Source organism: Ipomoea nil, unplaced genomic scaffold (genome assembly GCF_001879475.1).
Source record: "Ipomoea nil cultivar Tokyo-kokei standard unplaced genomic scaffold, Asagao_1.1 scaffold1956, whole genome shotgun sequence".
NCBI classification, from domain to species: domain Eukaryota; kingdom Viridiplantae; phylum Streptophyta; class Magnoliopsida; order Solanales; family Convolvulaceae; genus Ipomoea; species Ipomoea nil.
Genome location: NW_017618384.1, coordinates 486213 through 558301, shown reverse-complemented (window position 1 = coordinate 558301; position 72089 = coordinate 486213). Strand labels below are relative to the sequence as shown.

Here is a 72089-nt window from a genome sequence, read left to right as displayed (position 1 = left end):
TGCATACTGAGGGGCTGCTAATGAGAGTGAAGCTGCTAATGAGAGCTTCAAAGATTGTGAAAAAGGAGACTGTGAAAATTTTCTATTCTGCTTCCTTCTGAGCTCGTAATTCTGAACTACTCACGTAGTCACGTACATTAAGCACAAATCTCACGAAAATATATATATATATATATATATATATATATATATATATATATATATATATATATATATAAAGCATGCATACTAAATATATATAGGGCGTTTGGTTCAGGTCATCTTATATTACCTAGGTAATCTGAGTCTAGTAATGTTATATTACCTTGTTTGGTTCAAGTTATGAGATTACCTGGTAATGTTATATTACCTGAAAGCTGATGTGGCAGTAATGTGTTAAGGTAATGTGATTACCCCAGTTTTCTTAGGTAATCTTAGATTACCTTGAATTATTCCAACTTTGCCCTTGTTAACTAATCCTTATATAATAATAATAATAATAATAATAATAATAATAATAATAATAATAATAATAATAATAATAATAATAATAATAATAATAATAATAATAATATGTTTATATAATCAAATATACATGTGTGTATATTTATATATTTAGTTTTTTTTTTTAAATATTTAAGTATTCGTATACATTCATATAAATAAATAAATATATACCAATCCCAAGAATATATATATATATATATATATATATATATATATATATATATATATATATATATATATATATATATATATATATATATATATATATATATATATATATATATATATATATATATATATATATATATATATATATATATATATATATATATATATATATATAAAGCATGAATACTAAGGGCATCCTCAATAGTTGGGGATTTTACTGTAGATTTTTGTGCGCTCCAACATCCACTATCTCACTCAATCACAAAATATCTTCTTCCCATTTGTTTTGAGTTTTTTACAATTTTTTGTGAACCCACCATTTTATCTCCATATTTTAATTATTTTTTATTTATTTTATTTATAAATTTACAATTTTATAATAAAAATAAATGAATATCATACGTAAAAATTGCAAGCTTTCATTTCCAAACTTATAATTAAAATAAACATAGTAAATAAAATAAAAAATAGAAATTGGGAGTAGAATGTGTGAAAGATGTTCTAATTACTTTTTTGAGAATAAAATAATAATTATTAACAATAAAAAATAAAAGTAAAATAATCTACTGTGTGCCTTTGAAAATTGCAGCGGCACAAAAATGGCCGAAAATGGCAAAAAGTAATTAATTTCAGAGGCGGCCACTCTGAAACACTCTGGCGGGCGCATGTAATACAACACGCGTCCGCTAAGCTGAAGGGTGAGATGCACCTGCGCGTCTCACCCTTTATTTATTTTAGGGGAAATTGCACTTTTGGTCCCTCAATTAGTAGCTAAAATGCAAGGTCATCCCTACTTTCGAATTTCGACAGAATTGGTCCCTCAATTATTCGACCCTTAGTCGATTTAGTCCTTCTGTGAGACCATCAATTTAATCCGTTAAATTCATGGGTATAATTGAAATTTCATATAGCCTTGAATATAATAAGCCTATTTCTACCTCTTTCTCTGCCCGGTCTGCTATTTCTGCCCCCACTGGGTTTGCAGTTGCATATGCTTTGCCTCGGCACTCCCTGATTGAGCAAGAATGCCAACAGACATTGTAGCAACCCATTTCGCCTTTTGGATCTCATCAAATAACTCCAGACTGTGCATATTACTATCATCCATTCATCTGCAAACATCACTATCCCATCTAGATTTTCATCTCTTACATTTCTACTCAAAATTCAAAATTAAACACCTATTCTATTAAATCCAAATTCAAATTCTGAAATACAGGCATGAAAGTGGAGCCAATAAAGTTTCAATTTTGCATACCTCAAAGCATGAACTCGTATTCTGGACTTCAGTTTGTGGCGATGCTTCCATAGAATAGGCATTTTCTCGCGGAATCCAATATGGATAGACAGGATAGTCCAGAGCCCCGACTTGGGTTGCAACGAGGCGGTCTCGTTTGTTATTCCTCCAGCTTCCACAACAATCCAGATGACATTGAACATTGAAGGATGAGGAAGAAGACGAATCCATTTTATTTCTTTAGCGTTTGCTCTGTTTTACAATATACTCCTGGGTATGGCTTTTCTTTCTTCGTGAATCGCGAACTTCCCCCGCGGCTTCTACTTCTTCGTGAACCCCTTCGTGAACTTCCACCATATTAGCAAGTTTAGCACTATCATTAGCAGTCAAATTAGACACATCATTTGTGAATCTAACCATAGCATTAGTCGCAGTATTAGCATCAACATAGTTACTAAGTGTTGGCAAACTGCTTTGAGAAACAAGAGTAAGACCATTTTGAGCAGAATGGTTTCTACTAGCAGTCCCATTCTCACGACCAATGGAGCGCTGGAAGCCGGGACAAGTCGCTTGGGGCCTTCTAATTGAGTCCAAGTCAGACGAAACAGCAGCCACCACCACCCCGAGACCAACGCCACCAACCGTTCTGGACTCCTCAGGTCGCTGGAGACTCGCCGACAACGAACCAAATTCCAGAAATTTCGACGATCACCGATTTACAATTTGAGTAGCGGAGGTTGATCGAGACGCATCCCTGGCCTCATCCATGGCTTCTGATGGTCCATGCAAGGACTCAAACACCAGAGAAGCCTCTAACGACGGGTTCTGGATTGCGACATGAGACTTCGCAGAAGGGCGTCGATAATGAAATTGTTGATGGCGATAATGTTTCTGAGGAGAGATGAGGCCTTGGAAGGGTCGCAGGGCAGCATTGCCGGCTTGGAAGCGCTTGATCGCTGAAGAAGACAACTAAGACGCTGTAAACACAAAAATGTAAACTTTGTATATATTCACAAAATTCCATGTACAGCGTGTGTATAATTCAAGTGCAGGTACAAAATCTCTGTCTAGTCCTCTGATTCTTCACTGACGTTATCTATTGAAGTGCCTCCGGGATTCAAATAGCGTAGCCTCCGGGATTCAATTGGCGCGTGCCTCCGGGATTTAAGTGGCGTAGCTTCCGAGATTCAATTGGCGTGACTTTCAACAACGAACGTCAAGAATTTAGAAATAATCGAACTTGCAATGGATTCAAATTGCCTGCAAAATCAACAAAAAATGCCTTCAATGCCTTTAATTCTTCAAGATTTTCAAATGCCTTCAAAAGAGCTCTCAAATCTTCAAGCCTTCAAGTTGTTAAGCGTCCTGCAATGCCTTCAAGCTCTCAAGTCTTCAAATTGTTCTCAATGTATTTAAGGTGTGATTTGAAGAATGAAATTGAGGCTCTATTTATAGTGAAGTTTGTAACTGAAATCCCTCAACAAACTCCACTAATTTTTATTAAATTAAATTAATTAATTATCTACTAAAATGAACCTTGCCAAAATCAAGTCTAGGTTCATTATTCTATCATCTAATTCAAATTCAAATTAAATTATAATTATCTAATTCAAATATAATAAAATCATATTATATTTAAATTATAATTATAATTATAATTCACTTATGAAATGGGCTTGGACCAATTAATTAATTCAATAGCCCAAATCAAATTTACTTGGACTAATTAAATTAATTTAATTATCATAGTCCAATTAATTAAATTGGACTAATGATCAACCCTGAAATTGGGCTCGATAATGATTTAATCGGTCCACTTGTCGGCTTCAAATTTTCTGTGTCTACAAATTGCCCCCTCGAGACTTTCTTGGACATGTCACTTGAGAGCATACACTGCTTGAAAGTATGTAGTGCATGGAAGTCTCGAAACTATATGGTCATTTCAACTCGTGCCAAGGAGCCCTGTGGGATATGAGGCAGTTTCTACTCGTGCCGGGGAGTCTTGGAGGAATATGAGGCAGTTTCGATTCGTGCTAGGGAGCCTTGAAGTTATATGAGGCAGTTTCGATTCGTGCGGGGGAGTCTTGAAGGAATATGAGGCAGTTTCGACTCGTGCCGGGGAGTCTTGAAGGAATATGAGGCAGTTTCGACTCGTGCCGGGGAGTCTTGAAGGAATATGAGGCAGTTTCGACTCGTGCCGGGGAGTCTTGAATATGATGCGTTTTCAATTTTCACATTGAGGAAGCTTGAAGAATATTTCCTCCATCACATATTGTTGTATAATGTGTTGAGGCACATTCTTCTCTAGCATATGAGTTGATTAGAGGAATTTTCATCTTCATTCCTTGGTTAGTTGGAGTACTATGGAACCGCTTTGGCACGTAATCCGCCAATGTGACTGGAACTCGTGCTTTCATATGGTGGCCGCAAGTCCTCCCATCAATAGAGTCCTTTAACATTCTTTTCTTGATCCACCTTTTCATAACTTGTTTAGATGGTCGTTTCGCATCATCAACGTGGTGTTGTTTAGCATGCTTAATACCATGCCAAGTATCATACTCGGGTTTGGTATCATAAGGCTTGATGTTAAGAGGGAATAAACACTTGTGTCGTTTTCTATTTCCCTTCACATTGTTCCTCTCAATGAGTAGCGAAGTAGATTTACCGCATGAGATGGAAACTTGATTAGCGCTTGCTGTGGCATCTGCAAGTTCAATTCTCCCATCTCGAGCTAACTCCATTACTTTATCCTTAAAGACAAAGCAATTTTTAATTGGATGTCCGACAAGTCTATGATACTTGTAATAACTCGGATCATCCACCATTGATGCCTCGTGTGGTCGCCTCATTTCTGGCAAATCAACGAGATTGTGCCTTAATAGCTCATCAAACATATGTGGGACATCAGAATCCAAGAATGGATACTTCTTGTTTTGTCTTTCCCTGAAAGAAAGCCTTCTACTACCCCGTAATGATCTAGAAGCACCCTTAGACTCATTAGTAGCTTCAGTGAATATCCTAGTTGGTTGAATATTCACATGCATAGCGTCTATGCTTTCATATTTCTTAAAGGCCTTGCTGCCATTTTCAACGTCATCATGACTCTTGCCCCCATTGTAGAAGCTTTGAATGGGTATGTTTTGTCCACCATTAGTTGTTATGCTTAACTCCATATCATGGGCACGACTAGCTAATTCCTCAAAAGTCTTAGGCTTGAGCCCTTGGAGGATGTAGGAGAGCTCGAAGTGCATGCCTTGGATGCACATTTCAATCGCGGAGCTCTGTGATATCTTTTCCTTGCAATTCAAGCATAACTCCCTCCATCTTTCAATGTAAGCGGTCGAGCTTTCACCATTCCTTTGGCGAGTGGCGGTGAGTTCTAAGAAGCTGACGGTTCTTCTTGTGCTGTAGAAGCGGGTAAAGAACTCGCGCTCCATGTCATGCCAGCTATCAATGCAACTAGGCTCCAAGTCGGTGTACCAATTGAAGGCAGTACCCTTCAAAGAGCGAACGAACTGCTTGACAAGAAGATCTCCATATGTCCCAGCGTCGTTGCATGTTTCCACGAAGTGGGCGATGTGTTGTCTTGGATTGCCTTTCCCATCGAATTGTTGAAATGCTGGAGGTTGATATCCAATGGGCATCTTCAAATCCTCTATCCTTTGGGTGTAAGGCTTGGTGTAAGTGTATGAAGGTTTTTCCCCCTCGAGCTTTCCTTTGATAGCTCCCATGATGAACTCGTCAAGCCGATCTACTGGTACCATGCCCTCTGTGACTGGAATGCTCCTGTCCGAACTTGGTATGTGCGAAGTTGATTCCTCGTGCACTGTAGTTCGCCCAATGAAAGTTGGTGAGTGCGAGGCATCTTCTCCTTGAACCTCAGGTTGTTTTCCAAGAGCCCGGCTAGTTTCACCATTCCTTGTGCTCTCGACCTTTTCAGCTAAGTCGTTGATTCTCTTTTCTTGGTTTTGAAGGAGGGTGGTGATCCCTTCAAGCGCCTTAGTGATGCTTGCAAGCTGGTCCTTTATAGTTGAAGCGCTTGTTGTCATAGCCGGCATACCTGTATAGATGCGTGACCATTCTGGCGCGACCTTCCACATGTTAGACGACGGCGATGTCGGTGACGAGTCTCCGGTGTTAGCGTTTCCTTTTGGGGATGTTGGACTCCAATTATCATCAGCTCCTTTCAAATATGTTGGATTCCCGCTATCGGCTGCTTCATTCGGAGATGTTGGACTCTCGCTACCAGCTGCTCCTTTTGTGGTAGTTGACTCCTCGCTATTCGCCGCTTCTTTCGAAGATATCAGCATCCCGCTGCCAGCTGCTCCTTTCGAAGAAGCCAGCCTCCCGCTATCGGTTGCTCCTTTCGAAGATGGTGGACCTGCAACATAAATAGACTTCCTCGGGACGGTAGGGGTCGTTTCGATTCTTTGAATCATACGTCGAACAATTGACTCAGGCTCCGGCGGTCGCATTCCTAAGCTCCTTGCACGGCTCCTGGTTAATGGTGTTTGGGTCTCTCGGCTAGCTTCAGAACCAGTTGTTGATGAAGACTTGGAACTAGCAGCTTGGGCATAAGACTTCATGAACATCGAGCTTCTTGATGCCATTCCGGTTGCTAGTAGAGTTGCTTGCTGATGTAGATCGATAGTGAAGAGATGAGAGGCAGAGCGGTCCCACTGGGCGTGTCAAAATGTGTAAACACAAAAATGTAAACTTTGTATATATTCACAAAATTTCGTGTACAGCGTGTGTATAATTCAAGTGCAGGTACAAAATCTCTGTCTAGTCCTCTGATTCTTCACTGACGTTATCTATTGCAGTGCCTCCGGGATTCAAATAGCGTAGCCTCCGGGATTCAATTGGCGCGTGCCTCCGGGATTTAAGTGGCGTAGCTTCCGAGATTCAATTGGCGTGACTTTCAACAACGAACGTCAAGAATTTAGAAATAATCGACCTTGCAATGGATTCAAATTGCCTGCAAAATCAACAAAAAATGCCTTCAATGCCTTTAATTCTTCAAGATTTTCAAATGCCTTCAAAAGAGCTCTCAAATCTTCAAGCCTTCAAGTTGTTAAGCGTCCTGCAATGCCTTCAAGCTCTCAAGTCTTCAAATTGTTCTCAATGTATTTAAGGTGTAATTTGAAGAATGAAATTGAGGCTCTATTTATAGTGAAGTTTGTAACTGAAATCCCTCAACAAACTCCACTAATTTTTATTAAATTAAATTAATTAATTATCTACTAAAATGAACCTTGCCAAAATCAAGTCTAGGTTCATTATTCTATCATCTAATTCAAATTCAAATTAAATTATAATTATCTAATTCAAATATAATAAAATCATATTATATTTAAATTATAATTATAATTATAATTCACTTATAAAATGGGCTTGGACCAATTAATTAATTCAATAGCCCAAATCAAATTTACTTGGACTAATTAAATTAATTTAATTATCATAGTCCAATTAATTAAATTGGACTAATGATCAACCCTGAAATTGGGCTCGATAATGATTTAACCGGTCCACTTGTCGGCTTCAAATTTTCTGTGTCTACAGACGCGGAAATGGCAGACCAGGTGGAGAAAAAGGAAGAAATAGGCTTATTATATTCAAGGCTATGTGAAATTTCAATTATACCCATGGTTTAAACGGAGTTAAACTGATGGTCTCACAGAAGGACTAAATCGACTAAGGGTCAAATAATTGAGGGACCAATCCTGTCCAAATTGGAAAGTAGGGATGACATTGCATTTTGGCTACTAATTGAGGGATCAAAAGTGAGATTTCCCCTTTATTTTATTTTATTTTCTAAAATTTCCGACATGAATTTTCATTTTGCAGGAGAAAGATTTGCTAAAAATTTGGCTTTCCCATTTGTCAAAATTAGGGCTGTGCAGAAACCGAAGAATCCGACCCACCCGCCCGACCCGAAACCCGACGGACCAATCCGTGGAGCGAACCGTATCCGAAACCCTTACCCGATCCGATGCAACGCTAGAAGACGGACTGAAGGGGTTCGGGTGGGAGGCATTAAACGCCACCCGAACCCGTCCGACTACCCGATGAAAGCCTAGGGTTTTTTTACGCTACATAAGACGATGTCGTTTGGTGTATGTATATATATCACTCATTTCCAGCAAGCGCAGCCGTGCTCTCACTCTTGACTCTTCTAGACTTCTCTCATCTCTCATCTCTCCAGTCTCCACTCTCGTTCTCTCTTTCGCTCTGGTCTTTGAGAGTTTGAGACTTTGAGTCTTAGACTCTTAGACTCTTAGTGTCTTACTCTCTAAGACTCTGAGAGTCTTAGTCTCTGTTTGTTAGTCTGGTGGAAGCCCTCTTCGGAGCATCGGAGTAGCGAGTGGCGGAGTGTTGGAACGGTGGAAGCCCTAGACCCTAGTCCGGTCACCGGAGTCTGGTGGAACGGTGGAACTGTGGAACGGTGGAATAGTTGATTCGAAGCCCTTTGTTCTCGAGGGATTAAATCTGAGAAACGAAGTAATTACTAAACCCTATTTACATTTCCGTTATAGATTATTGTGTATTTGTCTTCTTGATTAGGGTTTCTAATTTTTATGATTATGTGGACTGTGATACTTGTAAATCCGTTGAGAAGTTCCGGATTGCATGTCACTAGTCCTTTGAGTTTGAATTTGTGAATTGTTTGATTAGGGTTTCTAATTTGTAACCTAATCTCAGTAATCTGTGGACTCACTGTACTTGTAAATCCGTTTAGAAGTTCCGGATTGCATGTCAGTAGTTCTTTGAGTGTGAATTTGTGAATTGTTTGATTAGGGTTTTTAATTTGTAACCTAATCTGTGGACTCACTGGACTATGATACTTGTAAATCCGTTGAGAAGTTCCGGATTGCATGTCAGTAGTTCTTTGAGTGTGAATTTGTTAATTGTTTGATTAGGGTTTCTAATTTGTAACCTAATCTGTGGTGGAAGCCATACTACCCTAGCCCCTTGCCATTGTGTGTTAAATACTGAAATCCATATAAATGTTAAGCATGATGGTATTTCTGTCAATTCTGTGGAAGCCATATAAATGTGGGAGTGTGTCTCACTGTCTTGTACTCATGTGTGAGTGTGTGACTGAAATCCATATAAATGTTAAGCATGATGGTATTTCTGTGGAAGCCATATAAATGTGGGAGTGTGTCTCACTGTCTTGTACTCATGTGTGAGTGTGTGACTGAAATCCATATAAATGTTAAGCATGATGGTATTTCTGTGGAAGCCATATAAATGTGGGAGTGTGTCTCACTGTCTTGTACTCATGTGTGAGTGTGTGACTGAAATCCATATAAATGTTAAGCATGATGGTATTTTGGTGGAAGCCATATAAATGTGGGAGTGTGTGACTGAAATCCATATAAATGATGAGCATATGAAGTAGCATACACCTACTTAGCTTGAATGCCTGATTATGGATTTCATTGTAAATTGTAAATTGTAATTTGTAAGTTGTTAGTTACTTACTTGTAAATACTTGTAACTGTTGTAAGTTGTAACTGTGAAATTGTAAGTTTATGGATATGTGACCCTTAAATCATTTATGTGCAATTCTGCATACATGATGAAATGTAAAATTCACTGAATTCTGCCTGTTTAAGTGTTTAACACTTTAATTGATACATGTGTGTATGTGCCAATTGACAAAGCCCATTCTCTGTTGATGATTTTGAATGAGTGATTTCCCATTCTGTGTCACTGATACTTTCCCCTTTTTAGATGGAAAGTGTTAGTGGTGGGACTGGTGTTACTGGTGTATCTGGAACCCAACCTGAGTTGGAAGCACCTGCTGTAGAAACTGTTACTCCTCAGTTTCAGCAGCCTTTGCCTCCACCTGTTCCAAAGAAAAGGAAAGAGGTTGAATCCAGGGCTCCATGTTGGGATCACTTTGAAAAGATCAAAGACAGTGAGGGCATTGTCATAAAAGGAAAGTGTATATATTGTGCAAAAGTGCATTGCTGTGAGACCAAGAAACATGGGACTTCATCTCTAAGACTTCATGTGGTAAACTGCCTTAAAAATCCTCACTCTAAGGAGACAAGGCAGTCCCTACTCACATTCCAACCTGCACCTTCTTCTGCTGGAACTCAAAGTAGTGAAGGAACTGAAGGGGTGTTGGGTACTTGGGTGTTTGATCAGGACTTGATAAGGAGAGCCTTAGCTGAGATGATTATTTTAGATGAACTTCCTTTTAGAATTGTTGAGGGACAGGGTTTTAGAAAGTTTGTTTTAGTTTGCTGTCCTAGGTTTAAAATCCCTTCAAGATGGACTATCAGTAGGGACATTTTCAAGATATTTTCTGATGAGAGGGTCAACTTGAAGAAGTTTTTTAGGACTAGCAGTCAGAGGGTAAGTATCACAACTGATACTTGGACCTCAGTCCAGAGAATAAACTACATGTGCATAACTGCACATTTCATTGATAGTGAGTGGAAGCTGCAAAAGAAGATTATTTCATTTGTTCCTATATATTCCCACAAGGGGGAAAGTATTGCAAAGGCTTTAGAGAGTTGCCTTTTGGACTGGGGTCTAAAATCAGTGTTTAGTGTGACAGTTGATAATGCTTCTAGCAATGATACTGCCCTAGGTTTCTTGAAGAAGAAGTTGGGTTCTTGGGGTTGTACTTCTGTTAGGTGTAAGTATTTGCACATGAGGTGCATTGCTCACATTCTTAACTTGGTGGTACAGGATGGGTTGAAAGAATGTGACAGTTCAGTTAAGAAAGTCAGGGATGCTGTTAGGTATGTGAGGAGCTCACCTGCTAGGTTGCAGAAGTTTAAATCACTAGCTGATCTAATTGGGGTGGAAGCAAAAAATTCTCTGTGTCTAGATGTCCCTACAAGGTGGAATTCCACATATATGATGCTTAATACTGCATTACTGTTTTAGAAGGTATTTGAAGCCTATGATGATCATGACAGTTCATTTAAATCTGATTTGGGTGGAAGTGTACCTGATTTCTTAGATTGGGAATCCATTCAATCTTTGGTTATGATTCTGAAATCTTTTTATGAAATGACTGTTAGGATTTCTGGATCATTGTATGTGACTTCTAATACCTTCTTCTCTGAGATTTCTGATTTGTCTTGCTTGTTGAAAAATATGGAGGAAGCTACAGAAGATAGTGTTAAACTGATGGGTAAAAATATGAGGGCAAAATTTGATAAGTATTGGGGTGAGCCTGAAAAAATGAATTTTTTGATATTCTATGCAAATATCTTAGACCCAGGGACAAAATTGAGTATATGCCCATTCAGTTTAACCAGTTATATGGTGAGGAAAAAGGTAAAACAATGTTTGATAAGGTGATTGTTGGCCTTAAGGAGTTGTTTGAAGATTATGTTGCATGCTTCCCTGTCCAGTCTGTTGAACAATCTGAAAAATTTTCTCCCTCAATAACAATATCTGATTCTGTTTCTGTTGGGAGACCTCAATCATTACTGAAATCTCAGATTAAGAAGCAAAAATTAGTGAGTGGGGATTTGTCTAGGAAAAAAACTGAGTTGGAAGTGTATCTCTCTGAGGTTATTGTGGATGAGGATGATTCATTTGACCTTCTAAGATGGTGGAAGCAACAATCTGAAAGGTTCCCTGTCTTATCTAAAATGGCAAGGGATATTCTAGCTGTTCCAATATCAACTGTTGCTTCAGAACCAGCTTTCAGTACAAGTGGAAGGGTACTTGATGCCTTTAGGAGTTCCCTAACTCCTAGAATTGTTGAGGCATTGGTGTGTGCACAGGATTGGCTAAGGTTAAGCAACCAACCAATCTCAATTGAAGAAAATATTGAAGATGTTGAAAGGATAGAGAAAGGTATATACTTCTAACTGTTTACTCAAATGATCTGTTTACTTATTTACTTATTTGATTTGTGATTACTTATTTACAATTTACTTATTGAATTTCCATTTTGTTTTTGTACTGCAGAGTTGTGCTGCACATCCAGCACTGGAACTGGAATGCCTACAATTGTTGTATGTTTACTTATTTACTTATTTGATTTGTGATTACTTATTTACTTATTTGATTTCATGATAAATTTATGCCTCTATATGACTGTATCAGTGTATCATGTATGTGTATCAATGATTCAAATCAATGTCCCAAGTGAGGCTGGGAAGTTGGAACTGGAAACTGGAAAGTGCTCATGGCTAGGTAACATTTTAAATGTTGCTGCCATTGAGCTCAGGTATCAGTATAAATAGTTAAATACTGACTAAATGTCTAAATCTTCTGAGTTCTGACTCACTATACTTATAAGTTATACACTTATACATGTATAAATGTTCTTTATTGTGCTATGATGATGCTTCCACCAGGTTCTCTGAATATATAGAATTGGGTTTGGTATGTTGCCTATGAAGTGTGGTGTATGCCATACTCATTGAGTAGTGTTCCCCCAATCCTAAATTGATATGGAAAAAAAAAGTATCTGAGCACTCATTGAGTCTTTGCTATTTAAATATAATTCATTAGTTGTCTAAGCATAAGTATTATTCTGCTATGATGATGCTTCCACCATTTCTCTGAATATATAGAATTGGGTTTGGTATGTTGCCTTTGAAGTGTGGTGTTTATGCCATACTCATTGAGTAGTGTGCCCCCAATCCTAACTTGATATGGAAAAAAAGCTATCTGAGCACTCTTAGAGTCTTAGTCTTTACAGTTTCAGTTTGTGTGATTGTGTCAATTCTAACTAACTACAAATGTTTTGAACTTATTGTGTTTTTATGTGTTCACTTATCAGGAAGAAGAATAGACATAGAGTACTCTATATTATATTAATCATATATTCATATATTGCTTTTGGAGTTTTGGATATCTGGCTTTCTTTTGCTGATGTGCTGACTGCTGATTTGAGAGTGGAGACTGATGCAGTGCTGCTGTTGCAACTTGCCTGCTTGGAGTGCTTGCTATGAACAATTATAATTCTCTTTAATTTTGTAACTTCTAACTTTCTAAGTTGTAACTAATCTGTTGAATGTAGATTATATGTAAGCTAATTTGTATTTTGCTCATTATATGTTTACACTTTTATAAGTTTACTTATGTTATTTACTTAATTTTGTTGTTAAGTAGTTAGTAATTACTAGTTAGTGGCTTTTAGTACTTAAGTAGTTCATTAGTTAGGTACTTAGGTGTTCCATCATCCATGAATAATTGAATTTTTAAATTTTTTACATTCTCATAAAACCGATTTACAACTCGGATATCCGACCGATCCGAAACAATCCGAAAATAACTATAACCGATCGGATTGGTCAACAAAAAAAACGGTTAGGGTGATCAAAAGACAAATCCGAAATCCGGCCGGGGGTCTCATTCCGCAATCCGAACCGTCCGATCCGTCCGACTGCACAGCCCTAGTCAAAATTCAACACAAGCAAATTTTACTGTTCTAAAATGTGACAAGATCCCCTTATTGAGGATGCCCTAAATCTTACTTTTGGTATTACAAAGTATAATACAAAAGTTATTCTCGAGTGTTTGGAAATAGTTAATATTAGGGACCCTCTAGGAATGCACATTTCTCAATAAAGAGAATAGTTCAATCTCAAGAATGTTATTTTCCATGAATAAAAGATTAACACAAACAATAAAATAAAGAGAATAGTTCAATCCCAAAAATGTTATTATATTTCCAATCTATTTCATGAATGAAACATGCTGTAAGGTGGTGATGAGAGTCGAACTTCACACTACTAATAGAGTGCGAACGATAAATCAAGTGATCGACAATATGAAAATCTTGCGAAACTTATTGACGTAAATTTAACATCATCACTACCACGTAAAACAAGAACACACTTACACACCACATCTTTTGGTCCCCACCAGCCACCACCTTTCTCCCCTCACTTCTAGAAGCTCCTCTATCAATCAACACCACTCCGTCTGCTTTCCTGCTCAAATATCTGTCTGAATTGTACCTCTTAATTATCCATCAATATAATCAAACGTTTTTCTAATGAGACATGTTTTCTTTTTCAAAACTTGCAAAACTCCTCGACAAATTTTGGAATTAGAAATTTTCCATTTTTGATTAATCAACTATTGGAATTAGAATTATTCCACTTTTGATTAATCAAAAGCCATTAGAATTCAACTAATTGAGGCAAACTCAAATTAACATTTTTATTTTTAACTCGTGACTCATTAAACCGCTTATCAAAATATCATCAAGATACAAACAAACTTAGCTTGATTGTATTATGCATCAATCTAACAAGGACTGTTTGCCTTTCTATACTTAAATTAGTAATAAAAACAACCTGACTATCTTTGTTTTTTGCATGGAGTAGATGCAGACTTCTACCTTGCAGTCTTGCACTATGCATAAGGAAAAATGAATGATCCATCATTAATAAATTTGGTTTTGATCATTCACTTTTGTGCTAATAAATATGATATATGTATATTCTTAAAAGTACAATAACCATTAACAAATAACGTTGGATCACTTATACCGCTGGAGTAGGGCCACGGAATTCTTGATTTTGTAGGAATTTGTGGAATGTTAAAATCTTTGGAAACTTCGCTGTTATGAGTTATAACAATCTGTTATCTAGCCAGGGACCATTATCGGCAGACCCACAATCCAACGGCTCTGTTTTCATGTCGGATCCGTGCGGTTGCGATTGCGTTTGTCTTTCGCCTTCCACGTCCTCGCTTTCCCTAAAGCGCTTTACGCCAATCGAGACGCCGAATAGCCTTGGGGTCGTCCCGTCGTCCTCCGCCTTAACAGCTTCGTCTTCTGCGGTGGTTTCGTGTTCCGCCGCCGCGCCTTGACTCGCCGGGAGGAAATCCAACGTCCGCCCGTCAGGTAATCCGGAGGTCGATTCCGGCGGATTCACGGCGTAGTTAGACATCATGTTGTAGATGTTGTGACACAAACCCCTCAACCGATTCAGTTCTCGATAGAGTTGCGCGTTCTCTTTTCGTAAACGCTCGTTTTCCTCCAGAATTTCAGGCGCCGCTGTAAGCACCGCCTGGCGGATAGCTATAGCGGTCGCCGCCGGCGACGAGTTGGATGACAGAACTTGCTCGTCGCCTGAATTCGCCGGAGATACCGTTATTACAGCCGACGGCACAGCCACGGTCACGGCATTCGCCGCAACAGCCATTGATGTCGACGCCGCCGCCGAAGCAGGAGAGATTTTGCGGCGCTGAATATCACGAAGAAGTCCCTTCTCGCCTCGCCGGAAAGACTCATTCATAAACTCCCAACGATCAGGCACCACTTTCCTGAATCCCTAAAACCAAAATCAAAATCAAAATCAAAATAAAATACCACGAAATGAGGAGAACTACTATTTCCGCAACTCAGAATATAATCTTACGTAGGTGTTGAGCTGGCGAACGAAGCTGGAGAAGTTATTATGCTTAAAATACTTGGGAAGCAAATCTCTGGCGAATTCCGCCGGCCGCCAAACAATGAACGCAGATCCATCTTCATTCCACGAAATCAAATCGTCCACGGATGAATCATCCACCAGCTGGTACGTCTTCGTTAAAAACGGCGTCGGAAGCGATCTCTGAGATTCTCCAGCTGTAGATTCGCCAGTTTGTTCCGCCGGCGACGGGCCCATAGCATTCAGTAAAGTGTTACGCAGATCCAAATCCTAAAAAATAAAAATCCCCCCCAAAACAGTCAGATTATAAATACAGAATAATATTGCTCCGTAATTACTCCTGTAAAAGATCAGAACGCCTCCGTGGAAATACCGAGCGAGAAAATTCTAGATTATGCCAAGGAAATCTTCAATTAATTCAACGCTTTTGACTCGTCCAGAAAAGGAAGAAAGAAGAATACATAGAAATACGAAACTTTTGGATAGAATTTCAATGAGGATTTAGTCAAACATCAACGCCAAACATTTAACGTCGTCATTAATGCGCGTTAAGAACATCAAACGGGGAAAGTAGAAGTATGAATTCAGTTCGCTGCTGCGTTCATTAAATCTTCATATGCTGAATTTTGAACCATGCACAGAAAAGGAGAACACGAATACGTGGAGCTACTGTAGAGCTCTGACTCGCACATACGTACCTAGGGATTGTCGCCGGTCGCCGCCGAAGCTTCGGAGAGGGGGAAGACAGGGGAGCTTAGCGGAAGATGGGAAGAAGACGATGGATGTTCTAGAAGGTTCGGAGGTGAGGTGTGAGTATTTATGGAGCGGGGGCAGTGGGGGATGATTGATAAAGAAGAATGGAGAATTTTCGGGGGAAGAGAGAGAGAAGGAAAGTTGTAAAAAATGGATAAAATTTGGAGACGGGTCGGGTCGGTGGTGGGACCGGGTATTTTGGATTAAGGAAGGCACGAGAAGATGCCTGGTGCAGTGTTTTCGCGCCTGGTCCGGGCTCCAGAAACTTCTGTTTTTCTGTTGGAGTTATCAGTTACGTACGTAGCAGTTTCTTTCTTTTTTTTTTTCAAAAACCCAGTAGTTTCTACTTTTGTTTTTTCTTTTTTTTTTTTTCTTTTTTTTTTTTTCTGGATAACTATCCTAGACTTCAAGAATCTATAAGACAACTATTTTTTCAAATAAAATTAATGTATAAACAATAAGTCATTAAACAGTTTTAATTAAAATTAGTAAATTACTCATACGATACACAAATTTTTTTATTATTGCATATTTAAATAATGAAATTATAAATAATTCTAATATTTAAAGTACACATTTATTTGAAATTATAAGATTTGTTATATATTAAGTGGTTACTAAACAGATGAATAAGCCTTTTACTGGGAATGCTATGTCATTCCAAGTCTATTTCGTGAACCAAGCAGTAAATAAGAAAATTAAAACTAATTAAAGTAAATCCAATCATGCTATATTTATCTGTAATTGTATATTAATTTCATTTTGAAATCATTGGTTCACATATTTGAATTATTTGTTTTTCTTTAATTATTATAAACATAAATGATATTGTACTAATTAATTTATGATATTTATCAAATTGTATTTTTAAAATATAGTGTTTTACCCGTGCGTTGAATGTAAATTTTATTGTTATTATAAATTTAAAATTAAAATAGAAAAAATAAAAAGATGTTAAAATGTACAATATAATATATAGTTGGACTTTTATATATTTGGTCAAATATCTATTTTCATAACATACAAAATTAAAATTAAAATTTTGTATGATTAATATAATCTCTAATCATGTACATAAATTTATATAAAAAAAAATCATATAATAATTAAGTTGATTTATTCCAAATTGTATTTCATATATATTATAATTCTAAAAATATGAATAATAATAACTAATAGAATTGTACTTAGAAATTAATAAAAATATGTAAATTCTAAATTTTGTATGAATAAATATAAACTCTAATCGGATGCATATCATTATATGATTGTATAATACATTGTATATACACATAATATTTATTAATATGTATATAGTAAAATTCTATAATATAATTTCATTAAATATAATTTATATTGAAAGATTTATACTTAAAAAAATTATATTTAAAAATTTAAAACGTGTAAGTATGTATATTTAAAAAATTATAAATATTCATGTTTTGTTAATTTATAATTTCATTTCTTTAATTATATTTCATATTTTATTAATTATAATTCTTATGAAATTGTCACAAATATTTATACGAAAGAAATCTTATATTTCTCAATTTCATTAATTATATTAAGTATAATTACCAAATATTGTGACAATTACCATAATATTTTCATTAATTATATCAATTATAACATTTTTTTCTCTTCGAATATTTAAATAAATTACCATAAAATTACCATAATAATTACACAAAAGAAGGAAAAAATTATGAGAATAATTACCTTTAATAAAAATTAGGAAATTATATTAAAAAATAATCTATATATTAAGGTTAGTATAACTTATTTTGTGTCAATGTTATTATACATTAAGTATAAAAATATATATGTATATAATTATAATAATAATAACACCGAAAAAAGTGACAATACATGATTATTAGGAAATAATATTAATAATTAATTATTAAGACAAGTATGATTGATTTTGTACTAATAATATTATATATTGAGTATATATATATATATATATATATATATATATATATATATATATATATATATATATATATACACACACACACACACACTTTTAATTCTATATTGATAAGCATAGTCTATGTATATACTTTAAGGAAACATTCATTATTAAAAAGGGGATATAATTTAAAAGGTAAATTATTAATTAGATTACCTAATATAATTGTCCTATTAATTGATTCCATGCTACTATATATAATTCATATATTTGAAATTTTTTAAAAGCTAAATACCTATTAATTGCCTTAATTAATAACTAAGATAATTTTTAGTCAATCAATATTCAATGGTACTAAAAGTATTATTTCAAATTTTTATAAATAAGATATAATATTATTAAATCGAAATAATTAAAAATAATGTGTACATATTACCAAATATTTTATATTAGTAATTTTTATTGCCTAATATAATTTGTCAATTATTAAACATTGTTTATGGTAATTATTGTATGACATTTAATACTAAAATTATTAGGTAGAATTTTTATAATTAAGGTATAATATTATTAAATCAAATTTATTAAAAATAATGTGTCCACAATATAAAATAAATTATACTTGTCTTAATAATTATTTATTAATATAAATATACAATTATAAATTTGTATAATAAAAAACATAGAAACTTCTGGTTAACAAAAAAAAAAAAAAAATCTCTCCATTTCCTTTTTCTCTTTCCTCATCATTACATTCCCACACTCTCTAGAAAAAAGACAAAGTAGGATGAGAAAAGACATTCATCTACAACGTCCTCACCCCTCAATTTGATTTAGCTTTTGTTTGATTGTTGTTTTGCCCAGTGAACCACGTAAATTAAACCCTTAACATTGCTTGCTAAAAAAACATAAAAACTTGAATGACATGTACAAATCTCGAAGTCGACATACTAACTCTAAGTTTCAGAAAATCTTACAAAATTATCAAAACTACCGTCGTTATTATTCTCGATCGCATCACTACAATCTTCCATAAAAATTAAACCATTAGGGTTCTGTTACCACGGCTTTTTGTAACACCCCAAATTTTTGAAACTTTTAAAACTTGTATAATAAAGGTAATTCCAATATAAATTCCGAAACAGAGCATGAACTAAGTGTGATAGTCGGGGTGCTATGCCAAACCTAGATTTGAGAACCTAGGTGCACAGGCTAAACTATCCAAACATAAGAAATCCTTAATTCAATATTCAATACAACTCTAAGGCACAGGCCGATAATTGAACTATTCTAACTAAGCCCAGGCTCTGACTAGTGCGCTCCGAAGCTACGGTTCATTACCTGAAAAACATTCGGTATAACAACCGTCAGCGAATGATGTTGGTAACCCACTCCAACGCGTTAAGTACAATATAGGTAGATATAAGAAACTCATTTTGAAACGGGAATACATATATACTTACGTAACTCTAATTTAAATCCGAGAACAGACTCAATCAAGCAATAGCAGAAACATTCAATACAGTTAAACATAAAGATTCTAGCATGCATCCTAAGGTCACAAGACTACACAATACCAACCCTATCAATATCCAGTTATCATCATAGTCAAACAATCAACAACAAGACACGTATTGGTGTACACACATATGGTGGTGCCGCAGGACGATTCACATGACCCGAACCTTGAGTTCCATTGCCAAGGGGTCAGTGCATATAGCCCTGACATGGCCCTGCAGCACTTTAACTTGTACCGCAGCACAAGGAAATTGATCGCAACCAATCAATGAACCGCAGCCCATTTGTATCATAAATGTTTGATCGCAACCAAACTATGAACCGCAACCCTATTATCATATATGTCTGATCGCAACCAGATTATGAACCGTAGCCCTATATATATATATATATATATATATATATATATATATATATATATATATATATATATATATATATATATATATATATATATATATATATATATATATATATATATATATATATATCACAGCCGATTGTTCTCAACCAATCCAATTGCCTGTATAGCCGACCGATCGCAACCGGTCGGGTTAATACCTGGTTGTTCTCAACCAACCAGATAGTCATTATAGCCAATTGATCGCAACCAATTGGGTTTATCATGCACAACAACATAGAAGCCAAACAACATGCAACCCACATTAACACATAACGAGGGGGAATCATTGAGGAACACTTAACCCAACATAACTCATACGTAACAAACCACATTAACCCACCCATGACACTCCTACGGGATCATACACCTTCCTCCTAGGCCAACGGGATACCAACTCAACTAGCATGCAATACACAAGACTCTTTTATCATAAGAACGATACCCGATATATCAAACTAGACTGACACACGACAAACGGGGTACAATGGGAAACATCAAACGGGGAAAAACACCACGAACCACGTTGGATTCCAGCGGGTAGGTGCACCCGCCGGCGGCGGGTACTATTCCAGCGGGTGGCCGGCGGGCAGTCCACCGCCCGCCGGCTACCCGCTGTAATAGTAGAGGCGAGCAGTGGGAGGTCAGTCCCCCACCTACCCCCCCCCCCCCCCACTGATACACAAGCAACTTTATGGTCCCGGGATCCCTCGTGGAACCCAAAACCATGTCCAAACACATTCAAACACATAATGACAACACCACGTATTCAATTAACGGAATCAAACCAAGAATCACACCAAATACACCCTAACACGATTCCTAAACATGCCAAGACTCAACACAAATCACATAACGATCCAGGGACATCTGGAATCACAAGAACATCAAGAAATCTATATGCAAAGTCCTAAACACAAGTCCTAGGCTTCACTCAACACCCGATCATGCAAAATCCCACCCAAACATACCAAGAATAACATACTACGAAATTCACGTTATAACTCTAGGGCTCTAGACATAATCAAAATACAAGATCGTTCATGTAATAAATCATAGTATCAAGAACATCAAGATTATCACATAAACACAAATACACAATATAAATCATAGGCAACGCTCTATCAAGACTCAAGCACAGAATCATATATCAAAGGAGCCAATGAATAAGATATAGCAAGGAAAATAGGTTTTGTCGAGACATGGGTTACCCCTTAGCCTTAATTAGTATCCTTGGCTACTAAGGTTCTTTCTCTAAGATCTTCTTCTCGTAGGTTCTCCTACGTTTGGTGACAGGGGAATTCCTGGGGATATATATATATATATATATATATATATATATATATATATATATATATATATATATATATATATAGGAGTCCTAACTAGGGTCTGAATGGTAAGGATCCATTTATCCTATTCCTTATAGGATTAAGGATTTGGCTTTAAGGATAAGGGTCCACGTTTCATGGTAGGCCACACTTGATTAATTAAAGGGGATCCTAACTCAACTAAATCCTTTCTACTTATTATTAATGGTAATTCATTAAGTAATTAGCCCGGGTTTGAGGCCGTAACACGGGGTGTTACACCCTCCCCCCCTTACAAGAAGCTTCGTCTCCGAAGCCTGGGCATGAATCCACTCTCTCATCCCTGGATGTCACGCATTCGGCCTCCTGATTTAGGAAATGTGGCTCAACGTGTCATTTGCTGGGGGTAAAGTGGGGTTTGGTTAGGTTGGTGACGAGAGGTGTCTTGGAGATTTTGGGTGTACCTTGGCTTCCCACTCCCGAACTTGAAGCTCCCTGAGTGACCAACATGGTCTCAATTGCAGCCACTCTCCTATCCAACGAGCTTGTTGCGAGAATTAGAGACGAGAACCCGTCATCCATGATCCGGTTCTGTCTCGTGAGTTGCGCAAGGATGCGCTCATTGACGGTCCTCTCATCTCGGTCTTCCAAGTTTTCTCTTCCTCGTGCGGGCTCAGGCTGGCTAGGCTCGCTTTCTTCTTCCTGTTCCTCCTGTTCTCCATTTTCTTGCATTGCACGTCTCATCCTCTTGTTAGAGATTTCCAACTGATCAACTAACACTCGTTGTTCTTCTAAGGATTTCAGGCAAACCTCCTCGAGGGTGATGTACTGTCCTTTTCCGACATAGTAGATGTCGTTGCGGCGGAGGTTTTGGGCATTGAAAACCATTCCGCCTATGGCCTGGTTTCAGTCCGGCTTAGGTCCACCCCTTAGCTTTCTTTCCATGATCCAACTTAGGATCATCCCGTAGGGCAAGCTGAGCCGGTTGCTAGACTTACATAATTCCATGTGTTTCAACATAAGGGCGGGCAAATTGAACTTGACCTTATACTTAAGGAAATAGGCAAAGGTGCATTCCAAGCTCCCTACGTCCTTGCTCTTGTTGTTAGTGGGCAACAAGCTGTCGGACACAATCATAACTAGCAATTTCTGCTCGGCGGTTAGCAACTTCTTGTTTGGCCTTGTGGCCGAAGTGAAACCGCCTTCTCTTCCCAACAAATATCGGAGGTAGTCCGTGTACCCCGTGTCTTGAGTACAGACCCACGCCTTTCGGTCATAGTCTGATACACCCTTGGTGGTCAGTTTTAGGAGTTTAGCCAAACGGCCCTCGGAGATCACTATCTCCTTGCCCTGGACCTTGAAGGTGATCTCCAACTTGTCCCCCCGTTTGGTGGATACCAAATGATAATAGAACTCCTTTACAAACTCAGGATACGTATCTCCTTTAATCGTGAGATAGGTATCCAGGAGGCCTTGGAATCTAAGCATATCAACCAACCCCGAAGAGAATAGGTCGGGTTCGAGTGTTTAACCTCCGATCACCGTGTAGTCGGCGTTGTTCCATTCCCGGACTCGGGTACCGATGGGTTTCTCGGCATTGCTCGGGGTGATTTATGGTTTGGGGGGTTTTTCCGTCGGCTTTTCCGGCGACCTTCCGGCGGAGCTCCGGCGAGCTGGGTGACGGGAGTGGCGCGGCAGGGTGTCGACGACGGGGTGCTGAGGTTGCGCCGGTCGGTGGTGGCGTGCAGTCCGGTTGTAGCTGGGGCGGCGTTGCGTTGGGGCGTTGTGGCGGCAGTGGTGCCTTGTCTCGGTGGCCGGCGTTGCGGCGGGGAGCGGTGGCAGCGGGTTGTGGTTTTTGGGGTGGTGTCGGCGGTGTTTCTGTCAAGGGGGAGAGAGAGAGAGAGAGAGAGAGAGAGAGAGAGAGAGAGAGAGAGAGAGAATGTGGGAGGAAGAAGAAGAAGGGTTTTTGATTTGGTGATTTTGTGGGTTTAGGGATTTGGAGGGGTTTAAGAAAGGTGTGTTCCCTTAATGTTTTAAGAAACACTCATAGCTTAGTTGTTAAAGCTTTTGTCTTGTAAGTGAATAAGGTCCAAGGTTCCATTCCCACTGGTTGCAGTAATACTTTTTGTGCATTCCTTCCTTGCCTTGGGCCTTCTACCATTCCGGTGTTGTAAGCGGCCTGATTGGTCTCCCCCTCGTCGGACTTTTGCTTTCGCCGTGTGTTGGGGTTTGGGATTCGTAGACTATAGAAGCGGGGATCATGGTCATCTTCTCACCCCGAGGGGCGGTAGTTGGTGAATTTAAGCGGATTGAATTATTTTGTGTCTTTTATTCAATGTATGAGAGCTTCTAAACAATAAGTGATTCTACTAAAAGGGGTAATTTACAGGGGTTCACAAATTATCTTAAGCAGAATTCTTCTTCCGGATTTTCCCCTGGTTGATTCGCGAGATCCTCGTCCCTTAGGGCCACATTTTCTGCGTCGATGTTGGCTTCGGTTTCAAGGTCGGCCTGGGTGCGACTAATGAAGAATACCTTTCCGGGAGCCCCGTAATTCCCTCGGTTATTCGCGTTCCCTTGTCGTCCCATGGCCGTAGGGTTTGTGCTCGGGGGTTGAGTGCACTGGAAGGACTTGTGTCCTTCTCCCCCGCAGTTGAAGCACCGTAAGGGGTTCCCCAGGCAGTCCTTACCCCTATGATCCTTGTTGCATCTTCGGCAAAGGAATGGTCTTGTGTTGGTTCGGATTGCGAGGTCCTCTTCCCCTGAGAAGGTAGGCGGGCGGTGGTTCGAGATTTGGCGAGCGACATCTGAGTTCCCGTATGGCGGTGGTGGTGGTCGGTTGTTGTTATGGAGGATAGCGTTACTTAGCGTTTGGGCGACCTGAGTCAGTTGCTGTAGATTCTGGACTAGAGATTCGTGAGCGTAGGGTTCAGGGGTCCTTGACTGACTTCTTGTTGGCGCCATTCTGGTGGTCTACATGGCCAATATTGACCGTAATGGTAAGTTAGTGGGTTGCACCCTTACCTTGATGCTATAAGTATATGGGATTTTTAAACTAAGCACACGATAGAGTGAGGGGAAGTTAGGCAGATAATGATAGATAAACTCAAAGCCTCACCGCGCGTCGTAAGCTTCCTGAGTCCTATGTACCTAAATACCTAGAGTTCAAGCTTAATGTCCTAAAGTCCTGTCTTAAAGGTCTCATCCTCTGGTCGAACTTAGGCTCTGATACCAACTGTAACACCCCAAATTTTCAAAACTTTTAAAACTTGTATGTATAATAAACGTAATTCCATTATAAATTCCCAAACAGAGCATGAACTAAGTGTGATAGTCGGGGTGCTATGCCACACCTAGATTTGAGAACCTAGGTGCACAGGCTAAACTATCCAAACATAAGAAATCCTCAAATAAATATTCAATACAACTCCAAGGCACGCAGGCCGATAATTGAACTATTCTAACTAAGTCCAGGCTCAGACTAGTGCGCTCCGAAGCTACGGTTCATTACCTGAAAAACATTCGGTATAACAACCGTCAGCGGACGATGCTGGTAACCCACTCCAACGCGTTAAGTACAATATAGGTAGATATAAGAAACTCATTTTGAAACTGGAATACATATATACTTACGTAACTCTAATTTAAATCCGAGAACAGACTCAATCAAGCAATAGCAGATACATTCAATACAGTTAAACATAAAGATTCTAGCATGCATCGTATGGTCACAAGACTACACAATACCAACCCTATCAATATCCAGTTATCATCATAGTCAAACAATCAACAACAAGACACGTATTGGTGTACACACATATGGTGGTGCTGCAGGACCATTCACATGACCCGAACCTTGAGTTCCATTGCCAAGGGGTCAGTGCATATAGCCCTGACATGGCCCTGCAGCACTTTAAATTGTACCGCAGCACAAGGAGATTGATCATAACCAATCAATGAACCGCAGCTCATTTGTATCATAAATGTTTGATCGCAACCAAACTATGGACCGCAACCCTATTATCATATATGTCTGATCGCAATCAGATTATGGACCGCAGCCCTATATATATATATATATATATATATATATATATATATATATATATATATATATATATATATATATATATATATATATATATAACAGCCGATTGTTCTCAACCAATCCAATTGCCTGTATAGCCGACCGATCGCAACCGGTCGGGTTAATACCTGGTTGTTCTCAACCAACCAGATAGTCATTATTGACAATTGATCGCAACCAATTGGGTTTATCATGCACAACAACATAGAAGCCAGACAACATGCAACCCACATTAACACATAACGAGGGGGAATCATCGAGGAACACTTGACCCAACATAACTCATACGTAACAAACCACATTAACCCACCCATGACACTCCTACGGGATCATACACCTTCCTCCTAGGCCAACGGGATACCAACTCAACTAGCATGAAATACACAAGACTCTTTTATCATAAGAACGGTACCCGATATATCAAACTAGACTCACACACGACAAACGGGGTACAACGGGACACAACGGGAAACATCAAACGGGAAAAAACACCACGAACCACGCCGGTATTCCAGCGGGTAGGTGGCGGGTGGAGGACCACCCGCCAACCACCCGCCGGTGGCGGGTACTATTCCAGCGGGTGGCCGGCGGGCAGTCCACCGCCCGCGGGCTACCCACTGTAACAGTAGAGGCGGGCAGCGGGTAGGTGGCGGGAGGTCAGTCCCCCACCTATCCCCCCACTGATACACAGGCAACTTTATGGTCCCGGGATCCCTCGTGGAACCCGAAACCATGTCCAAACACATTCAAACACATAATGACAACACCACGTATTCAATTAACGGAATCAAACCAAGAATCACACCAAATACACCCTAACACGATTCCTAAACATGCCAAGACTCAACACAAATCACATAACGATCCAGGGACATCTGGAATCACAAGAACATCAAGAAATCTATATGCAAAGTCCTAAACACAAGTCCTAGGCTTCACTCAACACCCGATCATGCAAAATCCCACCCAAACATACCAAGAATAACATACTACGAAATTCACGTTATAACTCTAGGGCTCTAGACATAATCAAAATACAAGATCGTTCGTGTAATAAATCATAGTATCAAGAACATCAAGATTATTATTATTATTATTATGCCCCTAAGTTTTTGGGGGAAAACTTGGCTAGGAGCAGTGGCGGACCCAGGATTTTTCTTCAATGGGGGCAAAGAAGCAAAGGGAAAATAAATTAAAAAATGTTCAAATACAAAGTTTAAATATACATAAGATAGTTAAAATACAAAATACATTATAAATTACAATACAAGGTTTATGATGAACTACGGGATAATATTCCTCTACGCTCTTTCATATTTTGAAATCGTTGTAGAACTGCTTCATTTGAAACTTGATCAAAAATATCTTTTTCAACATACGACACTAAGCAATCATTTAATAAATCATCGCTCATCCTGTTGCGTAAAGATGTCTTGATTAACTTCATAGCAGAAAATGCTCTTTCCACACTAGCAGTTGCAACCGATAGGATCAAAGATAACTTTAGAAGCAAATACACCAACGTATAGTCCAAATGTCTTTCCGTTTCCACCATTTTTTGAGCTAATTCATCAATACCATCCAATGTAGAGAAAGCAGGATCAGAAGTTACATCAATAAAATAAGTTTGCAGTTGGGTATCTAGTACTTGAAGTTCAATACTAGAAAAATCATTTGGATAGAACTGTGTCAATCGAACCAATTTATCTTTATCAAACCTAGCAAATGAATTCTTTGGATCAAAACATGCCACACATAAAAGCAACTCTGTATTCTTCTCATTGAAACGGTTGTTTAGCTCCTGAAGTTGTAGATCTAAAACCACATAAAAGCTTTCAACACGGTACCTATGAAGATGAGTCCTTTCTTCAGTTTTACGGCGAGGTCTTCCTGGAACTACATAAACTTCATCCATATTAGGTATGAGAATTGAATGCTTGTTGCAAAAGAGTGAAACTTCGTGTAAAAGAGCTTCCCACCCATTATCTCTCATCATTTGCAATCTCTTTTTTGAGAGATCAACTAGTCTCATGGCATTCACAATGTTCTGATCTTTCTTTTGTAGTGCATGTGACAAATCATTGGTAATTCCTAAGACATCCCTCATTAAGTGCAACCAAAACACAAAATCAAAACATAACATATTCTTCAATACTCTAAATGCATCTTGTTTTGGATCCTACCTTATTTGTTCAAGAACATCAATCACCGGAGAAAATAATGTGACAATGCTCAAAAGTGCACCATAATGAGATCCCCAACGTGTATCACCATGACGTTTTAAAACTCTTTCTTGATTCAAACCAGTTCCCATTTGAATTGTATCATCAGAAATTGAATCAATTAACACCTTTAATTGTTTGTCTCGTAAGCTATCCATGCGCTTACATGAAGCACAAACAATATTGCACAATTGCGAGACAGTGAAAAAAAAAATCTCAAACTTCTTCATTTTCCTTTTCAACACCCACAAGTGCTAGTTGTGATTGATGAGCGAAACAATGAACATAAAAAGCACTTGGATTCTCATTCATAATCAAAGTTTTAAGACCATTGAACACACCTCGATATTACTTGCTCCATCATAGCCCTGACCTCTTATTCTTGAAATGCTTAATCCATGCCTTGTTAGAAGATCTTCAATGGCTACTTTAATGGCCCGTTTGGTTCATGGAATAGGCCGGGAATGGCATAGTATTCCCAGTAATAGGCCTATTCTTTTGTTTGGTAACCATTTCTATTACCAGGAATAATATTCCTGGTAATAGCCTATTACCTCAAATAAGGTAATAGCTATTACTAGGTCCCCCCTGGTATTAGCCTATTACTGAACGCTCAGAAATAGATTTTAGAATCTATTTCTTTTTTTACCCCTTTCTTTAACCTAATTTTTTTTATCATATATATAAATTTATCCTATTTCACCACCGTCGTCGCCACCACCACCATCACCGTCGTCGCCGCCACCACCACCACCACCATCGCCTCCGCCGCCTCCGCCGCCACCACCACTACCATCGCCGCCCCCACCACCGCCGCCCCTACCACTGCCACCGCCACCACCACCACTACCACCCCAGCACCACCACCGCCACTACCACCATCACCACCACCGCCACCACCATCGCCGTCGCCGCCGCCACCGCCACCACCGCCACCAGAACCACCACCCAACAACACCACCGCCAGCGCCGCCACCACAACCGTCGCCACCCCCACCACCACTGCCAAACCGTCACCACCACCACCGTCGGCCCCACCACTGCCACCGCCACCACCACCACCGTCGCCCCCACCACTGCCACCACCACCACTACCACCCCAGCACCACCACCATCACCACCACCGCCACCACCATCGCCACCACCACCACAACCGCCGCCGCCACCACCGCCACCAGAACCACCACCCAACAGCACCACCGCCACTGCCACCAACACAACCGTCGTCGCCCCCACCACCACTGGCACAACCGTCATCACCACCACCGTCGCTCCCACCACTGCCACCGCCACCACCACCACTACTACCCCAGCACCACCACTACCACCGCCACCACCACCATCACCACCACCGCCACTACCACCACAACCACCGCCACCACCACCACCACCACTACCAGTATCGCCACGATCACATATTTTTATAAGGGTATTTATGTCTTTTAAAACATATTTCATTTCTATTCCTTAAATCAACCAAACACTGTAATATAATTCCTAAAGTCTATTCCTTCCGCGAACCAAACAATAGAATACAATTCCTATTCTATTCCTTGCCTATTCCATTCCTTTATGGAATAATATTTCTATTACCTCAAAATTCATTCCGTGAACCAAACGTGCTGTAAGAGACATAGAAGTAGTGTCACAAACATGAACAATGCCAAGAAGACGCTCAACAATATGCCCACTTGAATCCACATACCGAATAAACACAATTATCTGCTCTTTAACTGATATATCTCTCGACTCATCAACCATTATTCCAAATAATTCTTCACCAAGATCTTTGATTATTACTTGGGTTACCTCACTTGCAATTGCATTAGCTATATCTGTTTGAATTTTAGGGGCAATCAGTTAGTGATTTTCAGGTGCATTTTGCAACACTACTTTGGCAATATTTTCATCATTTTTAGCAAGTAACTTTAAGGCCTCAAGGAAGTTCCCTCGATTAAGTGAGTCGTCGCTTTCATCATGTCCACGAAAAGGAAGTCCTTTCCTTAAAAGAAACCGCATACATTCAACTGATGAATTCAATCGAATACGATAGTCTTGTTTCGATTGCTCCGAGTGTTTTGATACACAAACTTGTATGTGTTGCTCTTGAGTCATTAAGTCTCGACAAGCTTGTACATTCCTTGCGTGAACACTATTATGATTACCAACATGTGCACGCAACCTTTCCGGTCCTTTTTTCCAATTGTTGAAACCTTCTGTAACAAATGACTGCTTGTTGTCCGCTGCTTTCATCTTTGAATAGATAACAACTTAAACAATATGTTGCATCTTCTGATACACTATACTCCAACCAATTACTATGATCCTTAAACCATTTAGGATTAAATCTCCTATTAACACCCGTAATCACTCTAGTAGGAAAAACATGATTTTTTGGTTGACAAGGACCAATTTGTACGTAGATATCTTCGTCGCACAATATCTCTATTATTGATATGATACTCATAAATACTTTTCCTTTTGTCGGATCAACTTCAAGTTCATCTATGTTAAATTCAATACGAGGCCTTGCACTTGACACTTCGGGACTACCCTGACTAGATGAATCCTCAAAAATTGATTTTCTTTTAAAGAATTTTTCCATAACTGAACCAAATTTCCAACAAACGAATAACATATTAACATATAATTCATTATTCATTACAAATTGACAACCAAGTGAACCAACATAATTTACACAGTAGAAATATTCAGATAGGCAATCATAAGCAGTTTATATGAGCTTTAATAATGCAGCTTGAACATTGCAAATTGCAAATTGCAGTGCAGTGCCAACTGCCAACACAGTAGCAATATCTAGAATGTGTAGCTTGAACATAGGCAACACAGTAGCAATATCTAGATAATTAAACACATTCTAGTTTACATAATCACAAATTCACAATGAGCTTTAATAATGCAGCTTTAATATTGAGATAGCTAAATCAAAAATTATCAAATTATGCCAAAATTAAATCAAATTAGGATTTAGGGTAAGAGGGGAAACAAAAATCAAATTCGGATTTAGGGTAACTGGGTAAGAATTGAACATGAACATAAATTAAACCAGCAAATTAAACCAACAAAATTGAAGTAGTTTGAACATTTGAACCATACCTGGCAGAGTGGCAGTTCCGACTTGTAATTTTGCGAGAAAGGCAGAATGTGTAAACCGCACACGGAAGAGAAGAGAAGAACGGACGAACGGTGAGAGGTTGAGTCGCTGAGAGCATACCGCACACGGAAGAGAAGAGAAGAATAGGCGAACGGTGGTGGGCGGTGGGCGGTGGCGTCTCAGATTTTTCGTCTGTCGAGCTTCGACTCTTTCTTCTCGCAACCTCGCAGGCCAAGCAAACAAATGAAACTTAAAAAAATAAAATTATATATATATATAAATATATAAATAAATAAATAAATATATATATATATATATATATATATATATATATATATATATATATATATATATATATATATATATATATATATAATTTGGGTCATTCATCTCGCTTAGATCAACGTCCAGGATTATCAAAATTTAAAAAAAAAAAACGCGATGGCAATTTTGTAATTTTTGAATCTAGGTCAAAATTAATGTGAGCGGTTCTGTGATTAATGTGCGTGAGTTTTGTATATAAGATGCGTGAGTCTTGTGCATAAGGTGTGTGAGTTTTGTGCTTAATGTGCGTGGGGTTGTGTTTAATGTGAGTAGTTGGTAAAACTTAAAGTGTGGGCTTTTGTGTTTAAGGTGCGTGAGATTTGTTCTTAATGTGAGTGGATGTTGTGCTTAATTTGCGTAAGGTTTGTGCTTAATGTGTGTGAGGTTAGTGATTAATGTCAGTAATTGTTGAAACTTAAAGTCTGTGAGTTAATAATTAAAGTGCGTGGGTTTTGTGCTTAATGTGCGTGAGATTGTGCTTATGTGTGTGGGTTTTGTACTTAATGTGCGTAAGTTTGTGCTTAATGTCAGTAGTTGTTGAAACTTAATATCTGTGATTTAATACTTAAATGCGTGGGTTTTGTGCTTAATGTGCGTGAGATTTGCTTAATGTGCGTGGGTTTTGTATTTAATGTGCGTGGATTTGTGCTTAAGATCTAACACTTAAATGTGTGTGGCTTTCTTCTGAACACGCGTTTTTTTTTATTTATTTTAATTTTCATTGATTTGAGCCGTTGATCTAGATTTGATCAACGACTCAAATCTAACCGCACATGCACTTGACACTTCGGGACTACCTTGACTAGATTAATTCTATATTTAAGTAGACAACATGGAAAAACGATGCATACTTTTTTTACATTGTTCCTAAATTTTACCAATGTAACTAACTGAGTTGTTCATGCAGCCTGCATATTTTTTTTACCGTCATCAATTCAAGTTTGCATAGTTCTCTTTGAGATTTTTGAAATCCATTTATTTTTTTTGGATAAAAAAATCCATTTAAAATGATAATTGTTGGACTATTCTAATATATATTTACTTCTGAAGATTTACTTTGTAGCAAATGACCGGATAATTATGTCAGCTAAATACTTTTGGCTTATTTTAATTTGAATTGAAGTGGTGATTGGGTTGCAATTAATGATGTATACATTATTGGGAGGGTTGGTAAAATTATATTACATTATTATAATTTTATAGTGAGATACCTATAAATTAAAATATCTCCCTATTTTATCACTACTGGAAATTATGAAATTTCCGATCACCTGAAGTGATCTTAAATCAAGTCGAAAGCCTTGTTCCGACCACTTTTGGTATCCGAAAAAATCTTTGTTGCTATTTCCGACCACTTTTTAGTATCAACTTGATTTAAAATCACTTTCAGGTAGTCAAAAGTTTCATAATTTCCACTAATGTATAGATATTTGCAATGGATTGTATATGCATTGTTGATTTATTAATTTTTATTTTTAAGATATAATTTTAATTTTAATTTTAAATAATATAAATTATTTAAAATTTTTATTTATATAAGATTTATTAGTAGATATAAAATTTAACTTACAAAATCAATTTGTAAATTAAATTGACAAATTATCCTGTGAGACAGGACGGGTAAGTGGTACTATTTTGTCAAGAAGTAGCACTTTTGGAATCGTTAACAGGAGATCAAAATTAAAAATATTTATGCATTTACACAAAATGATTGTGGCACTTATATATATATATATATATATATATATATATATATATATATATATATATATATATATATATATATATATATATATATATATATATAATTAGGTTCTGGTGCGGTTAGGTGCCCAGGTGCGGTTGTGCTGTTTAATTTGGGCCACTCATCTCGCTTAAATCAACGTCTAGGATTACTAAAATTTAAAAAAAAAAACGCGGTGGCAATTTTGTAATTTTTGCATCTAGGTCAAAATTAATATGAGCGGTGTTGTGATTAATGTGCGTGAGTTTTGTATATAAGATGCATGAGTCTTGTGCGTAAGGTGCGTGAGTTATGTGCTTAATGTGTGTGGGGTTATGCTTAATGTGGGTAGTTGTTAAAACTTAAAGTGTAGACTTTTGTGCTTAATGTGCGTGAGATTTGTTCTTAATGTGAGTGGAGTTTGTGCTTAACGTGCGTAGGGTTTGTGCTTAATCTGTGTGAGGTTAGAAATTAATGTCAGTAGTTATTGAAACTTAAGGTCTGTGAGTTAATACTTAAAGTGCGTGTGTTTTGTGCTTAATGTGCGTGAGTTTTGTACTTAATGTGCGTGAGTTTATGGTTAATATGAGACATTTTAAAATCTTAAGTGTGTGAGTTTTGTGCTCAAAGTATTTTGTTCTGTGCTTAATGTGCTTGGGTTTTGTACTTAAGGTGAGTGATTTGTGTTCTTAAGGTGATTTGTTTGTGGACTTAAGGTGCGTGGTGATTTGTGTATTTAAGATGCGCCATGTAAATGATTAAGGTGCGTGAGTGCGTCAAACCGCACAACCGCACGGGAAGCCATCCCCGCACCTGAACCCTTTCCCTATATATATATATATATATATATATATATATATATATATATATATATATATATATATATATATATATATATATATATATATATATATATATATATCATTGTTTAGGATTTTTATAAAATGGGCAAATGTGCTCGTTCTCTAGCAACTTAGTTATAATAATAAATTGCTATCCTAATTCATTTGTATATAGGATTTTTTTTCTAGATATATAGCAATTTTGTCATTTTGAAAAAAAAAATCATAATATCATCGATTGTATTTATACATTATTGAAAACTTCTTTGTAGACGACATTGGTAGTCGCAACACAATATTATTCATCCTCATCAAGAGCTAACACCTTCAGGCCATCATGATGGGTGACTCGGGAGAAAGCCACGTACAATTGTCAGTGATTAAAGACCAATTTTTTTAGCAATAATCCAACGTGAGTTAGTGTTTGGCCTTGACTTTTGTTTGAGAATTGTTTACGCTGGAAATTGAAGGACAATCTCGTATCAGAAGGAGTGAGAGACATTCGGGGGATAAGAACTTTGGTTCCTTCATGTGTCCCATTAACTATTCTTGCTTTGACAATGTGATCTACCAATGTTGTGATGATGAGCTGCGCCCTGTTACAAAGACGAAGAGAGTAGTGACGGAATAATATTGTTGAATAGGAATAGGAATTTTAATATTGGTGTATTGTATTACGAATAAGAATTTTAATGTAGAATTGTAGTACGAATATGAAAGTAGAAAATTAAACAATATATGGTATTAGGAATTATATTACACTATTTTACAATATTACGCAAACCTAAGTATTATTGTTTATAATTTGCAGATTTGCAAGTATTATATTTTATTGTATTACGAATATGAATTTTAATGTAGAATTGTAGTACGAATAGGAAAGTATGAAACAATATATTCTATTAAGAATTGTATTACACTATTTTACAATATTACACAAACCTTAATAGTATATGACTGTTTTGGACGAAAAGTTAAAATGGAGGATTTTGTTTTTATAAATAGTATAGAAGTATAGAATAAGATTTTTAATGTAGAATTATAGTACGAATAGAAAAGTAGAAGACATAAAGAATATATTCAATTAAGAATTGTATTACACTATTTAAGAATTTTAATGTAGAATTATAGCACGAATAGGAAAGTAGAAAACAATATATTAAAATTTGAGAATTTTGGACGGGAAGTTAAAGTTTAGGATTTTGTTTTTATATATAGTATAGAAGTAGATTAAGAATTTTAATGTAGAATTATAGTACGAATAGGAAAGTAGAAAATAATATATTAAAATTTGAGGGTTTTGGGCGGGAAGTTAATGTTGAGCATTTTGTTTTTATATATAGTATAGAAGTATAGATAGTATAGATTAAGAATTTTAATGTAGAATTATCGTACGAATAGGAAAGTAGAAAACAATACATTAAAATTTGAGGATTTTGGAGATTAAGAATTTTAATGTAGAATTATAGTACGAATAGGAAAACAGAAAACATGAAAAAATATATTCTATTTGAAATTGTATTATACTGTTTAAGAAGAAAAAATATATTCTATTAGGAATTACATTACACTATTTAAGAATTTTAATGTATAATTAGAGTACTAATAGGAAAGTAGAAAACAATATATTAAAATTGGAGGATTTTGGACGGAAAGTTAACGTTTAGCATTTTGTTTTTATATATAGTATAGATGGAAAGCAGAAATTCAATCATTTAGAATCTCAAGGGAAGAAACGGAAGACAACTGAAGAAAGCAGCAGGTTAGGTTGTTTTTATTGCTTGGCCTGAGCAATAGTTTCAGCATGTATGAAACTATATATGAATTTAATCATTTAGAGTTTAATTTTGTATTTTTGATTTCTATTGAGATTTGAGAAGTTTAAGCATTTAGGGAATTATGTTTTTTGAGTTTACATGGTAATATTAGATTTTTGGTATCTATTGCCATCTTCGGTTCTCGTCAGTTTCTCTCCTTTCGATTCTTCTATTGAATGGGTATCAATAAGGTTGCTTAATGATCTGACTTTGAGGTTGCTTAAGGTTCTATCGGGAAGTGTAATATTTTTGTTGAAATTTGTATTGTAATTTGGCAAGGATTTCCTACTTAGACTTATGTCTGATTCATTGAGTTCAGGAGTAAAACAATGACTTTTATAATTGTTACTAGTATTTCTGCTGTTAGTTTATATTGAATTATATCTTTTTGTAATTCTTTCTATCAGCTTTTGGAGATGACTAATAATCTAGAGATAAGGTTGAATCTCTTGGAAGCTAAGGCATTCAAGGATCTATTTCATGACTACTCGCAGGGTAAGTTACATATCACCACTGGTCAATTAAATTTTGGCAGGACCTTAGCGATGAATATAATAGTAGGGCAAGGAGGGTTGGATTAATGCCACGTTCATGGGAGGACATGATTAGAGTTGGAAAAATGCTTTATTCTCACTTTTGCATGCACAGGGCGGTACGTTATATTTTCAATTTTTTTTTTTTTAATGTTTTTCTCTTTAAATTGTTATACTGGATCACCTTCTTGCTTATATTTTTGTAGTCTGGATATGAAGATCAGAAGCTCAAGGAAATTTTTGAACCTTCTAAAGCTTGTCAACTGAGAATTCCAGTCTTTGAGGTATTTCTCCTAAATAAGGCAGGTTTCGGTTCCGGATCTAAAGATGCATGCTCGAGTGTTGGGGGTGGACAATCACAGGAACTAAGTTTAGTAAATTTGCTTCATCGTATGAAGAAAAATAATCAAGTAACATCTCAGCAGTTATTTGATTTGCTCTCGGCGTGTTAAAAATTTGGTTAATAATTACGGTTTGATGCTGTACCTGCTCCAGTCAGATGCATCACTTCAAGAAAAGGCAAATATAGTGAAGATAGCACTAGCTAGGAATATATGATTGGGAGAGCGAAAAATATTTAGCTAATCGTTAGTCCGGCCAACTCATTATTCTAATTGTTGTTTGTTGCTTGCTGTTCTGCTGCTGATTCCATTACCTGCCTGCTGCAATTATATAATAACTATAGCATTGATATCAAATTTTACTATTTTAGTACTCTTTCTTATAGTATTGGGTATTAAGTATTAACTCTTTTCATAAAGAATGATTGTATTTATATAGTTTTTAATTTTTTACTTATTTATTCTAGAATCACTGATGGAAATTTCGCTATTTCCGTCCAACAATAATGTTGGCTGGTAATTTGTAAAAAATCACAGCTTTCTGTCGTGAATAGGGATGGACGAAAAGTTGGATGGAATTTCTGTCCAACATTCACGCGTAGCGTGTTGGACGGAGGTTCCGACCGACACTAAATGTTGGACGGAAATTCCGTCCTATCGTTGCAAGTTGGTCGGAAAATTGAATTGACCAATTGGTGAAATACAAAATGGTAGGTATTATTATATACCGTCCAACATTGTTGTTGGACGGAAATCGAAATATTTAAGTGTTTAGGCTATAAGAATGCTCATTTTGCCAAAATTTTGGGCAATACCCTACTCATGCTCACTTAATAAAAAAACATTTTTCCCTCTCCAACAAAAACAAAATCATTCCATGTAGTCATTCACTCGTACCTCGTCACAAACTCTTCTATGCTCACAGCTCAATCACATCTTCGCAACTCCATCGTCTCAGCTTTATCGGCCATCCGATCTCCCTCCGCACGCCGTCTACACGTCTTAGCCTCCCCATCGCTGTCGCTCATCCACAAAAGTTGTCTCTTCCTGCCACCGCCACCGCCACCGTCGAGACATGGCATCCTCTTCCCGTCGTTGTCGCCTCTGCCACCGTCGAGCCAGCGGCTCACTAATTCCCGTGTCCATTACCATCCTATAGGTTAGTCCTCAAATCTTAAACCCTAATCCCTTATTTTCTAATTATATTTATCCCTATCTCATAATTGCATTAAGCCTTAAATCCCTATGTTTCTTACTCTAATTTTATTGTTGAATCTTCCATATTTTAAAGTTGTGAATAGAAATGGTAATTTTTGAGAAAGCTAAGAGCCGTCGGTCAAGAAGGTATTACTCAGTTTTCTTGTTGGCTTTGGATTTTGGAAGAATTCCTTCCCAAGATTTCGAATGGTAGAATGATAGTTTCTATGAGAAAATACATGCGTGTTCCAATAATTGTATCTTATATCGAAATGAGAATGTAAATTGTACTAATTGCATTACTTGTGAAACTTTAAAGTGGAAGATAGGTAAGAATTCTAAAATATCTATAGTACACTTTGATAATTATATTTTTATTATATACTTAAATAATTATATTGTAAATAATTACTTACTGTAGAAAAAAAAAACTTGTAAAAAACTCCCTCTCAAACTAAAAAAGTATTCCCCCTCATCTCCCTCTTACACACTTAGACCAAAGTCACCAAACCCTTCGCACACTTACAGTCTGAGCTCCATCGCACAACCAAACGCCTACGCACGCCGTCACAGCAGCCTCCGCTGCCAGGAAAGCCTCCCCGTCGTCTTCGCTCCCACCACCGGAGTCACCGTTTGCTCTCCGGCCTCTGTAGTTGAAGTTCGTCGGCCTGTTCTCCGAAGCTGTCGCACACTCGCACTGAACTACTGAAGGTCGAAACCCTCGTCCTAAACCCTTGAGTCGCCGTCTGCTTTCCGGCCTCCGCAGCAGAAGTCCGTCGCCCTGTTCTACGAAGTCGTCGCTCTGAGTGGCCGTCTGCTCTCCGGCCTCCGCAACCGCAAGCTGCACAGGTAATAGTTTTTTTCTCTATATATATATTTTTTAAATACAAGTATTTTAGGTTTGTGAACTCCAAGAGCATATGCGATTGTGGACTGAATTTCCAGAAAAGTGACCAATTGTGCTTACTGAAATTTATGTTTGACTTGTACTAAATTAATGGAGTTTGAGATTGGTTGCCCACCAACTGTTTGTGAAAAGTCTTATGTGAGCATGACTCTAAAATTAGTGTTGATCACATAATAAATTATTCTGTTAAACAATCTAAATATTTGAACTTTTAACGAAAAATTATTTTACCAAGAGCGAAATATGTTGCAATAGGTCAATAAATTGATTGATATTCTTAGGCTCTGTTTGAATTTGACTGATGTTGGACTGTATTAATGTATTAACTTTACTTTTGGTTGTGGAATTTATAGTATTTCTTAGATGGATGGATGATATTCTCATTTCCAGAGTTGTATATGTGGATATCATTTACAAACCACATTGAAGTCATAGTAATTGTTATCATTGTGGTTGCAGATAAGTAGTACAGAAAGTTTGACAAGAAGCTTTTCTAAGATATTTGTTGATTGAGATAGTCATTACTAGTCCCTAGAGTCTTTTGTGTTTAATCTATGGTTTTTATAGTCTCTAACTAGAAACTATTACAGCCATTCCTAACGCCTATATTCATCATACCTTTGAGGCTTAAGTTCATGATTTCTTTGAATTGCAACTTTGACTTAGAAGGCAAAAAAGTGAATAATGTAATAGTAGAAGGATATCCAGCTTCTCATATGCTTTTTCAGGTTTACTATAGGAATTTGGATTTCTTCAAGTTGTTTTTGGAGTGAAGCATATGCAGATGTGTTCTGAACTATGCATTTTGCTACAATATGAATCATTAAGCCATCCAAGTAGAGATTTGGTTGAGATGCAATTTACTTTGTTTTTTTTCCAACATTTTTGGAAGTGGTTTTATTATATACAAGTGACATTACTACTGGGCAGTTGTCCCCAGAATGCCTTCTTGATTTCTTGGACCTATCATCGAAGTATAGAGCTTCAGAAATTGCTAATAGAATTGAGGCTGCAATGCATATCTGGAGGCAGAAGCACAAAAAGAAGCAATAAAAACCGTAAGATTATTTTTTGCTCCCTATTATATACATGTGCATACTCGTATTAACACATTGAATACAATTTTTCAGGATATGGATTCCATGAGGATGGATTATAGGTACGTATTACCTGGCTTATTTCCTGTTCTTAATTATTTCATTACTTAGTGTCACAATGGTGTTGTTAGGCTGGTATGATCATTGCATACAGGTTTTTAAAGAAGAGTTGCAGTCCTCTGGACAACTCAAAACACATGGTACCTTTCGTTAGGATGGTATGATCACTTTTCCATTTTCATATCCAAGTTGGTAAATTTAGTAATTTCATTAGAAATGATTGACAAGTAGCAACCCATGTTGATCTTGGCCTAGCAGATGTGTACATTCATGGAGATACTCTTTTGTAGATAAAACCAGTCTTATTAATATTTTCAAGGTAAGAAATGCACCCAAGTTCCACAAATGTACATATTTTGCTGCTACTTAGGACCTATGAATTTATTCTACAGAATTTGAACATTTCCTAGAGTATCAATATTATGCATTGGCATCATGATATGCATGCCATGTGCAAGAAGGATTTATAACACTACTGTATTACATTCTACTTATTGTTTTGGTTGAGAAATAGATGAGTGGTATTTAATGAGGGATTTTTCATAGGGGATGGTTCCCTCATACTTTGCTCATTTTCTGGCTCTTCCTTTAGACTAAATTGCTCTACCTTAGTGTGTGCGTTGGGCTGCACTTGTAATCTAAATATAAATGTTTCTATTGTTTTGTTTTTTTTTTTTATTTTTGTAGATGAGGGAGAAAAAAAGATGATTGGCTGAAGAACAGGTTACAAATTCTTGAGATTATAAACTGGAGCTAATCGGGTGATTGACTAAAAGATGAAACACCAGTCCGAGCCAATGGGCGTAACGATTGCGAGGGCGGCTACTCGGGTCGAGCCGGCGAACGAAGGTCTAACACTAACTGATCGTCCCCGACCTTAATTCCCCGATCCAGCTCCGACCCCGCTCTAACATTTTGTTTTTTGTTTGCAGAAATGGCGCAAGGTTTTGAAGAAGAGGAAGCACCCCGAGCCAAAATCGCGCTCGGGAAGAAAAAGACCAAGGCCAAGCCATCCGGGGAACAACAAATCCCGATCGCCCAGCCGATAGGCGCGTCTACAACCGTCACCACAGCCGAATGCTATGTGGTCGAGACTTCTGACGTCCTGGTCTCCCGGGTGACTGCCCGTAAGGGCAAGGAGAAGGCGTCCGAGAAGGAGGCCGAAGACGGCGGCGCACTGAAGCGCCGAAGGAACCAGCGCAGCCTGAGCCCTCCGGTCGGGGCCATCACGAGCGATGCATCAATCCTCACCCGGATCGGCAATCTCGGGCCGGTCAGGGAGGATATGACAAAGCTGACCCCGACCCAGGTGGCCGAGAAGATTAGCCAGGATCTGGTCGAGGTAAGAACCTTTCATCTTCATTTTTTCATACAACTGCCGTTGCTCGGGCTAATCTCGATTGTTTTGTAGTTATCCCGAGCGGCTCAAGTCCTCCAAAGCCGAGCGCTGCTGGCCAATGAGGCCGATGCATTGAAGAAGGTCGCCAACCGGCGATTGGGGGAGATTACCGACCTCCAGGTTGAGCTAAAGAAAGCTAAGGAGGGTCGGGAACTGGCGAAAAAGGCCGCCCGGGAGGCAAAGGGGGCCCAAGAGCTGGCCGAGAAGGCCACCAAGGAAGCTCTTGGGTAGGGGTGGAAATAGGCCAGGCCGAGCCAGACTTTAGAAAATTAGGCCTGGGCCTGTTAGGAAAATCTAAAGCCTAGGCCTGAGCCTGGGCCTGTATGTAGGCTTTTATTTAGGCTTAAGCCTGAGCCTGCAGTTGGCCTGGCCTGGCCTGAAGCCTTTTTAAAAGCCTATTTAATAAATAGGCTTTTAAAAAGGCTTCAAAGTAGGTCCTAAATAGGCTTTGAGCCTATTTAAATAGGCTCAAAGCCTATTTAAGGCCTACATTTTAAAGCCTTTTAATATTTCTATAGGCATTCAAGGGATGGTTTAAAGTAATTTAACATTTCCGAAAATCTAAAAATCTAACATATTCTAAGAATATGAGAGGAATGTGATTTCATGAATATAATAAAAAATGAACTGAAAACAAAATTTAAAAATCCCTCATTCTCTCTACAGGAACCTCACATTTTCTTGTGTACAAAAAAAAAGGGATTGCAATGCAATATAACAATACTCATATTATTATGAGGTTATGGAGATAAACTAAACCAAAATCCCCATAACATAATAGAGAAATAGAGCAATACAAATGATTTGATTATTAACTGAATAACATTGAAAAACAAGAACATATTTTTTTTAAAAAAATTCCCTTTCTAAAAAAGATACAAAAGTAAACTAAAAGTTTCTGCACATTTCATGCTTGCATGTATCATAGGCAGATGACTGCAATAATTTATTACCAAAATTTGAGAATACAGAGATCTCCTAAGTAGGTTATTGAAACTGTAAGGAGGTGAGATTATTTCCGTTTGACACCAACTATCCATGTAGCTATAATATGCTAACCCCAATGTTTGTTTCATCCATTTCGTCATCTCTTTTCTGCAAAGCCAAAGGAGATGCTCATATTACTAATCATAATGAGAGGAAAAGGAAACCCCTAAAGGCAATAGACAAGAACTAACCGTAAAATCTTCACGGGCATGTGCACCTTTGCTTTCCTTTCTGGATTCAGCAGAGTGCATTGGAAATCCATGCATTAATCAACAGGTTTTCCAACTCAATAGTTTCTATAAGGTCCGAGTTCCTGAGAATACATAATACAAACAAAAGTTAGAAAAATAAAAATAAAAATCATCAAAGAAAGCGTGCGGGCAAGAGTAAAGTGGCTTAACTGTACAATAACTGTACAAGGGAAACAAAACAAAATGGATTCCATACGTCTACCTTCTTCTAAAGTCTCTTGTGTACGGAAGACAGCAGCATTGTTTTGCATTACTCTTTGCATATTCAACCGAATCTTAGATTACCACAAGATTGCATCCTTATCATTTTCTAAAATGTCAAAAACCATAACTTTGTCAGTTACACTGCAAATACTCACACACATAGATCAGAAGAAGTGAAGAAGACTCACCTTGTCCTGGTTGGAGTGAGCTTCAACAAAGCATAGTCAAGAAGGGCACTGAAATCCATCTGGGAAGAAGAAGAAGAAGTTACCGCTTGGGACCGGAGAAACGGCGAAATGGGTGTGGGGAAGAAGTTGATATTGGTGTTCCCAGAACGTGATACTCACATTTCCAGCCGCTTCGCCGTTGCAAGGTCACCGTTTCGCACACTGGTCTACGTCTCGATGGATTGGCCGATTGGGGATGAGTCGGATGACTTACTGGACTAGGGTTATGACTTATGAGTTCTGAATTAGGTTATACTTATATATATAGTGGGTTATATTATAAATTTTAAAAAATATTAGTTATAAAATGTAAATATGTAATATATAATAATTAAATAATAAATATATATTATATATATATTATATATATAAACAGGCCAGGCCTGCAGGCTCATAGGCCAAGCTTTTACATATAGGCCTGGGCCTATTTAACTAAATAGGCTTTTAAATAGGCCTAGGCCTGGCCTTTTTACTAAATAGGCCAGGCCATAGGCCCCTATGTAGGGGCCTGACCTATTCCCACCCCTACTCTCGGGGAGGCGTCGGAGCTCAAGTCCCGACTGGGCAACCTTGGTGAGTTGACGCGGTTCCTCTGTCAGAATGAGGCGTTGGCCCGGGAGTTCTTCCGTGAGCTGCGGAAGGACAAGGTCGGGGAGTCTATGATTTGGACGTTCGGGCGTTGGGCGTTCAAATCCGGCCAGCGGAGAATGCGTGCTAAGACCCAAACAATCATGGAGGAAGTCCTCGAAGGTGAGGACCTTCAGCTGGTCCTGACGACCCTCCCTGATGAGGTTGCCGACCCCGGCTCGCCGCCGTTTGGCCCCGAGGAGGATGTAGCCGAGGCGAGTGATGTCGCGAAGAAGTAGATTAGGTCGTGTAGCTTCTGACCGTGTACTAGCTTCTTCGTTTTTGTTAAGTGAACTCCATCGGGAGCCTGGTCGCGATCTGTACCGGGCACATTTTGAACGATCAATAAAATTGTTTTTTTTTTTTTGTAATGAACTCGTGTCATTCGTTGTATGCGTGTTTATTTTAAACTTTGGTTGGTCGTCCCTTGTCCGACCTATTGGCCCACTGGCCTGGTCGTTCGTATTTCGACCCATTGGCCTATCTGGCCTTCTTAAGAGTTCTTTGGCCTTTCCGTTCGGGACTTGCCCGACCGTTGGCTTTAAAAAATTCTCCGGCCTTTGCGTTCAGGACTTGCTCAACCGTTTGGCCTTATGCGTTCCTTCCTTCACCCTAGCTCCCACACTGTTGTGCACACGAGGCACGAGTGAGTGCGACAGTGGAAAAAAGTTGGACGGATCGGGGAGTTGGTGTTGTAGCTCTGGTTTCCCCAATCAATGGCGTGACCCGAGCGTCCGCCGAAGATGAGCGCAATAGCCAGTCGTTAGAATTCGACCGGCCAAGTGGTAGTTGGCTATTAGAGCCAATTAGGTAGATGGCTTTCAAAGCCAATTAGCTGTACACCCCTATCCGTCGGGACCTAGGGAGAGGTGTTGTGTTGGGCGAAAAGCCCCTCTTCATTTGCTGATGCCGAGTCTCGATTGGGTAGATTCCGAGCATGGCTGGTTGGTGAATGTTGGTCCCGATAGGGTGATGAAAGTCTAGAGGGGGGGGGGGGGTGAATACACTTTCAAGCTTTTTCGAAATAAATAACTCTTTGATAACTTCAACTCTAAGTAACAAGTAAATAGAGTAAGTTTAAACTGCACAGCGGAATAAGTAGTATGTAAAGAGTTATGCCCAATCAATAATTTAAATACGCATGAAAGATAGGTACATATGATATTTAAAGTGACAGAGATATCTTGAATATATAAAGGAGATGGTTCACTCAATATGTAATAACAATATTCAAGAATGTAAATAAATATCGTATCACGTCGACCGTGTAGCGAATGTTACATGCAACACGTCAAGCTTGCTTAGAAAGATTCAATATTTAAGCTCGAGAAGTTTGAGTCTCATGCATACGTGAAAACATGCTAAACCCGAAAGATTAAGATAAACTGTGAATAGTAAATGGGTTATCGGATAAGATAGATAGATAGAGCAAATTATGTAAGTGCGGTATATAAATGAGAGAGGCAATTTATAGTGGTTCGGAAGTGGCGTAATCTTCCTAGTCCACTTTTCTCCTTTCGCGTCTAGGAGAAATTCACTATTTTCTACACACAGTTACAATAGTGAATAAGCGCTACACAAGCACTTCTTCCGGATGTTTTGCACACAGCTACACCCAACTCCAAGTGTCTCGCACACAGCTACACTTAACTCCGAGTATTTCGCACACAGCTATACTCAACGCCAACTAAGTGTCTTGCACACAACTACACTTAGCAACTACGAGTGTTTTGCACACAGCTATACTCTTTTTACAATTACAAATACAAAGGTAATTGTATCTCTCTCCAACTAGATTTCTGAGACTATTCAGACCAAGTCTCTAAGAATATTTGAGCACTTGCACTTTTAAATTTTCGTGTGTATTGCACTTCTATCTCGTGTCTATCTTGTGCATCTTTTCTTTTTTTTCACCGCTTCTGTGTCTTCAAGTCTTCATGGCTTTTTATAGGCAATCAAATATATCCGTTGGAGTGGGATAATTTGATATTTGAAATTTGAATCTTCATAGCCTGATATTGTTAACAATAGTAGGTCTTCAATTTTGATTTGATTGTCAACTTGCCTGACAAATAATATTTTATCACAACTTGATTTTCTAGTTGTTTCTTAAAATATTATTTTTCTTGTTATTTTGAATATCTAACGTATCTTTGAAATAAATTCATCTGATGGAATTTATTTCTAGGATAAGTTTTTATATTCATGTCTTCATAAATATTTTTCCGTTCTGATCAAATGTCTTTCAGGCAATTTTGGATTCTTGTAGCATGTGGGTAGACTTAGAATAAATTCCTTCGAATTTACCCAATTTATGATCATCTTGCTTCTTTGCCACATTGTGCTCCTTTGACTTGAACATCGTGCTCCTTTGACTTGAACATTGTGCTTTTCTGATTTGGTCACATTGTGCTCCTTTGGACACATCGTGCTTGTTCACATTGTGCTCCTGTAGAACATTGTGCTCCTTTTGATCATTGTGCTCCTTAGCACACATTGTGCTTGTCAGCATCGTGCTCTTTTTAATACATTGTGCTCTTTTGGTAGCATTGTGCTCCTTGGTAGCATTGTGCTCCTTGGCACATTGTGCTTGTCCGAAAACTTGACTTGTAAAAATAAGTCCTTAGGGGGGAATCGATCTTGAGTGTGATCATTTTGAGTAAGGACTTCTACTATTTCACCGTTAGGCTCATCCGGTCATTCTTTGCAATGCCATTCCTTTATGCTTCTTTCTCGGATGAATACTCGTAGGACCAAAATTAATTTCTCAAATTAATTTTGTTCTTCCTATGGTAGATTACTTTTGACTCGATATTCTGATTTATGATGCTTGTACTAAAAGACCTAAAAACTAAGGGGATCTAAAGTACATTTGGCTCATCAAAACTTACAAAAAATATTCCTATCAATTTTCTCCCTTTTTGATGACGCCAAAACCTATACTCAGTCATTTGGCTTGTCTTTTAAAAACAATTATTTTTTTAAAAGGTTTTATTAACGTAGACATAGCCAAGACGAGTTTAACATTTGATTTTGACTCTAAGAAAGGTATTTTTAGCAACTAAAATTCCTATTCGCATTTTTGGACTTTAATAATAATGAATTTTTGTATTTTTCCAATTTATGCGATTTGATACAAACTAAGCTAAAAATGTTACCTTTCAAGACAAATAAAATAAATAACTAGGAAAACTAGTAGCATCATAAACAGATAATTCGAATCATTCCAAATTGTTCCAAATTGTTCATGGGTTCATGTTCTCGTGGACCATACAAAAACAAATGTGACAATCATACAAATCATCTAATTACTTTGTTTCTCCTCTCTTTAAGCACATGATTTATATGATTTTGAACATCAATGAAATTGTCACTAATGGCATAATTGTTGCATACCTGCCTAACTGAATAATAGTTGAATGCTTCGATGATCTTGTTTCCGGGCAGTATACTTTCTTCATACCATATGATGCATTCTTCTAGGCTTCTTCCATTTTGTAGCTCGGCATCATTGACCTTGATATAGTCCTTTAGGACCATGATCATCAAAGCTCTAGCATAGCTTCGGATTCTCCTGAAATCCTCATTTGAAACCCATAAATTTTGATCACTTGGACCACTCTTCTTCATACCCTTTGGTAGATCATTCAAAGTTACCAACTTTGGCATTTCAACTCTTCCATCTCTTGGTGTAGATTCCAAGTAGAGAGCTGCACGGTTATACCAATTAATTTGCTCAATGTTTCCTCCTGCACAAACAATGTCACGAAAAGAACGGTTAGTGGTATTTGCGCTGCTTGATCCTCCTGGACTGCCAGCTTCACCACCACCGAACCAATATTCCAGTCCTCTTCTTCTAGCAACATTTCTGCCAGCAGATCTGCCTCCTCCACCTCTACTACTGCTTGTACCAACATTTCGGGTGGCCATGACAGTCATCATCATCTCAAGCATGCCTTCCAAATGACTGAATCTCTCTTCCCCCTTTTTGGCGTAATCAAGGAGTGTATGAACCGATTCACGAAGAGATGAAATAGATTCGGAAATATTTTCATATGATCCCCGAAGGCAGCCTACTTTGGTGTTGACGGAGATGAGATCCGTGTGGACATCACTAATCTGCTTCTCATGTTGATGAACAACATTGAGAATTCCTTGGCTTTGGTTCACGGCAATTGCTTCATTTGCCTTTCCAGAATTCTTGAGGATTTGAGAGAGTTGGATGTAGAACTCATTGAGTTGTCCCTTGACATTTGTATTCAATCCTCCAACTTGTCTCTCAAGTGCTTGGTGGGTGTCGATCAAATGTTGTTGACTCATCCGATTTTCATCAAAAGATGTTTCAAATTTTCCACCTTGAGTATTGACAACATGATCCACATGAGTGTAGATGCCTTGAAACATGCTTTCCATTCAGTCAACAAGACTTAGTACAACTTTTTCCAGATTTTTCAATTTTTCATTTGTAGTTGTGCCATCAATGTCTTGCTCTTCTCGGGATGAGGGAAAACATCTTGCTCCTTCTTGAGAAAAATTGACTTCAAGCATGTGAGATTGAGCTTGATTTTCTTGTTGATATCCTTCCCTTTCCGGTGTGTGTAACACGTGCGTGTCACCTTATGCACTTTCTGCATGAATGGATTGAATTTGCTCCGTGTGTTGGCTAGCTTGCATGGCATTTTGATCTTGACTTATTTCAGTGAAATTCAAAACACTCACATCATATAAGCCACTGTCCATTAAATGTGCACCACATGTGACATTTTCTTCTTCTACATTCCTTGTGACAAATTCATCAATATCAACTAGGAAATCATCTTGGGTAGGCATATCTCCTTGGACTGTGCCATCAAGAGTAGTCTCGGCCAACTTAGCTTTCAATTTATTCACAAATATTCCATTCACCGTAGACATCAAAGTTGCATGGCCAACATCAAAATTACCAATCCAATTCAAAGAAAATAATTCTTCTTCTTGCATACTCGGTCCTTTTGTCATCAAATCTTGATAAGAACCAAGTCTCCATTTTCTCCAATTTAAGACTCTTCGGTATTCATTCACCAAGACCAAATCAAGTCCATCAACTTGATAAATCTCCTCATTCATCATTGACTCCATTTCGGCAATTTGGGAAAAAGGATTCAATAAACTTTGGCTTGTATTGGGATTGTGACTTATGGTTGGATTTTGGCTTGTGTTTGGATTTTGGCTTGTGGTAGGATTTTGGCTTGAGGTAGGGTTTTCATGGGATTGAGTTGAGGGTTGAGAAGATAAACCAAGAATTTCTACAATTGGTCTTTTCCTAGCAGGAATGCCTCTCGGTTTCTTTTTTCTCTTGGAGGTCAAATCAGTTGATACTTCATGATCTTTAAACAAAATTCGGTTACTTCCAAAAGGCTTTCTTGATCTCATTGGTAACCCTTTCATTTTTATAATTTCACCAATAAGTAGACCGAACCCTAGGATACGATTGAACTTCCCATTCCTAATTTTTGCACCTTTCACAAAATGCGCAATCCGGCTCAGAATAAGCTTACTCCAGTCACCCTTAACTCCATTCATCACAGCATGTAAATATCCAATTCTCACGGGTGATATATCCTCCATACTATTCAGTTTGCACAATACACATTTATAGAGAATTCTAACTAGCATCTCATACTCATGCTTCAAATCAGATTTTTGACCGGAAAGATTTGGTTCGAGAGAAGCATTCTCATTCTGAATTTCTGTCCAAATTTCCGTGTGATCATATGTGTGAACATCTAAATCCAACCGTGGTTGTTCTGGACTAGATATAGGCAGTCCAAAGGTTGTGTGCAACTCTTATTCATCAATGGTGATGAGAGTTCCATTCACGGTGGACTCAATGGTCCATCCAACAACCTTGGCATTCATATAAAAATCTGCTACATCTTCATCATAAAATCCTGAGTATGGATAAGAACATAACCTCATGAGATTACTTTGTTGAAGTGCATGGATGATTCTTTGTGCAAGATGAGAGTTCTCGGCTTCTTTGAGAAATCCTTGAGGGTCAAAACTTCCTCCGGACTTGATTCCAACTGCTAGCTTCGTGAGGTTGAGATGTGTAGAGTGTTCTTCATTTGGTTGAGAGCTTGAATCTCCAATGGTAGCCATAATGTGCTTGGTATTTTTTAGAGATTGAGGGATTGAAGATTTTGAAAGAGATGAAGATTGAGTGTTTCGGCTATGGAAGGTGAAAGGATTTTGAGAGTTTTGAGTGTAATAGTGGCTCTTCCAACCGGTTGGGTGGAAGGGAGGTGTCTTTACACAAATATCCTCACAATTAAATGTTGACTTTAAATAAGTGAGAGGTATTTTTGATATTTCAATAGCTTCCAACCTTTGACCTAATTGATAGTTAGTTTAGGTTATATATTCTCCATCCAATTTATCTGTTGATGTGGCGCCAAAAATTTAGATACTCGGACTGATTTTACCTGAAATAAAATTCACGGAGCACTAAATCTGTTCCGAAAATAATATGTATTTATCTACACGTTTTATGTAGATGGAAGAAAGAGAAATCTATTCTTTCTAGACTATTTATTATGCACAACTACCATAAAAAGGTGTTCTTATTTAAGGCAACTTATCATCACACCATCTTGTCACTCTTAAATGGTAAGATTGTGTAGATCTAAATGATTTTTATTTGTGCATATATGTATGTAGATACACGGTTAAAATAGAGATACATGCAATTGAAATAGGTAGACTTTAAATGTAAAGATGTGACAATTTTGGCATGTGTGACACATAGGCACGAAATAAAATTAGATAAAGTATCAAAATTTCAGATGAAAATTGAGCTTATAATTTAAATAGAGTTTAAGGACTTAGCTCAATTCAATCATGCCCATCTCGTGTCTTAATTTCGAAAATCTTGATTCACATAGAGGCTTTGTGAGAATATCAGCTAATTGATTCTCGGTCGGGATGTATTCGATTGATAATTCCTTCTTTTCAACATGATCCCGGATAAAATGATGTCTCACATCAATGTGTTTTGTTCTTGAATGTAACACAGGATTGTGAGTTATAGCTATGGCACTTGTATTGTCACACATTATGTTGACATTTTCACAATTCACGCCATAATCTTTCAGCTGTTGTTTCATCCAAAGAATTTGCGTGCAACAACTCCCAGCAGCTATATATTCAGCTTCGGCTGTACTCGTGGCTATGGAGTTTTGCTTTTTGCTAAACCATGATACCAATCTTCCCCCCTAAGAACTGGCATGTCCCTGAGGTACTTTTTCGATCAATTTTACATCCTGCAAAATATGCATCTGAGAAACCAGTTAGTGTAAAATTACCTTCTTTGGGATACCATAATCCCACACTGACTGTTCCTTTTAGGTATCAGATGATTTTCTTAGTAGCAAGAAAATGACTTTCTTTTGGCTTTGACTGGAACCTGGTACATACTCCCACTGAATAAGATATATCTGGCCGGCTTGCAGTGAGGTATAGTAATGATCCAATCATTCCTCAATATTTTGTTTCGTCAACATCCTTGCCTTCATCATCTTTATCCAATCTTAAAGATGTGCTCATCGGGATTTTGATTGAGGATTTTGCATCTTGACCGAATTTCTTTATAAGATCTTTCGTGTATTTGGCCTGATTGATGAATATTCCTTCATTGAGTTGCTTTACTTGTAAACCAAGAAAGTAGTTCAATTCTCCCATCATGCTCATCTCGAACTTATTCTCGAAACCGGGAGGTTGCTCAACATAGACTTCTTCTTCAAGTAAGCCGTTCAAAAATGCACTTTTCACGTCCATTTGATAGACAGTGAAATTCTTGTATGCGGCATATGCTAGAAATATTCTGATGGCTTCCAGTCTTGCAACGGGTGCAAACGTTTCATCAAAATCTATGCCTTCTTCTTGTGTATATCCTTTTGCCACTAAACGTGCTTTATTTCGTATGACAATTCCATCCTCATTTGCTTTATTCCGAAAGACCCATTTTGTTCCAATTACATTGTAATTTTCAGGTCTTGGAACTAATTCCCATACGTCACTTCTTTTAAATTGATCGAGCTCTTCTTGCATTGCATTAATCCAATCTGGATCACTTAGAGCTTCTTCAATGCTTGTGGGCTCCACCTGAGAGAGAAAACAAGAAAATAAAGTATGTATATTTGAGGACCTTGTTTTTACTCCTTCTCGTGGATCTCCAATCACTAGCTCTGGAGGGTGATTTTTGAGCCATCTCAAGTCAGGTTGTAGGTTGCATGGGCTTTCCACGTTTCCTTGCTCAGTAGGTAAGTTGGAGGTAGACACATTTTGCTCATCAGATTGATCTCCAACTTGCATTTCAACTTGAGAATTTTGATTTTCCACGTGTGAATCTCCATTGACTTCCACGTGTCCTTCACTATTGCAATCAATGTCCAATTGCTCCATACCCTGTATAATTTGATCTTTGAAAGATATGTCAGTATCATTAAATGACTTTTCAACTTGAAAACTTCCCTGATCATTTTTGTTGCTCTGGGTTTTCTTCTTATGAGCTTCATCAAATGTGACATGAATTGATTCCTCTACCACCATTGATTTCTTGTTCAATACTCTGAATGCTTTGCTGGTAGATGAATATCCTAAAAATATTCCTTCATCTGCACGCTCATCAAAAGTCTTTAGATATGTTTTACCATTATTGATAATAAAACATTTGATGCCAAAAGTATGGAAATAATTAAGTTTAGGTTTTCTCCCTTTCCATAATTCGTCGGAGTCTTGTTGTAAGACTTGTGTATCAAGCTCCGATTTTGCGTATAGCAAGCGGTGTTGATTGCTTCAGCCCAATATCTTTTAGGTAGCTCGGCTGACGTAATCATCACTCGTGCGGCTTCTTTTAGCGTTCTATTTCTTCTTTCGGCTACACCATTTTGTTGCGGTGTACGTGCGGCAGATAATTGATGTAGAATTCCTTGAGAATTGCAGTAGGCTTTAATTACTTGATTCACGAACTCTGTTCCTCGATCAGTTCGGATTTTTGCAATTTTCAAGTCTTTCTCGTTTTGTAGTAACTTGAGTAGTTCTGGCAGCTTTTGCTCGACTTCGTTTTTCTTTTTGAGAAATATCGTCCATGTGTACCTGGAAAAATCATCAACAACAACTAGTGTATATTTCTTACCACTTAGACTTGCAGGGTCTACTGAACCGAATAGATCCATGTGTAGTAGACTTAGCGGTCTTGTTGTAGATTCTTGGGCTTTGGATTTGAAAGATGACTTGATTTTCTTTCCTCTTTGGCAAGCATCACATATTTGATCTTTCTTGTAGATAATGTCGGGTAAACCTTCAACGAGTTTGTTTCTTGCTAGCTTGTTGATTGTCTTGAAGTTTAGATGATTCAACTTCTTGTGCCATTCCCAACTTGTTGCGTGTGAGTTGTTTGCTAGTAGACACACTGATTCTTTTGTTGTGTGCCAATCCACAACATACATATTTTTCTTCCTTATTCCTTCGAGCACTACTTCTCCCGAGGAATTATTCTTCACTTGGCACTTGTCTTTGAAGAACTCAACTAGATATCCTTTGTCACAAAATTGACTTGTACTCAACAAGTTGAATTTTAGACCTTCAACAAAGGATATATCTTCGATTTTCAAACCATTTCGAAAAATTGTACCAATTCCTTTTGTTATGCCGTATCGTTCATTTCCACCGAATACGACTTTTGGTCCTTCGATATTTTTAAGATTCACAAGACTAGATTTATTTCCAGTCATGTGTCTAGAACATCCACTATCGAAGTACCAAACTTCCTGCAAACAAATTAAACGTTTTTAGGTACCTAACTTGATTTGGGTCCTTGAGTGTTAGTCATTTTTGGTACCCAAATCCACCTTGTACTCACTGATCTAAGTTTAGGTGATTGGTAACCATTAAACACATTATAATCATATTTAATTTTTGAAAACATTTTTTGTGCCGGTTTTTGAAAATTTACTCGATTTTTTGGCACGTGGGAAGAAGATTGTTTGGGCCTATGATATGCATTAAATCTGGACTTAGTCCATGGTTTAATATAACCAACCCAATCTTGTTTTGAGGGATAAAATCTCCCTGCCTCAATTCTTGGATTCCTTCCCATTTTCCTATGAGGGCTTTGTGCACTAGACTCATTGGTGTATTTCCATTTAGGAACAAACTTTTGCCTTTTTGTATGCTGTTTAGGTGAAATAATATTTCTTTGGGGTTTTGGCCTAACAGTATTAATTTTGACATTCGTTTGATAACCAACTCCTTGTCTCACTGTGCTTTCTTGACCTTTTACAAATTTTACTACTTGGACTTTATTACTTAAAGTAGTAGTAGAATTGGCCAAGTTCTTGGAGGCTTGAGAGCACGATGGATCATAACCGAGTCCGGTTTTATCACTTGAGGGTTTTTGCATATTTACCATTTTGTCCATTATTTTGGATGAATGTGTAAATGTTGCTATAACCTCTCTAAGGTTGTGTTCTCTCACTTCCCTTGATTTACACTCTTCTTGAAGACAAATAATTTTATCTTTCAAGTCTTTCACTTCAAGTAGAGCATTTTGCAATTTCTCATTTATTTGATCTTTTTCGAGAATCAAAAGACAATTGCGCTCTTTGAGTTGAGAGTGAGTGTCCATTACGGTTTGACATTCTTCCATTAAGTGAAAGAAGGACTCTCTAGAAAATGAAGAATTGACAGAATCATAAGAGTGAGATGTTACCTCATTTTCTTCATTTCCATTTGCCATAAGACACATGTCCTTTGCTGCGTTCCACGATTTCCCTTGTGGATTTTTCTTGTAGTTGCTTCTCTTCATGAATTTCCTAAATTTTTTGACAAAGAGAGCAAATTGATCCTTAGGCAATAATTCAACATTTTGTACTGACCTTGAGGTTGATGGTTGCTCGGCTATAAGTGCGTTGTTCTTTTCTTCATGATCTTCCTCTAATCTTGATTTCATCTCGAATTCATAAGCTTTTAAATCACTAAAGAGCTTATCGGTCGATAGGGTTTTTAAATCCCTATGATCTCTCATGGCCGTGACTTTCATGTCCCATGTAGATGGTAGACCACGTAGAATTTTGAGTGAGATTTCTTTTTGATTAATATCTTTTCCAAGATCATTAATCTCTCCTAAGATTTTGGCAAACCTTGTTTCCATGTCGGTGATATTTTCGTCGTTTAGCATTTTGAAATCCTCGAATTTCTTTAATGCTATAGTGAGCTTATTATCCTTTTCTTGCTTGTCTCCTTCACCAATTTGAATGAGTGTTTCCCAAACTTCCTTCGCGGATTGACACTTTCGAACTTTTGGAAATATCGTGTCATCGATAGATTTAAACAAAATATCCTTGGCAATATTGTCCAAGTTATTTCTTGTTCTATCTTCACGAGACCATTCCGCTTTTGGTTTTGGAATGTATTGTGGAGTGTCACTTGTTTGTACGGATGAGGTGTTGACTTGCAAAATCTCAATAGGACCACTTGTAACCACTTCTCACATTTCATCATGTAATGCGGATAAATGTACCTGCATGCGAATTTTCCAATCATCAAATTTCTCTAAGCAAAATAATAAGTTTTGGGCAAGAGCCATATCTCTTTTCATCATCTTGATTATTCGAGATTTGTCTAGCAGTCAAGATTGACTCAAATAGACAACCGATCTGATACCAATTGTTGGTCCCGATAGGGTGGTGAAAGTCTAGAGGGGGGGGGGGGTGAATAGACTTTCAAGCTTTTTCGAAATAAATAACTCTTTGATAACTTCAACTCTAAGTAACAAGTAAATAGAGTAAGTTTAAACTGCACAGCGGAATAAGTAGTATGTAAAGAGTTATGCCCAATCAATAATTTAAATACGCATGAAAGATAGGTACAGATGATATTTAAAGTGACAGAGATATCTTGAATATATAAAGGAGATGGTTCACTCAATATGTAATAACAATATTCAAGAATGTAAATAAATATCGTATCACGTCGACCGTGTAGCGAATGTTACATGCAACACGTCAAACTTGCTTAGAAAGATTCAATATTTAAGCTCGAGAAGTTTGAGTCTCATGCATAGGTGAAAACATGCTAAACCCAAAAGATTAAGATAAACTGTGAATAGTAAACGGGTTAGTCGGATAAGATAGATAGATAGAGCAAATTATGTAAGTGCGGTATGTAAATGAGAGAGGCAATTTAAAGTGGTTCGGAAGTGGCGTAATCTTCCTAGTCCACTTTTCTCCTTTCGCGTCTAGGAGAAATTCACTATTTTCTACACACAGTTACAATAGTGAATAAGCGCTACACAAGCACTTCTTCCGGATGTTTTGCACACAGCTACACCCAACTCCAAGTGTCTCGCACACAGCTACACTTAACTCCGAGTATTTCGCACACAGCTATACTCAACGCCAACTAAGTGTCTTGCACACAACTACACTTAGCAACTACGCGTATTTTGCACACAGCTACACTCACTAGAGTATTTTGCACACAGCTATACTCTTTTTACAATTACAAATACAAAGGTAATTGTATCTCTCTCCAACTAGATTTCTGAGACTATTCAGACCAAGTCTCTAAGAATATTTGAGCACTTGCACTTTTAAATTTCCGTGTGTATTGCACTTCTATCTCGTGTCTATCTTGTGCACCTTTTCTTTTTTTCACCGCTTCTGTGTCTTCAAGTCTTCATGGCTTTTTATAGGCAATCAAATATATCCGTTAGAGTGAGATAATTTGATATTTGAAATTTGAATCTTCATAGCATGATATTGTTGACAATAGTAGGTCTTCAATTTTGATTTGATTGTCAACTTGCCTGACAAATAATATTTTATCACAACTTGATTTTCTAGTTGTTTCTTGAAATATTATTTTTCTTGTTATTTTGAATATCTAACGTATCTTTGAAATAAATTCATCTGATGGAATTTATTTCTAGGATAAGTTTTTATATTCATGTCTTCATAAATATTTTTCCGTTCTGATCAAATGTCTTTCAGGCAATTTTGGATTCTTGTAGCATGTGGGTAGACTTAGAATAAATTCCTTCGAATTTACCCAATTTCTGATCATCTTGCTTCTTTGCCACATTGTGCTCCTTTGACTTGAACATTGTGCTTTTCTGATTTGGTCACATTGTGCTCCTTTGGACACATCGTGCTTGTTCACATTGTGCTCCTTAGCACACATCATCGTGCTCTTTTGGTAGCATTGTGCTCCTTGGCACATTGTGCTTGTCCGAAAACTTGACTTGTAAAAATAAGTCCTTGGGGGGGAATCGATCTCGGGTGTGATCATTTTGAGTAAGGACATCTACCATTTCGTCGTTAGGCTCATCCGGTCATTCTTTGCAATGCCATTCCTTTATGCTTCTTTCTCGGATGAATACTCGTAGGACCAAAATTAATTTCTCAAATTAATTTTGTTCTTCCTATGGTAGATTCCTTTTGACTCGATATTCTGATTTATGATGCTTGTACTAAAAGACCTAAAAACACTAGTACAGAATAGAGCAAAGAAATTCTACTTTTAGCTACCCTTCTTTAAACAAGGATAGTGTATTATTTTTAAAAAAAGGGACGGTGGCATAATTGTAATTAAATGAATAAGAAACCGCTACCCTTTCTAAAAGAAGGGTGGTGGTTTAAAAAAAAAAAGACGGCAAGAGTTTCCGCTGCCCTTTCGCGTAGCAAAGGGCAGCGGAAACGATATTATAAAAAAAAAATAAAACTTAAATTAGAAAAACCTAACCCTCGTACAACGCGTTCTCTCCTCTCACCGCTCACATCTCACATCCAAGCTAGGCTTCTGCAAATCGATCTCACACCCTCGATCACCGCATCTCCGGCGAGGACACGGCCTCGACCACCGTCTCATCGTCGATTCACCGCCCCACGCCCTCATCCGCCGTCTCCACCGCCACAGGGTCGCCTGCTTGAAATTATTGGAGATAATGTTTCTATTAATTACATGCATGTCTTTACAACACATGACAGTGTTGATGCTGGGACCATTGAATTGGCATTGGATCCAAGGATTAACCGAACTGGGGATATATGGCACATATGTGTTGAGGTAGTAATAGTCATTGCTCTAACATTGCCTTCTTGTGATTTTGAAAGTGAGTAAACAGCTTTTATACTTGCTTCTGTGGCATGTTGGTAAGGTGATAATTTGCTCCAGGCTTCCATTACTTTCTTACAGCATAGTAATCATCTTTTGCCTATTTGAAATACATTTATTTATGTAGAAAAAAGAAGGGAACTAACGAAACAATGATATTGTGGTATGGCAATAAATAGAGTAACCATAAAAATTGCTACTAGTCTGTTAATTAATAGTTATCCTGATTTTCATGGAGACAAGCCTGTGCAGTACCCTGGAGTTCAGATCTAACTCAGAAGTCCGAGTGCACATCTGTATAAAATATGTTCAGCATCAAAATATGACAAGAAGAAATGAGTAGGATAGTGAATTTATTGTTTTGATTAGCTGCTGTTGGCAATGCTTCTTTCAGATTTGTTTATATAGTAATTTAAACTAATTCTAACAAAGGGGAGCAGTTGTGAGTTTCCTCTTTGAAATTGAAGAAATCTCTTGGAGTCTTGGGACCAAGTAAATTCTGTTATCGCCATTTTCCATTTTCAACTACTGCATGAAATATCAACATACTGTTAACAGCTTACATAAAGAATATCTGAGTAAAGTTTTTAGATTTCTCTATCTTTGGAAATGGGGATATATTCTTCTCAGACATACCTCTTTTATGTTATTGCCATTATTTTAAAGTCACCTTGCTTGTTATTCTGTATCTTCAATTAATTATATATGTTTATAATGCATACTCTTAAGCTTTTGTCATGCAGGATCTGCCTCGTAGTGGAGTACAGTATGGCTATTGCATTGATGGTCCTCGGAGTTGGAATAAGGGACATCGATTTGACAGCAGAAATGTTCTAATAGATCCCTATGCAAAGCTAATTGAAGGTTGTCGACTTTTTGGAGATGTCAGCAATAGGATGTGCACATTTTATGGAACTTATGATTTTGATAGTTTGCCTTTTGACTGGGGTGACAACTACAAGCTTCCAAATATTCTTGAGGTAGATTAAAATGAGTTTCTTGAGTGCTCTACTTCCACTTGCTAGCCTGCAGATATGAAGATAACTTTAGTTTCCTGTCAAATTACTTAGCTTAACATTAGATATTTAAGCTTTGCAAGATGCCTGAAAATTTTATTTGTGTAGCATTACATGCTCATGCATACTATGGCATTTGATTCTTTTTTTACGTTATATACGTTCAGTTTAACAGCACTTACTGATTCTTCAGATGCCGTGCTACATCTCATTGTCCTGCAATTTTTTTTTTTCCTGTTTGTAGAAAGATCTTGTAATATACGAGATGAATGTCCGTGCTTTTACAACCGGTGAATCAAGTGGCCTGGATCCAGACATAAGAGGGAGCTACCTTGGTGTGATTGAAAAGGTGATGACTGTGACTTTTAGTTTCACATAATTCACCACAATTGTATTGAACACAGTATTGTTCATCATTGGCATGTGAAGATTCCACATCTTTTAGAGCTTGGTATCAACGCAGTTGAGTTACTGCCTATTTTTGAGTTTGATGAATTGGAATTTCAAAGGAGGCCAAATCCACGAGACCATATGGTAAGATTTGATTGACCACCAATAGGCTCTTTTATCAATTAGTCTCTTCATTGCCTGTCATGACTCATGAGTAACTCTGCTTCTGTGTGGTATAATGCATGGGAAATTTGTATTTTGAAGATAAACACATGGGGTTATTCAACAATGAATTTCTTTGCTCCTATGAGTCGCTATGCAAGTGCTGGTGGGGGACCCGTTAATGCTTCTAGGGAGTTCAAAGAAATGGTCAAGGTTTTGCATGATGCGGGAATAGAGGTGTATTATTTGCTCTTGAATTTCTGTGGGATATAACTTGTTCTCTACAGTCAATGTGTATGCTGTGTTTTGTGATGCACTAACTTTTTCTCAACTTTATAGGTCATCTTAGATGTTGTCTACAACCATACAAATGAAGCTGGTGATGAGAATCCATACACAACATCATTTCGCGGCATTGACAACAAGGTGATGGCATAATCCAATGATATATCTAGGTTTTCATGGGATTAAATTACTGGTTCAGTTTTTCGTGCGTATGTTTCTTTCAATTCGTTTAGGAGGTTTAGAGGTATAATGTTATCTTTTATGACATTTTTATGCACAGCATTTTAGTAGGATACTTTTATAGGTATTTGGAACACTTTCAGAATTGCTTCAGACCATATAGATTATCAATACTGTCCAGAAAGTTATTGGTGACTCAATATTGGCACTAGATTGATAATGAAAAAGGGAAAACATTTCACATGTTCCTGCTATAAGCCTTTAGTTACAACTTACAATTGATGGTTACCATACACTTGTAAAAATAAAAAGAGATAATTAAGTATTATTATCTTATATTTGTTTGCATTGGTCATCCATGCCCATCAAATTCCAACGCGGAGTTAATTTAGTGCTCTTTTCACCTGTTATATTTACATCTATTCCTGCTTCTGCATCACCTAGAAGAAGAGGTCCTAACTCTTGTAGAAATTTGAAAAAGAAGAAAGCAAATGAACAAATTTCAGTTCAATTTGATGAGCGCAATAGGGCAATTGGACCATATTCGAAGAAGTTTGTGTCAATTACACCTTAGCTATCATTTGTTAGTTGCCTTCTTATGCTTCTTCTTCTGCTTAAAATGGTGAGCTTTGCCCAAATGGTTAGACATTAAATAAAAATGTCTAAGAGTAGTATTGCATATTAATTTATTTAAGTGCTTGATTTTTGAATTGTCAACAACAGTGTTTAAGAGTAGTATTGCATATTAATTTATTCTGCAAGTTGAAGGGAGGCCTTATTTTGTGGTGCTGGCTGGGAGGGATTGTGTATTGAAAGAAAAATGAGAGTGGGGTGTTGTGGAAATAAGAAGAAAGTTGAAAAAAGAAGAGAGAATGGGGAAGGTGAGGGTGATTTGCAGAGCTATATATGGGATCCTGGGGGCCTTGGGAAGCAATTGCAGGCTTCTTGTCCAGAATATGGAATAATATAGGTTGTGCAACTGTCATTTTTGCTTTCTATTATCCGTTGTGCTGTGTAAGAACTGTGAACTGAATTGGTGAAGGCAGTTTCAGCTGGTGTAACAGGTGGTCATAATCTGGCTTACCTCTTAAAGAGCTGAACTGTTTTATACCTGAGAGGGCAGTAGAGTTAAGAAGGTGCATGACTGTTTGCTTGTTTGCTTAGCTTATAATCCTTGCATATAGCATGCACATTGAGGTGGGGGTGCCCATCTATTTGAACTTAAGAAAGGGGAAAAGATTGAATTATTATTGTTCAAATTTAACTTTCTAATGTTGAATTATTATTATTGTTATTATTGTGATGCGATACATGTTTGATATTGTGACAAAATATTCAACTGTTGATAAATTAGATGAGGTAAGTGAATTTAAATAGAAGTATTTATAGTTCAATTATATTTTATTAATTAATATATTTAATAATTTGATTACTTAAATTATTTTGTAGGTATTTGAAAGCAATCCGTACTCTACCGATGAAATTGATGAGATTCGAGACTATTGGGCAAAGTACTTCTTGGAAGAGTGCATGTAATTAAATTGTTTTTTTTTTTGCTAGTTGGTTAATTAAAAGTTTTTAGGTAATGCATGTGTTAACTATATATATATATATTAGGATGTATTGTGAGAGTATTGTATGTGTTGAAAGTATTTGGATGGATTATGATAGTGTTGAAATTGTATTATTGATAATATTGTGTTAGGTTGATCGATGGGAGTATTGTTTTTATAATATTATGTTGATATATATTTAATTTGTGAATATAAATTTTTATAGGATTAAAAAAAAATTGGGAATTTTAAAAATAATAAATTATTTTTAAAATAAAAAAAACAAATCCGCTACCCTTTCTATGAAGAAAGAGTAGCGAATGAAGTAGTAACATAAGCACTAATCCGCTACCCTTCTATCAGAAGAAGGGCAGCGGATATTCTAGTAATCCGCTACCACTCAACAAGGGACGCGGAAACATATAGGGTTTCCGCGACCCTCGTATACGCTACCCTTGTACAAGGGTAGCGGATAGCCCTGTACAAAGGTAGCGGATTTACAAATCTGTACTAGTGAAACTAAGGGGATCTAAAGTGCATTTGGCTCATCAAAACTTACAAAAAATATTCCTATTTGTGAAGCAGATTTAAAACAACCTACTTCATGCTTAAGCCATTAAAGTAACCGATCGGGCCGCCGTATGCAAACGGTCGAGCAATCACCGATCGTATATACATTAATATTTCCCGTGCGCAGACGGTTAACAATTTACAAATATACAAGCGATAAACGATGGACAGGCCCACTCGCAGGTCTAAGCCCCCACTCCATCTACAATTACAAAGACTAATGCCTAAACAGGACGAGGTGCTCGGAGTTCCAAGTGCCCTCGATCTGCCTCCCGGTCGTTGTCTCCAATTGGTAGGTTCCCGGTCGCACGACGGCCGTGATGATATACGGACCTTCCCAATTTCGAGCTAGCTTTCCTCCTTTCAAAGGCTGACTTGCCTCCCGACGACGTAGAACGTAGTCTCCGACCTGAAAATACCGAGGGTTGACCCGAACATCCTTCGAACTCTTTACTCTCTTCTGATACTCGGTCATACGCCAAGCGGCTAGCTCTCTCTTTTCCTCGACCCCATCAAGATCCACGACCATGGAGTGTTCATTTTCCTCGGCATTGTAAGATCGCTCCTTATCGGTCGGGATCCATGCCTCGATCGGGAGTCGAGCCTCGGCCCCAAAGACTTGGGCGAATGGCGTCTCCAAAGTTACTTCCCTTGGGGTCGTGCGATAAGTCCAAAGAACATAAGGGAGCTCATCGGTCCAGCTATGACCGGCAGAGTGCAACTTCTTCTTAGACCTTCTAGAATTATCCGGTTAGCATTCTCGACCTGTCCATTCCCCTGGGGGTAAGCCACTGACGATCGAATGGAAGTTGTCCCGATCGTTGCAAGAAAGTTCTGAAAGTATTGGCTTACAAACTGTCGGCCGTTTTCGCTGATGAGATGAACGGGCACGCCGAACCGGGAAATGACATTGCGCTAAAGAAACCTAGCGCACTGTTGGGAAGTGATCGTGGCTAATGACTCGGCCTCGATCCACTTGGAGAAATAGTCGATGACGACAATGACGAACCGTCTCTGACCGGATAATTGCGGGAATGACCCCAAAATGTCCACCCCCACCTTGCAAAAGGAATTGCAGTCGTGACCGGCTGGTAGAAAGTGGCCGGTCGTCCAGGCGTCCGAGCAAATAATTGGCACGTTTCACACCCTCTTGCTAGCTTCTCACAATCTAGCTGAAGGGACAGCCAGTAATACCCAATCAGCATGATACGGCGAGCTAATGATCGGCCTCCTTGATGCGACGAGCAGATGCCAGAATGCAATTCCTTCATTACCAAGTCAGCTTCGAATGCAGTCAAACAACGCATGAGCAGGCCTCCATACGACCGCCTATACAGACGACCGTCTTGGACCTGAAACCTTGGAGCTCTGAGCTTGGCTTTCCGAGCACGCTGGGGGTCGTCTGGTAACCGACCGTGCTGGAGGTACTCCATCAGATCTATAATCTAAGTATCTTCTGCCGGTTGGATGGGTGCGACCGGCAGCCGGTGAATGCTGTGCCTCGGGATCACCAGAATCCAAGCAATTTTTGACATGTGTTCCAGGGCGTCTTGTGCCAACTTAGACAAGATGTCCGCATCAACATTGTCTAGTCGGGGAACATGTCGAATGGTGTACCCCCGGAACAAGGTGAGCTTCTCCATAGAAAGGTCCCGGTAAGCTTGTAATCGCTCACCATTTACTTCATAATCACCCAGGACCTGCCCGACCACAAGTGCAGAATCAGTCTGAGCCCGGATGTAATCAGCCCCCAAATCCCGAGCGCATTGTAGGCCGTTGAATAAGGCCTCATACTCGGCTTCATTATTGGTCGGATGGAACTGATACATCAGTGCAAAGTATATCTTGAAACCCTCCGGGCTCGTGACCACGACCCCTCTTCCTGCTCCTTTTTTGCTACTTGATTCGTCGGTGGCCAATGACCACCAAGCCGCCTCGGGGTGGTCGGTGCACTCGACCAAGAAGTCTGCCAACGCTTGACCCTTTATTGCCGGTCGTGGTCGGTACTCAATGGCATACTGAGTCAGCATGAGCGCCCACTTAACTAAGCGCCCTGAAGAAGAAGCGGTTCGGAGGACTAGTCCGATCGGCTGATCAATCAACACATGGATGGCTCTACCTTGAATATAAGGAGCCAGCTTCTTCACAACTATATATAGAGCATAGACCACCTTCTCTAACCGGGAGTACCGGAGCTCGGGACCATGGAGCGCGTGGCTTACATATTAAACCGGTCGCTGGATCCCCTCCGAATCGGTTCGGCACAAAATGGCACTTACTACCCGATCGGATACGGCGAGATAGACCTCTAGCCGCTCCCCAAGCTCGGGCTTCGACAGTATGATCGACGACATAAGATACTCCTTCAACTCGTCGAAAGCCGCTCGGCATTCATCGTCCCAGACGAATCCATTCACTCTGCGCAATACCTTGAAGAATGGTAAGGCGCGCTCGGCTAATTTGGAGAGGAAACAGCTCAAGGCTGCCAACCGACTGGTCAATTGTTGCACCTCCCGAACGATAGTGGGCGGCTGCATATTCAGAATAGCCTTGACCTTAGCCGGGTTGGGCTCGATCCCTCTTTTAGTCATCATATAGCCAAGAAACTTCCCCATTTGAACCGCAAATGTGCACTTGGTAGGGTTCAATCTCAGCTGGTACCTCCGCATAATCTGAAAATATTCCCGGAGGTCCGAGTGTGGTCGGCTCGGTCCCGACTCTTGACCAGCATATCGTCTATGTATGCTTCCATCGCTCAGCCCAAAAGATCTGCAAAGAGCATGTTGACCATCCTCTAATATGTAGCTCCCGCGTTGCGAAGGTCGAACGGCATCACTCGGTAACAGTACAGCCCATCCGGGGTCTCGAAGGCTGTCTTGCTCTCATCTTCATGGTGCATCATTATCTGGTGATAACCCTTAAAGGCATCCATGAAGCTCATGAGCTCGGTCCCGGCCGTCTCGTCGACCATTTGATGAATGCTCAGGAGTGGGTACGGGTCGAGCGGGCAGGCTTTGTTGAGGTCGGTAAAGTCTATGCACATCCTCCATGCTGGGGGTTTGGGAACTAGAACAATATTTGCCACCCACTCGGGATAGATAACCGGTCGGATGTGCTCGATCGCCGCCATCTTTTTGACCTCTTCTCTCACGAACTCTCGACGATCGGAAGATAAATTCCGCGTCTTCTGAACGACCGGCTTTGCCGCGGGATCTACGGCAAGTTTGTGGCAGATGACTGTACGGTCGATCCCGGGCATGTCCTTGGGCCCCCACGCAAAGATATTGGCAAATTCCCGAAGGATTGCCAGCACTTCTGATCGTAGCTCGGGGGTAAGGGCCCGACCTATTTTGATCTTCCTGTCTGGTCGGTCCTCGGACAGGGGAACTTCTTCAATCTCCTCGGAAGGTTCAGGTTGTTCCTTCTGATCACTGGTAGCTTCCTTCACGATCGTATTCACCCGGGAAGACGTGCCAGTATCATGCTTGTTGACGGCCTGGGTGTAACATTTCCTCCGGATTGGACGTCTCCGCAAACCACACCGACCCCGTTCGGGGTGGGGAATTTCATGCATAGATGGGGCATTGAAATTATCCCACCGATCTTCATTATAGCGGGTCGGCCTAAGATGATGTTGTGGACGCAGTGCAGATTTACCACAACAAACTCCAACTCGGTCTTAACAGATTTTGGTGGGGTGTCGATCTCGACCGGGAGTGTGATTTTTCCCTCGGGGCGAATGAGGGCCCCAGTGAATCTTGACAAGGGTACACCGACCGGAATCAGCTCGCTCTTGTCTAAATTAAGCTTTTCAAACACATCCAAATAAAAGACGTTAACACTGCTCCCCGTGTCCACCATGACTCTGTGGACATCAGTCCCGTTCACGTCAATCGTGACCACGAGGGCATCCAATCCGTGGTCATCGCTGTTAGGTTGATCCTCCAGGGTGAAGGTTATAGGCTCCATCTTTTGCCTTTTCCTGGTATCACGGGAGTCTACGATCACGACCGGGCAGTTCTCCCTTGGCCGGGAAGCGTCCTCCAAACCGCCAAAGATCACATGGATGGTCGATTTGGCTGCTGGTCGGCTGATAGATGGAGGGTCCGGGTCTCTGCGGTCTTGACCCGACCGATCTGAACGATATGAACGATCAGAGCGATCTGAACGGTGGTGAGAACGCCTGTGATCTCTCCGGTCGGTCTCCTTCTTTGTCTCTTCCCTTTTACCCACACACTTATTCAGCTTTCCCAGACTCAGCAAATCTTCCAATAGCTGCCTTAAGTATGTGCACTCCTCCGTGTCATGCCCGGCACAACGGTGATAAGCGCAATGCTTAGATTTATCCGGTACGTCTTGCCCGGGATGAGGGAGGCGAATAAGATTGCAGGACTGAGCGTACTGCATGGCTTCCGCTGCAGATCAGTTCAAAGCCGTAAACTCGCCAGGCCGAGTGCGGGGTCAGGGATGATCATCACCCGATCGAGGTTCCGCCCGACCGGTGGGTTTGCGGGATGAAGTCCCGACCTCCTGCGATCTGTTGACGGCATTCGCTTCTCCGGCGTTAGCACAATCCGTCACCCTTCGGAGGGCCTCTTCATACGTGGTTGGGGGATGGAGGATGAAGTCCTGATATAAATAGCCGGCCCGGAGGGAAATATGGAGCATATGGATGGCAGTAAGATCATCCATCGGTTCAACCTCCTGGACCGCGGCTTTCCACTTGACCAAGAATTCGGACAAGCTCTCCCCCTCCAGCTGCTTGGCTTTCTCCAAGTACATGTAGGGCTTTCTTACAATCTTGGAAGTAACAAACTTTCGCATGAACTTCATTGCCAAAATGGCAAAATCAGAGATGGAACCCGGCTGCAACGTTCGAAACCACTCCGCCGCTCGACCGGAAACCGTGGAGTAGAAAGCCCTACACATCACGGCGTTAGATACGCTCATCATCATCATGTTGCCGTAGTAGGCGTTGACATGGACCTCAGGGTCCGTACGGCTATCGTAACCTTTGTTGCCCGGGACTTGCAGATCGAGCGGGTAAGGCTGGGCCATTACCTCCGCCGTGAAGGGTGTCCTCAGTAATGAGGCTGATTAATTAACCGGGGGCCTCATTGCATGCTCGTTTCGAAACCGAGCGAATTCTGCCTGGAGGTCGTTGAGCAGTCCTCGGGTCTCGTTGAGCTCCATCGTCTGGGTCTGGGCCGGTTCCCGAGCACATCGTCGACGATGTGATTTCGACCCACTATGCGCAGACGAGCCCTCTTGGCTGGCTTCTCTCATCTGTAAATCTCCTGCGGTCCCAATCGTTGCCGCATGGCTGGGTGGAGCCGCTCGAACGCCACTTCCCGATTGGCTTGAACTTCGGGATCTTCCGCCGGGGCTTGCATCTCCGGCTGTACCTGCTGGGCCTGCCGTGGTACCTCCATGGCTTCGACATCCTGCGACCCCAACCTCGAACGAGCTGAGCGCCTAGCCTGGGAAGTGGGCTGAAGCTCCAGCTCGGTCGGGAGATTCGGGTAGATCGGAGGAGCGGATGCTAGAGCCGTGTGCACAGGCATATAAGGGGGATAACCGGTTGGTGGTGTATAGTACACCGGCTGACCGGGCTAGTATCCATATTGTGGAGGTGGGACCGGGTACGGATACTGCCCAGGGAAAGGAAACTACTGACCGGGAGGCAGATATCCCGGTTGAATGTAGCTGACCGGTTGCTGGGCGACCGGGTACTGTGCCGCCGGGTGTGGCGGTGATAGGTTGAGGTTGAGGTCTACAGTCTGACCTTGATACTGAGTGGGCTGATGGTCGGATGAGCTCGCTGCATCCGCTTGATCATTGCCTAGAGTGTGATACATGAATGGATACATTGTGAAAGAAAGAACCGGTGCTCGTCAAACGTTAGCTTTCGTGCACGGGTCCCCACAGACGGCGCCAAAATGATAGTATAAATTCCACGTAATGCGGTCAATGAAGTCAACATGATCAAAATAAAGCAAGTAAAGTCTTTATTGATCGAGTAAAGGACCTAATACAATCTAAAATGGCTATTCCGAGGGCCGACTGACTGCGGTCGAGATGCTCTGTAAATAGCCTATCGATCGTTTCAAAAGTCCCTTACACTGTTGCCGCCGTGGGTATTTATAGCCTCTAAGCCGGAGACACAGCTCCGGCCGGCCGGCATCTAACCCACGTAGCAACCACGTGTCTCCACCCCGCGAGCCCTGCCTGTCAGCGCGTAACGTTGCCACGTGCTTCTTCTCAACTCTCGCATTCAAGAACCATCGATCGGGTTTTGAAGACGTCGGTCGGGAGATGCACCGGTCGGGTCCAACCGGGTTCCTTTGGAGATATCCGACCTGTAAACCTGCATAAACAACAATAAAACACGTGGCATGTCGGTCGGGGTATTCCCTACCAAATATATAAAGAGATAGAGATGAACCGAAGTATTTTACATGGTGCATAGCGCATTAGACTTTTTAAATTAATCAAAACTTCATATTTATATTTATCTTTCAAGAGTGCACTCATAGGATCTCCTGATGATCAGGAAAGAAAGCGGAACTTGTTTCCGATGACGAGGCAGAAGACAAGGACAGAGAAACCCTAAAAACCGATAAGGAATGATTAGGCCAAGTAAGAAAGAAAATGTTAGGCTCATAAAACCCTAAAAACTGTGAGAGAGAACAAATGATACACATTTTACCGTTTTTATATTGGTTAAATTATTTGTCAAAATTTAGATTAATTTTGTTAGGTTATTAAGGGGTTGTTTACTTCATTTCTCTATTTTTCCTTTTTTAATTTTTTATCTCCATTTCTCCAGTTTTCGTTCCCCATTTTTCCAATTTTTCATTTCTCATTTTCATTCTCCATTCCTCCCGTTTTTCATTTTTCTAATTTTTTAATTTCATTAAATTCAATCATCCATATAAAATTTGTACATTTCTACAACAAAGATAATAATAGAGTAAAAGACATTTTTAGTCCTAAATTTATAGTGGCTTGGACAATTTTAGTCCTTTATAAAAAAATTTGCCATTTTATGGACAGAGTTATTGTGGCGAGGACATTTTTGGTCCTCCGTCTATATTTATGTTAGATAACCGTCTGAGAGCGGGGTAATTACGTCAATTTAGGCTATCTCCTTCTATCTATTATATCTATGTGTTGTTGTTGTTATTGTTATTTTATTATAGACGGAGGACCAAAAAAGTTAAATAAACTTTACAGAGCAAAGAAAAACAAGGAGTAGGTAAAAGCTAAACCACAAGATAAAAGCTAAGCCCCAAGATAAAAATAAATATAATGAAATTAATATATCAGGCCTAGACTAAGTCTTAACACGCCCCCGCAAGATTGAGGCACCATCGATGAGCCCAAGCTTGGACCGGAATGCAACAAAGAGCCGATGACCAAGTGGCTTAGTCAGAAGATCCGCAACCTGCTCAGCTAATCGAACATAAACAACTCGCAGTGTTCCAAAAGTAACCTGTTCACGCACAAAGAAATAATCGAGGGCCAAGTGGTTCATGCGCGAGTGAAAAACTGGATTTTTGCACACATATGAAGCACTCAAATTGTCAGTAACCAGTATCGGTGTAGACCGCAAATGAACCCCAACTTCACGCAACAGATTCTGCACCCACATAACCTCAGCAGCGGAATTAGCAAGAGCACGGAACTCGGGTTCCGTGGAGGACCGAGACACGGAACGATGTTTTGTAGACTTCCAGGAAATAAGATTAGAGCAAAAAAAAGACACAGTAGGCCGTGGTAGAATGCCCCCCGTCACGAACACCACCCCAATCAAAATCTGAAAAGGCCACAAGCGATAACGGACACCCACGCCGAAAAAGAAGACCAAAATGCAGTGTACCTTTCAGATAGCATAATATCCACTTGACAGCTTGCCAATGGCTCTCAGTAGGGGACGCCATAAACTGCGCTAAGCGGTTTACCGCAAGCAAAATATCCGGTCTAGTGATCGCTAGGTATTGCAGACGACCTATAGCCCGCCGATAAGTCGTCGAGTCAACAGCTGATTCATCTGCGCAGCAATTATCAGAAGCACACATCGGAGTAGTGACCAGCTTCGCCCCCTTCATTGCAAACTGGTCCAGAATATCAACCACATATTGACTCTGCGACATAAACAAGCCAGTCGACGTAGACACGACTTCAACTCCTAAGAAATGATGCAAGGGACCCAAGTCCTTAAGTGAAAACCTTTCCGAAAGCCTACGAACAAAGGCCGCGATGTAGGCATCATTATTTCCTGTAACGATTATGTCGTCGACATACACTAGGAAGTATACCGTGATATTACATGTACAATAAATGAACAAAGAAGTATCAGCCACAGACTTCTTAAAACCAACTGAAATAAGAAAATTAGACAATTCAATGTTCCAAGCACGCGGGGCTTGCTTCAAACCATATATCGCCTTCCTCAACCTACAGACATGATCATGTTTCTCCTTGTCAACAAAACCCGTCGGCTGTGCCATATAAACTTCCTCATGTAACGTGTCATTCAAAAAGGCATTGTTTACGTCCAACTGACCCAATGACCAGCCTCGTGACAGAGCAATATTGAGAATAACCCGAACGGTAACCGATTTCACCACCGGACTGAAGGTCTCAAAGTAGTCCCGACCTGGTTCCTGGAGAAAGCCTTCGGCAACCAGCCGGGCTTTAAACCTGTCCACAGAGCCATCAGGCTTCCGCTTGACCCTGAACACCCATTTACAGCCAACCAAACTATGATTATCCCGGGGCACTAACTCCCAAGTGGAGTTCTTCACTAGAGTACTAAATTCATCTGACATCGCATCCCGCCATAAGTCATTTTTCAACGCTTCCACCACGGTGCGTGGCTCAATGGACGAAGCAACGGGATGAGATGTCGTCAATTTTACAAATTTATCATTAAAATACATAGCATTTGGTCGTCTTTCTCGGTTAGACCTTCGCAAAAGAGCAACCACCTGCTCCGTAGAAACCGCGGCAGAATGCTCAGCAGCCACCGATTCAGCATGCACAGACCCTACAGATGCTACAGAACCTGCTGCCGATGCTGACTCACCCACCTGAAGAGACAACTGCTGTTGTGGAATAGCGTCAACCGGCAGAAAGTTAGAGCCGGCCAGCGGGAATTCTGATCCAGTGGGCGCCTGGCCAGAACTAGTGAGCACGATACCCCCAACGGACATAGCTGGTAAGGTGGACTCCGAGGTTGGCAACGGAGATTCTGGCCGGTGAGGCGGTTCTAGACTGACAGACGTGGCAGCCACCGGGACCTCCACGGCAGCAGCTGACTCCTCCAGAACAATCGTTGGCTGATTCAGTGGTGGTGCGGAAGTCGATGGTAGGTCCGACGCAATCCCCATACTAAACAAACTATGAACGTGATTGGGCAACAATAAACTTGATGAAGTGGACAGAACAGGAGTGTAGTCGGTTTTACGAACCAACACAGTGTATGAAAATTCATCTGGCACAAATATAACATGACGCGAAATATATATCCGACCACTAGACACTTCTAGGTATTTGTAAGCAGATTGACTTAACGAATAGCCTAAGAAGACACATGGCTGAGACTTGGGACTCAATTTAGCTGGGTAGCATGGTTTTAGCCACGGGTATCAAAGGCACCCAAACGGCCGAAATTTCTTGTAGTTCGGGTATTTGTGAAATAACTTCTCATATGGTGACGAGTGATTAAGGAGAGCAGTGGGCATGCGATTTACTAAATACACAGTCGTTTGGAACGCAAACGAACAGTAGGAGGAAGGCGTAGATGTGATACCCCGGTTATTTGAGTATTTTGTTATAAATATTATTATTCTAAATTAAATTTTATAAAATAGATATTATGTTAAATAAAACATTTTTACTATACGGTCTGTAATTATATTATTTTATGTGACCCAAAACTATTTAAACTAGTCTACTACTGCTACTCTTTTATTTCTAAACGGTGTATTATGGCTAATAATTATTTATTATTTTATTTATATATGTGTTACGTATGTATATATGTTAAGTACTAGTAGGCTAATATGTATATTAATATTATATTAAGTTTTTAAGTAATGTAGTCTCCTACAACTAGAATTATTATTTATAATACAAGTTATTAGTTAAGTGTTTAAGTAGTAGCCATATTGTTCCAGATAACCTAATTCAATATATTTTTCTATCTCTCTCTGTCAACAATCCCTCCTTTCTCCCAAACAAAAATAAAACCCTAGCAGTTTCTTCTTATCAATTAATTTCAAGAATTAGATGTCAAGATCATCAAGCTTAGGTGATTGCTTTTGGGAATTATTAGAGGTAAGATTTATGTTCACTAAAATCCTTTTATCCCAAATCAAAAATTGATTTTACTAATTGTTTATTTGATTCATGATTTTGAAAAAATTGATGATATTTAGTGTTGTAAGTTATTTGATCATATTATGTGAGTAGATATGTGATTTTAGTTGTTTTGGGATTCCTGCATATGTGATATATGGTGATTTATAGTGTATGAAAGAAGGATTTTTGATTAGTGTATTCACTGTTTGAGAAAATTCTGACAGGCGCAACTGAAAAGAAAAATTCGTGAAAAATGCTTCCTTAACTTATTTTTTCTTTAAATATGTT

General features: G+C 39.0%; 4 protein-coding genes across 6 annotated transcripts; 2 read left to right on the top strand and 2 right to left on the bottom strand.

Annotated features, from left to right (window-relative positions):
• Positions 1-14096: 14096 nt before the first annotated feature.
• LOC109146964 (heat stress transcription factor B-2b) lies at positions 14097-16159 on the bottom strand. Of its 2 annotated transcripts, none has more exons than XM_019294614.1 (4): positions 15960-16159; positions 15256-15534; positions 14436-15168; positions 14097-14207 (listed from the first exon to the last, which is right to left on the bottom strand). In XM_019294614.1, exons 2-3 carry the CDS (start codon positions 15502-15504, stop codon positions 14464-14466), a joined length of 954 nt encoding a protein of 317 aa, XP_019150159.1. In that variant the 5' UTR covers positions 15505-15534; positions 15960-16159; the 3' UTR covers positions 14097-14207; positions 14436-14463. The 2 variants fall into 2 exon arrangements, with proteins under 2 accessions (XP_019150159.1, XP_019150158.1); XM_019294613.1 differs by having other exon boundaries at positions 15256-15537; positions 15966-16159.
• Positions 16160-26523: 10364 nt separating this feature from the next.
• On the bottom strand, positions 26524-27357 carry LOC109146983. The gene has a single exon (XM_019294631.1). It carries the CDS (start codon positions 27355-27357, stop codon positions 26524-26526), a length of 834 nt encoding a protein of 277 aa, XP_019150176.1.
• Positions 27358-37882: 10525 nt separating this feature from the next.
• LOC109146968 lies at positions 37883-42755 on the top strand. 2 transcript variants are annotated; one of them, XM_019294617.1, is made up of 8 exons: positions 37883-38213; positions 39202-39329; positions 39402-39430; positions 39523-39586; positions 39687-39747; positions 40116-40277; positions 40361-40770; positions 40840-41326. In XM_019294617.1, the coding sequence occupies exons 6-8, from the start codon at positions 40205-40207 to the stop codon at positions 41056-41058; spliced, it is 702 nt and encodes a 233-aa protein (XP_019150162.1). In that variant the 5' UTR covers positions 37883-38213; positions 39202-39329; positions 39402-39430; positions 39523-39586; positions 39687-39747; positions 40116-40204; the 3' UTR covers positions 41059-41326. The 2 variants fall into 2 exon arrangements, 1 of the variants encoding a protein (XP_019150162.1); XR_002048536.1 differs by lacking the exons at positions 37883-38213; positions 39202-39329; positions 39402-39430; positions 39523-39586; positions 40840-41326 and adding an exon at positions 42406-42755 and having other exon boundaries at positions 39686-39747.
• A 14352-nt stretch (positions 42756-57107) lies between these two features.
• On the top strand, positions 57108-60876 carry LOC109146966 (isoamylase 3, chloroplastic-like). Its single transcript, XM_019294616.1, has 7 exons — positions 57108-57229; positions 58021-58257; positions 58538-58642; positions 58723-58827; positions 58948-59082; positions 59185-59271; positions 60760-60876. The coding sequence occupies exons 1-7, from the start codon at positions 57125-57127 to the stop codon at positions 60844-60846; spliced, it is 861 nt and encodes a 286-aa protein (XP_019150161.1). The 5' UTR covers positions 57108-57124; the 3' UTR covers positions 60847-60876.
• Positions 60877-72089: the final 11213 nt, after the last annotated feature.

Bases quoted from the DNA above. Each gene is read 5' to 3' on its own strand.
- LOC109146964 (XM_019294614.1), bottom strand. From the start codon at position 15,504: ATGGGCCCGTCGCCGGCGGAACAAACTGGCGAATCTACAGCTGGAGAA. The intron at 15,169-15,255 runs GTAAGATTATAT...TTTTGGTTTTAG, and splicing joins TTCGCCAGCTCAACACCTAC to GGATTCAGGAAAGTGGTGCC.
- LOC109146983 (XM_019294631.1), bottom strand. From the start codon at position 27,357: ATGAGGGATGTCTTAGGAATTACCAATGATTTGTCACATGCACTACAA.
- LOC109146968 (XM_019294617.1), top strand. From the start codon at position 40,205: ATGAAACACCAGTCCGAGCCAATGGGCGTAACGATTGCGAGGGCGGCT. The intron at 40,278-40,360 runs GTCTAACACTAA...TTTTGTTTGCAG, and splicing joins GGTCGAGCCGGCGAACGAAG to AAATGGCGCAAGGTTTTGAA. The intron at 40,771-40,839 runs GTAAGAACCTTT...ATTGTTTTGTAG, and splicing joins TTAGCCAGGATCTGGTCGAG to TTATCCCGAGCGGCTCAAGT.
- LOC109146966 (XM_019294616.1), top strand. From the start codon at position 57,125: ATGCATGTCTTTACAACACATGACAGTGTTGATGCTGGGACCATTGAA. The intron at 58,258-58,537 runs GTAGATTAAAAT...TCCTGTTTGTAG, and splicing joins AGCTTCCAAATATTCTTGAG to AAAGATCTTGTAATATACGA. The intron at 59,272-60,759 runs GTGATGGCATAA...ATTATTTTGTAG, and splicing joins TTCGCGGCATTGACAACAAG to GTATTTGAAAGCAATCCGTA.